The 69,816-nt window shown below is 45.1% G+C and overlaps 4 protein-coding genes, 3 long non-coding RNA genes and 1 pseudogene across 17 annotated transcripts; 5 read left to right on the top strand and 3 right to left on the bottom strand.

Annotated features, from left to right (window-relative positions):
- The first annotated feature begins 14,042 nt into the window (after positions 1-14,042).
- Positions 14,043-19,209, top strand: LOC120696826 (CBS domain-containing protein CBSCBSPB3-like). The gene is made up of 14 exons (XM_039979841.1): positions 14,043-14,335; positions 14,439-14,598; positions 15,337-15,469; positions 16,115-16,285; positions 16,578-16,656; positions 16,742-16,855; positions 16,939-17,005; positions 17,100-17,205; positions 17,289-17,347; positions 17,430-17,539; positions 17,617-17,744; positions 17,844-17,926; positions 18,453-18,542; positions 18,646-19,209. The coding sequence occupies exons 1-14, from the start codon at positions 14,181-14,183 to the stop codon at positions 18,823-18,825; spliced, it is 1,635 nt and encodes a 544-aa protein (XP_039835775.1). The 5' UTR covers positions 14,043-14,180; the 3' UTR covers positions 18,826-19,209.
- Positions 19,210-25,519: 6,310 nt separating this feature from the next.
- On the bottom strand, positions 25,520-27,131 carry LOC120700594. The gene is made up of 3 exons (XR_005685934.1): positions 26,998-27,131; positions 26,137-26,279; positions 25,520-25,690 (listed from the first exon to the last, which is right to left on the bottom strand). It is a non-coding gene; the product is annotated as an uncharacterized LOC120700594 (long non-coding RNA).
- Positions 27,132-32,943: 5,812 nt separating this feature from the next.
- Positions 32,944-45,736, bottom strand: LOC120696824. Of its 5 annotated transcripts, none has more exons than XR_005684298.1 (4): positions 44,728-45,736; positions 43,695-44,155; positions 43,552-43,600; positions 32,944-33,267 (listed from the first exon to the last, which is right to left on the bottom strand). It is a non-coding gene; the product is annotated as an uncharacterized LOC120696824 (long non-coding RNA). The 5 variants fall into 5 exon arrangements; XR_005684296.1 differs by lacking the exon at positions 32,944-33,267 and adding an exon at positions 42,161-43,010; XR_005684297.1 differs by lacking the exon at positions 32,944-33,267 and adding an exon at positions 43,145-43,450.
- On the top strand, positions 33,538-40,918 carry LOC120696822 (filament-like plant protein 1). Of its 7 annotated transcripts, none has more exons than XM_039979833.1 (5): positions 33,538-33,742; positions 35,558-35,778; positions 37,270-37,555; positions 37,777-40,157; positions 40,270-40,918. In XM_039979833.1, the coding sequence occupies exons 2-5, from the start codon at positions 35,662-35,664 to the stop codon at positions 40,618-40,620; spliced, it is 3,135 nt and encodes a 1,044-aa protein (XP_039835767.1). In that variant the 5' UTR covers positions 33,538-33,742; positions 35,558-35,661; the 3' UTR covers positions 40,621-40,918. The 7 variants fall into 7 exon arrangements, with proteins under 7 accessions (XP_039835767.1, XP_039835770.1, XP_039835771.1 ...); XM_039979836.1 differs by having other exon boundaries at positions 33,555-33,738; XM_039979835.1 differs by lacking the exon at positions 33,538-33,742 and adding an exon at positions 33,844-33,965.
- A 3,289-nt stretch (positions 45,737-49,025) lies between the features above and the next one.
- Positions 49,026-54,598, top strand: LOC120696823 (fatty acid amide hydrolase-like). The gene is made up of 19 exons (XM_039979839.1): positions 49,026-49,472; positions 49,629-49,738; positions 50,010-50,070; positions 50,177-50,370; positions 50,508-50,637; positions 51,455-51,680; positions 51,780-51,892; positions 51,990-52,065; positions 52,174-52,245; positions 52,361-52,403; positions 52,481-52,552; positions 52,658-52,738; positions 52,876-52,979; positions 53,094-53,186; positions 53,267-53,335; positions 53,461-53,525; positions 53,644-53,705; positions 53,855-53,950; positions 54,054-54,598. The coding sequence occupies exons 1-19, from the start codon at positions 49,373-49,375 to the stop codon at positions 54,114-54,116; spliced, it is 1,830 nt and encodes a 609-aa protein (XP_039835773.1). The 5' UTR covers positions 49,026-49,372; the 3' UTR covers positions 54,117-54,598.
- Positions 54,599-56,784: 2,186 nt separating this feature from the next.
- On the top strand, positions 56,785-59,521 carry LOC120696821 (V-type proton ATPase 16 kDa proteolipid subunit). Its single transcript, XM_039979830.1, has 3 exons — positions 56,785-57,073; positions 57,561-57,846; positions 59,068-59,521. The coding sequence occupies exons 1-3, from the start codon at positions 56,995-56,997 to the stop codon at positions 59,198-59,200; spliced, it is 498 nt and encodes a 165-aa protein (XP_039835764.1). The 5' UTR covers positions 56,785-56,994; the 3' UTR covers positions 59,201-59,521.
- Positions 59,522-63,992: 4,471 nt separating this feature from the next.
- Positions 63,993-64,922, top strand: LOC120700589. The gene is made up of 2 exons (XR_005685933.1): positions 63,993-64,156; positions 64,240-64,922. It is a non-coding gene; the product is annotated as an uncharacterized LOC120700589 (long non-coding RNA).
- A 1,332-nt stretch (positions 64,923-66,254) lies between these two features.
- On the bottom strand, positions 66,255-67,801 carry LOC120700356 (annotated as a pseudogene).
- Between the last annotated feature and the right edge of the window lie 2,015 nt (positions 67,802-69,816).

Here is a 69,816-nt window from a genome sequence, read left to right as displayed (position 1 = left end):
TATACCACCGAATGCGTCTCGCATTGCCGAATCCCATGCAGATTGACCGGATAAATGCAAGCTCTTGTACTTTCTTCGCAACCAAACTAATAACATACCCCTAGAAGCTGATTCCACACAGCACATATGTGTCTCAATGAACAACTTGTCTTCATCAGCTAAGAATGGATTGTCATATAATTCTAGAAAAGTTGTTTTCTAGGTAGGGAGGGAAACGTGAAACCAAATTAGACTTGTCCTTCAAGAAGATTGTTCTTATATATTGAACCAGCTTAACCAAATCAGCTTGCACTGAGCTACTGGTAAGCCTATATCCAGCAATGGTTATGACCCGAACATGTCCATTGACAACTTTAAAATCTTTCAGAGTGAAATTCCCATCCCAACTCTTGAAATCAGCAAATGCGCTTGTAAAGCATTTTAACCAAGTTGACAGAAATAAACATCCTTCCTTTGTCATATTCAATGAAACCCTTCTATCTGGTAAAGTAACCTATGTTAAAAACCTCTCTTTGTTATCAATCAAATATTCTTCAATGGTCACTCTGAAATATATACGATGTAACAATCGATCAGAAAAATATCAATGAAGGGGTACAAGAAACTATTAAACAATCTCACTATTGATTCAAAGAAACTATTAAACAAAAGACAACAGTCATAATGACACAAGAAGTTTATTTTTAACTTACTTTCCCCCGAGCAGCCTGCCAATGAGATTGACTGTAGTGTTTCGCGCTATCCCATAGAACCGTAAGGTGTGACCCGGTTCGATTCCTTGCAGGCCATATGAGAAATACCGATTTGCAATTTTTGTTTTCGTCTTCTGTTCATATAAGTTCATCATATGTTCTGAAGATTCATCCAAGTTGAGTGTCAGCACAACCAATCCAGAACAATGTCTTATGAATATAGGAACATTTTGGCTTCTGCTTCCGCAAGCATCGCCATCCTGCTGGCTTTAGTATTTGCCCTTGCTGCCTGCATCAACCTGCTGAGGTGAGTCCTCGCTAATATTGGCTATAGGTGGAGATCTTGGGAACTGACGATCTGACACCGATTCTTCCATTTCATGAAGATGTAAGTAGAAAATCTCTGGCAATTGTACACACTTTGGTACTGGCATAGTACAATACATATTTCTCCCCTTGAAATCTCCAGCCCCATTCTTCTGCAGTAACCACACAATCCTGCAGAAAAGACAAAAGATAACTAAAAAAGAACTGGAAGAAGCTAAAGACCTATCTATAATTTAGCAGTTAACAGAATAGACTTTCAGAGGATAGTACCTTGGCTCCTGTGTTCTTGAGCTAACACTGAGGCTCAAGTGAATTGCAGTGTTTTGTTGACGGTCAGCTTCATTGACATCTACATTTCCCTCGAGGAGAACTTTTGTGGCGTTCGTATCTCCAACTCCAACCTGGACAGAAAGGTCAATGAGAACAGTTCCTCGTGTAGATAGAGTTGTATACCTAAAACCCCACAATGTTATGCAGAGTGCAATTAAAGTACTGTTGCATGAACCAAAATGGATAAATTTCAGTGGTTTTATATTTATATTAAAAGAAAAGATATGTTCGCCTCGAACTGGGGCGCACATCAAGTTGCATGGTAATCACAGCAGTACATTATGGTGAAAATACAAAATAAACCATGCCTGATTGCTTTCATCAAATAAAATTTAGGAAGTGGTAAACAGTTTAAAAGCAACAAGCAGCCAAAAAAAATGAAAGGTCAGTCAGTAGAAGCCGTACGTCCTGTACTCCTATAGACTTAATTTAGTCCTAAACACTCCAGATCTCTATGCATAATAGGATTAAATTTGTACTCTTTGAACCAAATTTAAGATGATCCAGGATTGTTCTTTCCTAAAAGCAAGGTAGACATAAAAACACAAACTTAGAATGGTCAATTTACATAGTATCCGCAGTAGCTAACTGTATGCGTGAAGAAAGAGCACAGCAAAATCAGCCTTACATGAATATAAGGCAGATGATCCTCAGTTGAACTATGTAGTGACCATTTCATTGGAGCTCTGAGTTTTGAGGAGGCTGCAATGCAGTCATTGCAGAAGGCTTTGGTGATTTCAACCGAACCAACACAATTGAGTGCCAAGAGGGGCTTCTCATCAAGCAAGCTGAAATCAGTACTTGCAGCCTCAGCAGACAAGTAGGGTGGTCCATGTGTCAGCTGAACCCTCGCAGCAAGCAGAGTTGCTCTGATCCCGTGGTCTCCGTGGACCTGGTGGAGGAGAAGCCTCGCATCCTTCACTGGGTCTTGAACCGTGAGGGAAAGGTGGAGCAGACTGGCATCTGAGATGTTGCGGAGCTTGCACAGGGCCTCCTTCCTAAAGCTCCTCACTGACGATGAGGAAAACAGGGCAACGCCGAGGTAGATTGATACATTGGTTTCATGCATCACTATGTGATCAGAGCCTCCGGCTGGCTTGGCGTTTCTTCACTTGCAACCTGAAAAACATCCAACCCAGTGATTAAAGTAACTTGCTTTGAACAAGAAAACAAATAGTGATGCATGAAACCAAAGTATCAATCTACCTCGGCGCACGTAGTTACCTCGGTGAGATCGTTCTTCGGATGTCCGGCGGCGCCATGGGCTTGCCCTTGTCCATCGACTGGCGCGCCCCGATGGGCAAGAAGGGCGCAGCGATGCAGTTGGGCAAGTACACCTCTGACGGCGAGACCGCCGAGGCTAAGGAGGGGATGTTCGTCAAGAACTACAACTACTAAATAATAATTATAATCTATCGGCTGTACTCCGATCCGACGACCATATATACACACACTACTGATTAAGCACGCGAGATGCTGCGTCACAATTACTTAGCTATGTATATATATGCATGGCTACCGGAGAGAGATTGTATTAAGAAGTTGGTCGAGGTGGTTATTACTTAATCAATTATTACCATGTTCTCATTTTTGTCACTACATACTTGTGTTACTCCTCTGTACAATGAATTTTACATTACAGTTTTATGCTGGAACTAGTTCCTACTGAAAACATTCATGTTTGTTAAACGCACGCGATACGATCATACACTGTGTGTTGATAAAGTTGTCTCTAGTAAGTAGTTTTGTAACTCTACCTCTTACAAAACACCTTCCTAGTGATCGATCGGTGCAAGCAACGGCGTGCACATACTCGGTAAACTGATGCAACCTAAGCAATCGATTAGATGGACAGTTTGCTGGCTACACACAACATTCAACAACCACCACAGTTCGCATCCTTGAAATAAACCACCGATACATTACTGAATTATTAATGGGTGAAAGCAAATCTTGATGGGGGCATTCTATGGGTCCAAGATGCAAAGAGCTGGCAGAGTGATTCTACGCAACGCTGAAGCAAACTCTTGAAGACACCAACACATCAATTTTTCTTTTGATCCTTCAAACCTAAAATACAAGTTGTAGCAACGCACACCACATACACGACCTACCAATAACTAATAAGCTACAACACAGTTCTCCTCAACACATCGATTTGGAGTTACTCCGGATGTGCTGACGGTAGAAGCGCGGGTCATGAGGCAAGATCTCACTTTTCCTTAGAATCAAGGAGGCTAGAGACTTAACTGGAGATGATTTGTTTGTCAGCTCCTACTATGACACATCAAATGGGATGTTTTTGGAGTTGAAGAAAGGATTTGGGTGTGGGTGTGTGTGTGGGGGGGGGGGGGGGGGTTGAAGGCTTGAAAGAATCAAGTGCGGTTGAACACTTAGAGTGCATGACTCATTTGTTTGTTCAATTTGACTCTCTACTAGTTGGATTATTGACTTGAAATATAAAATGCATGTATTGGTGGATTATTGACATGTGGTGGCATATTAGGCCACATACTTTTATAGATTGTGAGAAAGTAATAATTTTCTTTTATATTTGCCATCATATGCGGAGTAGTAGAGCAAACTTGCGTATTTATTTGTTTAGTGTACTTATGCTACACTAGAAAGAGAGGAGAGGGATATTTGGTTAGGCTTAAAACAAAGAATGCATGCACTGGTGGATTATTGACATGTGGCAGCATATTAGGTCACACATTTTTTAGATTGTGAGAAAGTAACTTTCTATTTATATTTGCCATCATATGCGGAGTAGAGCAAGCTTGTGTATTTATTTGTTTAGTGTACTTGTGCCACACCATAAAGAGAGGAGAGGGATATTTGGTTAGGCTTAAAACATAAAATGCATGCATTGGTAGATTATTGACACATGGCATGTTAGCTCACTTACTTTTTCTAGTTTGTGAGAGAGTAACTCTTCTATTTATATTTGCCACCATATGCCGAGTAAAGCGTTCTTGTTTATTTATTTATTTAGTATACTTGTGCTATGCCAGAGAAAGAGAGGAGAGAAATATTTGAAAAAGAAAAAAATAGAATAAGTGAGATTAAGATGAGTAGCAAGGATAACACAATATTTTCTTGTAACCCACGCATGAAAAATATGAGATGATATTGAATTCTTTCCTTGCTAATAAACTCTTTAGTGTGTATGTAAATATGTGCAAGTATAGGCTATGAAGTTCATTCTTTCTGAAAATTAATACTTACAAAATATATGTAGTTATGTGCAAGCATACACGACCTCAGGATTGGATGACTCTTGATTATGTAGACTGTGGGTACATTCAAATGTTGAAAATATTGACTCTAGATGGAGATGTGAAATTATATCATTTGGATGTGATCACTCAATTCTTTGGCATGGTCTTGTAGTTGCTAGGCATTCAAGTGGTTGCTTTGACATACTTGTTCACAACATCATCATTAATGTAATTTGGTACACATTAGTTTTCCCACCAGAGGACACTCGAGAAAATGAGATGATGGTTTCTTTGCTATGCTCTGACCTTATGTTTCATATTAGCCAACATTCATTGGTCAGATCTACCAAGTAGGATACATTAATATGTCTAAGCATAAGGCTATAGAATTCTTTTATTCTGCTAGAGGTATTCTTTATGATATAAATAAACTAGCAAGTACAAGTGGACATAATCTTTAATGCAACAAAAATACAACCTCAAAAGATAATATGAAATCGATGGGATACATGTGGGCTGATGACATGTTGTAATTTGTTGATGCCTTAAATTCTGGTTTGAAGTCTCATGTTTGAAGTGTTATGTTGAATGTTAATGATTAGATTTCTATTAGTTTTGTTAATTTTCTCATGAACATGTTGTCTCGGCGATTGTTGGCCTCCTTAACTTCATCGCCAAGATTGGTTTCGCTTCTTCTGCTAAAGCTAATTTGGCAGCAGAAAGAAAAAACTTCTTAGAAAAGCAAACATTATTTGATAGAGTGAAGAAGATTGTAATATTAAATAAAAGAGTATGCTCTTTCTCTTCTCAATTTTCTTGTGGCTTTATTATTAATTAACATTAGATAACTTTTCTATTTGATGCAAATAGAAAAATTTGAGTAATATTTTATATATAGTGCAACAAGACATTTAACAAGTGAACAAAATTTTATCACATAAATTTTTGGTCAGTCAAGATTGATATTCACAATGATATTAATATGAAAGTTATGTTCTTTGCCAAGATCTTGGATATTTATACAAATGATCATAAATCATTTCTCAGCAAGTTGATGTTTGGTGTTAAAGTTGAGTATTCAGTTTTGCATGCATGTTGCCTTGTGAGAAGAAAAAAAATGGTTTTATGGTACCCAAAAATCACGACTTTAGAGAAACAACACATAAAGATTGCTATATTCAGTTTTTAACATTATGTCACATTCTTCACTACTGTAGTTCTCTTTGATCAAAATACTCTTCTCTCCCTCCCTCCCCCTCCTCTCTTTCCTCTACTGCTGGAAGAAGTGGCTACTATAAGAAAGGAAGAAGAGCTCCAGAAAGCAGAATATTGAGAAAAGAAAAGAAAAGAAGGTCACTAGAGGATGTGCTCAAATTTGCTTACATGCATGCGGCCTGATCATTATCCAAAGAGTGCTGACAAGACCACACAAGGGAATAACTCTTCATAAGGAGTGGCGGTAGCACCCTTCATCCGTAGTAAGCAGCAATGATGCATTGGGGGCACCATTCACAAGGAGCAGCAGTGGCTCTCTTCACCTCTTCGGCAGTGCTGCCACTATACCAAGAGTGCTGACTACCAGCAAAGGCGGATACACACCTTCCTAGGCCGTAGAGATGGTGCTCTTGACTTCCTAAGGTAGTGGAAGCAACGAGCATTGCTAGGAAGCTGAGGGAAGGAGAGAATAAAGGGGGCAACATTGGCATTTCACAACTTGAATTTGATGTAAAAGAAAAGAATAACGAAAAAATCCTAGGGTATTTTGATGATTTTTTCTTAAATTTGAATTGTTTAGTGCTATGAAACCAATTTTGTGTTGCAAAGAGTTAGTTCTTTGAGTTAAATAAGAAATGATGAGTGTATCCGTATTTTTGACCCCATCAAACATATTTGTAAGAATGTTACCTTTTTATCTTGTAGGTCTTTATTTTAGCTTCGAGCTATCTCACAATAAGGTATGACATCCTGTCAATGTGATCTTAAGTTAGATTTGCCAATGTTTTGGACACCAGCACAAAAGACAAAAAGAAATATCGATAATGACTACTTTTATTTGAACTATAGGACATATGTAATACATCTGAGAGATTTGTTGAGGCAAGAGAAAGTGAGAGTGAGTACTTAGAGTGTGTTTGATGCGTAAGTCTATTTTACAGTCCATTTAGTGTTAACAACCTCAACTTGCCAAGATTGGTATGTGCTATAGTTAATTTTCCGTTTCATCCTTTTGTGTCGGATGGTTTCTTAGGTGGGTAGTAGGGTTTATTTTGCGTTGCAATTGTATTGTCGGTCATCTACTTGTTTGAGATTTCTTTGAATTAGATTTAAGCAATTCCTTTCATCATTAAAGAAAGGACTAAAAAGGTGATTGATATCATATAATATCTTTTCATGCACACCAGCATATTTCATATTTCGTGCCGATTATTTGATAATTACTCGCACTTGAGTGATAGATTGATTAATATAAATGCAACTAGTTAGTCCTCTCCATTACGAGATCTTGTATATACAAACCTTACATATCGAAACCAGGGGCGGAGCTACAGCTTGATGCTGTTGTCAGCTAACAACAATAGATTTTAGAAAACACAGTGCAAAATACTGTTCAAACACTGTAGCTAAAGTTAATGACACCGGTAGAAAAAGGTGCTGACACCAGTTAGTCAGGTGGCTGGCTTCGCCCCTGATCCATACAAGGCTGCTTGCCTGCCGTAGCAAGTGACAACATTCCTTCAGTTCAAATGGTGAGCTGGGTGGCGTGCTACCAATCCTAACTATCTGAACTCATGTATTCCCTCCATCCCAAAATAAATGCAATTTTAGAGTTCAAAATTTGTCTAAAAAATGCAAATTTTGATTCACCTACCACAAAAGACAAGATAATTTTCAGAAAATTCTCACAAAAGATAACTAACACCTTATCCACTCGTCACAAAAGACAAGTGTTATTTTGAGCTGTCGTGGCTTGGTCGCCAAGGTTTTCTTGTCCCTGTTTGGTTTGGACTAGGAAAGTCTGAACTAGGAATTTTATCAACTTTGACCGCTAATTAAGATGTCAAACAAAGTCAATTCACAAAACCAACTTCAGAACCCCTGCACTAGGAATCCTGAACAATTTTATGAGGTCTTTGATCGCGTGATTAGAAGATGGTTACTGTAGCATCACTGTAGCCAATTATCGATTAATTACCTTCATTAGATTCGTCGTGAAAAGTTACACTCATCCCTAAAAAGATTTCGCAAATAGACTTCATTTAGTACTCCATGCATACGAGATTCTTCTATCGGAAAACGTGCGCGTACTGTTCCTAGAATCTCCAAGGCGGCGTTCGGCAGGCCTACTTTATGGCTGGGCTTGTGCGTATCGACTGGGCTGATCAGCCCAGCCGTTTGGCAGGCCGTCACCAGCCGTTCGGCAGGCCTTCACCAGCCAGCATCGGTTCTAATTAAAAAAACAGCGTCGATCGCCCCTCTCCTCCCACACCGCATCCCTGCGTGTCGGACCCTCATCCCTCACTCGCGACCCGCGCCGCCGACAGGGCTAGGGTTGCGCAACCCTTGCTACGCCGCGGGGGGACTCGAGGCCTCATCCCGAGCTCGCATCGCACTCGCCGAGCCATCCCCTTGCGTGCCGCCACCTCATCCCAATCGCCTACCTGCGCGCCGCCTAGGTAGGGTTTTGGCATCGCCTCCTCCAGCGCAGGTCGCGTGTCCCGTCGCCGACGGGGGAAGACGTCGCCGTCGTCGGTTCGGGAGCGGGCCTGCCGTCGTCGAAGCCGTCGTTCCTGGTCTGAAAGGACACCTCTAAACGGCGCCAGCAGCTGCCTCAGTACCGGATCCGCCACGCTCCGCCTTGGCTACTACTTCTCCAGCACCGGATGCGGCATCCAGGTCGCCGTAGCGTCGCATCCAGGTACAATCCCCTTCGTTCTTGTTTTCTCATTAACGTAGACCTTGCTTGCCGCATGGTACCAACAAGTACTGCTTCTCCGCAGTCGAAGTGTTCACCGGCCGTCTGCGAACAACCTGGCTGGTTCATCTGTTGGGTCGTGCTCTCCATCTCCATCGAACAACAACTGTCGCCGGTGCAAACGCCCCCGACCAAGAACCAAGGTTAGTCACCAACCCACCCCAATAGATCCTCCTAACCAGACTGACATCCCCTCATGCGCGCTTACTTACCTCGTATGTGCATGTACATTACATACATTCATCATCCCCTACATCAAAACAATCAATTTTGAACATCACAACAGATGCCCAAACCCTGTGCGAACTGGACTCCTGAGGTCACAAGAACTTTTCTTGAACTGTGCGTCCGAGAAAAGAATAATTTCAACTGGGAATACAAGCAACTCACCAAGCTGGGATGGCAGAACCTTTACCCTAACTTTTACAAGATCGCCGATCTGACACACTGGGATGAGAAGAAACTACACAACAAGTTCCGAGACTTGCGGACCCATTTCATCAAATGGCGTAACCTCAACTTCAAGAAGAGCGATTTAGGCCGTTATAAGCACACTAGTGGCATTACTGCTCCTCCCGACTACTGGGATGACACCAATCTGGTACATTGCCCTGCCTTGTTTGCATTATTCAACTGTTAATTTGGTTCCAAGGATTAAATTGTTCCAATATTGAACCTTGTCATACTTCTTGTACAGTATATTACTGACATTGTTTGTAGATTTCACAACTGTTGTACACTATAATTTCGAATAATAGCTGACTTCCTGTAATTTTCATTTTATACCTTTATTTTGCTTAGAAAGCTTAAATGTTTCGAGCAATGAACTGTTGATTTGATTGGAAGGATTAAATTGTTGCATTATTGAACATTATGCATCAATTGGTTGCAAGGCTTCAATTGTTCCATTATTGAACTGTTCAAATATCTGCATTTCGTAGTTCGGCAATTTTGGTTGGTGTTTATATGTGCATAATGTTGCTGACATGGTTATGCTCTTCTTGAAGTCAGGTTTCTGAACACGATGTTGATCCAAGAACTATGCCACCATGTCTTGACCTGTTGTTTGATTTGTTTGGCCACCTCCCAAATGACCGAGGTTCTCTGATCACATCTGGCGGCCATAAGGAGGCCTCTCCTGCATCCTCCGATCCTGCCACCCCACCTCATGCGGGGATCCAAGGATCCGGTTCACAGAGTCAAGGACCATCCTCCAAAAGAATGAGAGAACAAGAAGTGATGAGTCCTCATAAGAAGGCGTCTGCAGGCAGCGTTGGAGAGTCCCTACATATTGTGGCACACAGCTTGAAGACCATCTAGCAGACATATGCTCCTGATGCATCTGAGATGCGTAGTGTATATCAATTGCAACATGAAGATGGCATATCGGAGGCAGACGACGACTACATCCATGCAGTGTTGCTTTGCACGAATCCTCTGGATCGGATGGCTTTCCTTAACTTTTCAACCAAAGAGGGTCGCCTTAAGTGGATCCAGATGTGTTGGGCTGAGAGGCACCCCGGCACGAATTAGTTTGCTGGTCATGAATTTAGTTTCTATGGTCTTTATCCCCTGTGTGTTTCATTTGCTTCAGAACTCTATGTTTTTAGTTTCATCTTTGTGATGTAATAAACGAACATGGATGTGTTGTGAATCATGCGCCGTGCTGCACCGTTTGTTTGCATTTCATTTCTTATGCATGTAACTGATTACCTGAGATTATCTTGATTGTTCTTTTGTGCATCTATGACTATTTGCGGGATGGCATACAATTACAATTATATTATTGGTGCAGGTTGGCACAAGTGTTACGGTGATTGGAAGGCCAGTTTGGTTCTTATTGTTGTCATCCACGACCTGTTAATGCAGCAGTCAGCACAAGTGTACAGGTACCATATATTCCCTACTCGTACAATTCTGAAATGCATTTTTTTGCATTAGTGTAGATTAAATTTTGGTAGAAGCTGTCTTTAATTTGAGGATTTCATATGGGTATTTCAAACTGTGTTTCTTTGTTTCTGTGACTGTCAATTATCTGCCCAGCTGAGCACATTCCTACATAATGGACGGGCATCAATACGTGCAAACCGGGGATCCTAATATAGATTATGCTCTGAAAATGGCCATTAAGTTGGTTGCAGTAGCCTCGAGTCTGGCAGAAGCCGCTATTATGGAACAAGAGTCAGAAGATGAGCCGTTGGCAGCACCCATTCCAGCACCGCTTGTACCCAAAATCACTGGAAAACAATGGGTATATCAGAACTTGGCAGATGAGAAAATGTTCTTCCAAAACTTTCGTATGAAACCGGCACACCTACTTAACCTCCATGAGACCTTAGTGAATGAGTATGGGTTGTGTGGTACAGGGCAAACAGGGTCACTTGAGAAGTTAGCAATATTTGTGTGGACCCTAGCTCAACAGGCTGGTTGTAGGCTTGGCAAGGATAGGTTTGAGATGTCAATATCCACCATTTCGTGCAAGATGACGGAAATGGCAGAATTGTTCACTAGGTTTGCTGATAAGATCATAGGGCCTTTAGATCCAACTTACTCTAGTGTCCATGAAGATTTGAGAGAGTTCGAACCATACTTTGATGGGTGCATCGGGGCTTTGGATGGCACCCATATAGATGTTATTGTGAACAAAGGTAGGAAGGAAGATTATAGGAACAGGTACGGAGATATAACAATCAATGTACTAGCTGTAGTGGACATGGACATGAGGTTCACCTTCGTTGGGGCAGGCAGAGCTGGCGCTTGTCATGACGCCTCTGTGCTAATTGAATGTAAGGCGGCAGCGAATTTCCCACATCCACCACAAGGTTAGTTTGTGTGATGCTTATGTTGTGTACAAGAGTAGAAATGGTTCATTTGATTAGTTGTGTCTTACTCATGCATTTAACCGATGTTCTGACTACTTGTAGGATGATATTATGTGGTTGACTCTGCCTACTCACAAGAGCAAGGCTTCATGGGTCCCTACAGGGGCAAGTACAGGAAACATATTGACCAGTTTAAGGGGGTAGATCGACGAAAGCTGAACGATAAGGAACAATTCAACTATGCTCATTCTAAGATTAGGAATGTTGTAGAAAGGACCTTTGGTGTTTGCAAGAAAAGGTGGAAAATACTAAAGAGCATTCCTTTCTATGAAAGAGAGAAGCAAGTGCAGATTATAGTAGCTTGCTTTGCTCTAAATAATTGGGTGTGGAAGTGTAAGAATGGTTCCATGCCTAGGCAGACGTACCCGCTGTCAGAGTGGGTACACATAATCAAGACAAAGATACGGAAAGTTTACGAGACGATATAATGATAGGCATCATGTACGACATCAACGCCAAGTATGTAGGATGTGTGTGATATGTATAGGTAGGTACGTGTGAAGTGCTTGGTATGGTAACTAATGTTGTAAATGGTTGTGGCAACTGCAGGTTGTGGCCATCTGCTGGGCTAGGTGGGAATGCAGATGATGGTGGATATAGCTCTGAAGGCTCTGATGGGTAGCAAGGAGGGAGTGGAGTTGATGCTGAGGATGGCACAGGTGGTGTGGATTCGCAAGATGGGCAGCAAGGAGTGAGTGGAGATGCTGGTGGCGAGTGTAGCTATGACCCTAATGTTTGGGCTGCGCCAGATGGCTACGGTGGGCAACAAGGATGGAACTGGTTTGAAGGTTGGGATGGCACGGGTTGCTCATATGGGCAAGTATCACGGAGGTTGTTTGATGATTGGGATGCATAAGGTGGGTTGTCATCTATTGTCTTGCATGTTGTTGTTATGAGAATCCCTTGCTGTATTTTTTGATGGGTACTTTTTGAAAATGCAGGTTATGGGCAAGCCTTTGTAGGAATGGAAGCATTTTGTCCACTTCAGTTTGCATTATAGTGATTGCTGATTGGTGTTGGGGCAGCTCGGTAGCAATTGATGGACGATGGTAATTTTGTGGTCGGACATGTGTGTTGTCATTGATATTTGTCCATTCTGGAGCTGGGTGGTATTAACTTGCATTGCTATGCTTTTGAACTGTTGATATTTGGCTTCTAAATTAGAGTTCATGGTCAAATATTTGGCCTGATTGTTGTGCACTCCTTCAAGGGTGCCAAGTTTTGTAATTTGATGACCATAATCAGGCATCAGATGTTGTAACGATACAATATGTTACTGTGCTGCAGTATGATTGATGTTACTATTATGTGTTGTCGTTGAAAATTTGATTGATGTGCTTAAATGTGGTCAGTTGTTGTAATGTCATATTGAAATGGTGGTTTCCGCCAATTTTGAAATTTTGAACTGTTGAATGCAAAAAAACGTTGGCTGGACTGTTCCAGCGGCTGAGCTGGTTGGATTCAGCTTCAATCAGCAGGCTGATCTGGCTGCAGCACCAGCCCAGCCAAAAAGTTGGCCTGCCGAACGCTGCCCAAGACCGATCCAAACACGGCCCTTTCCCATCCGCTGCTCGGCTGCTGTCACAGTGTCAATTGCTGACTCTGACAGAACATGCAGTGATCGCATGGCATGGTGGCGCCGGCAACCAAGAGCAGAGCAGAGCCAAGAGCCACGCAACTCGTGTGGCCATCCGCAGCTGCACGCTGCCGGGCTGCCGGCCGTCCGTTGTTCCCTTTCCTCCCACGGAGGCACGGACGACGACGCAACGCTGCGCCAGGCCCGCCACGCCGCCCTCCGCACACGCCGGCGTGGCCGTGGCCGCCTCGCTGCCACGCGGGCCCCGCATCGTGGGTCTCCTGGGAGCCATGAGGATGAGGGGTCCGATGGAATTTCAAGAAACCACTGAGGGGGTTTGCTGCCCGCGGAGCAAGTTCAAAATTTTCAAATCCGGATCCTGCGGCCGTGGCGAGGGGAAGCTGCGGGGACTCGGCGCACCGTGGACGGCGAGCCTGCGGCGGCGGGGCCCACGCGGTGTCGGGGCTGGGGGGCGCGGTTGGGTGGGATACGGTCGGGGCCCGGAGATGCGGGCCATGTGGAGAACGCGGTTTGGTAGTCAATGGCGAGTTAATGGGTGCGTTTTTGCATATAAATACTCTGCTAATTGTTGGGGGTAATGTTTCAGTGAGGTCCTGCACCTATCGGTTATCTGTCACGATTGAGGTACATGCCCTTCCGTGGGACAGTGAAAGGGATTGGCCGTTTATACAAGCAAACGAAAGAAACATTTGTGCTGCTTATATTCAATAATGTCTTGATTACTCTTTAAAATGCCAAACTTTTTTTAGAAACATGTACTTTTTCTTGATTTTTCTAATAATTTATTTTCTTCTGTCATCCTCAGTTAGCTAAGTTCGTGATACCTCTTCAAAAATTTGTATGTAACCCATGTGACATTCGCTTCTTCAATCGTGTGAAAGCCGAGTTTTCATTAAATTAATGGAAAATACCAAGATCAAGTTAAGTCCGAAATAAAAAAAAATTCAGTCCGAAAACTCTGAAAACCTTGAGTATTTTTCTTCATGATACCCGAGGACTGGAGTGACTGAAACGCAAAACATCCACACGCTAAGGAAGGGGCCCAGGAAGCCAGGAGAAACGGAGCAGAAGCACCGGTCCACCTGTTGCTCCTACCTCGCCGGGCGCCGCCGCCGCCGCCTCACGAGCCCCCACGAGCTCCCGCCCGCAAACCTCGCCATGAGCGCAGCCGCACCTAGCCGCCGCACCCGCAGCCGGCCGCCCTCGGCCTCCTCCCGCAAGTCCGAAGACCCCTCGGCCGCCGCCGCCGCCGCCGCCAACGGGAATGGGAACGGGAAGGTCGCCTCCAAGCCCGCCTCTCCCCACCAGCTCACGTAAGCGCGCAGCGAGCCTCGGCCACTTATCTACTTCCATTTCGTCCCCTCGGTTCGAACCGGGACCGGCAAAGATTGGATTTTTACTTGTTTGTTTGGGCAGAGGGGAGAGGACGGTGAAGAAGCTGCGTCTGTCCAAGGCGTTGACGATTCCGGAAGGGACGACGGTGTCGGATGCGTGCCGGCGGATGGCGGCGAGGCGGGTCGATGCCGTGCTGCTCACCGACGCCCAAGGCCTCCTCTCAGGAATAGTCACCGACAAGGTGGTTTTCTTTTTTATTTTCTTAATTTTTGGGATGAATTTAATGGTCATAATGTGCACCGTTGTGCCTTTTATAATCATTTAGAGCAGAGGAAAAGGTGACAGTTTTTGAATTTGATGTAACAGGAGTCGAAAATGCTACATGTCTTCTCATTTTTTTTCGAGGGAAAATCTATGTTTGGATAAGATTATAGGTTTGGAGCTTAGCAAGTGGCTGTTTCTGTTAAAAAAAGCTCCCTTTTATTCATAGCTTTTTTCAAGCCATTTTTTTACCAAACTTGGCCGATTCATTGCAATTTCGTTTTATCACTTCATATCTTTCCCATTTATGTTTCCCCCTTCTGTGTTTAGAACGGAAAATTGAAGCTAATGTTCTTGTACTTTCTTAGTAGAATAGTAGTGAGTTTCCAGCTAAGTGCTTAGTATGACCTCCGTCCAGAATTACAATTCGTTTTGGCTTTTCTAGATACATATATTTTGCTATGCATCGGGATGTACACTATGTTTAGCAAAAACTATGCTTCTAAAAAAAGCCTAAACAAATTTTAATTCGGGACGGAGGGACTGGTTAGTTTCCAGCTAAGACCATCTAAGTAGTCAGGGTAAAATGACAATGGTTTGCACACGACTTCTATTGAGCAGCCTTGTAAATTGCTTTTTAACCAAGCAGGTGATGGCCTATTTTTACTACTTTCAAGGTGACTTGTTCATTTTCTTTTTTATTCAAATTGGGGTGCAGGACATAGCTACAAGGGTGATTGCTGAGGGGCTTCAGGTGGAGCAAACCATCATGTCCAAGATCATGACACACAATCCAACTTATGTGATGTCCGACACGCTTGCAATTGATGCATTGCAGAAGATGGTTCAAGGTATGTCTAGTGAGGCATTCCCTTTGATAAACTTCATCAGATAAATGTCTGTACGGACATTATGAAAACAATGTAGAGCAAGTTTAAACAGTAAACTTGTTATTTTCACTAAATTATGCTACAGGCTGTTCTCTGATACATGTTATTGTAGTACACCAATCATATGTGTACATTTTTGCAACAGTATTGGCTACACCCTGAAGTTCTTGTGCAACTCACAACTTTTTTCCGTTACCAATATGCAATTTTTCTGTGCCAGTGTCTTAAACACAACCTCATATTGAAAAAAAATATCGTCTTGTATTTTATCACGTGATGAGAACTTTTTCATAAATCGCTATCAAGCCAGCTGAAATTGCTTGTTGTAATTGCAGTGAAAACATAATTTTGGGTAGATCATTAGGCATCTTTAGGTCCTCAAATTTTCAGCAACATATGAATTGATCGGGATGGTTAGATATCTAGGACTCATTTGTCATGCTGCTTAGTTTCTGATACGATTTCAACAATAATATAGGTGTATATACTGTGTAGGCTGGTTGTTCTCATGTCCTTGCATTGAAACCCGGAGCTGACTCTTAGTTGGATATTTGCTTCCTTCTTCACTAACATCAGCTTTTCCAATATGTTCTTTAATATTTTTAGGGAAATTTAGACACCTCCCTGTAGTAGAAAATGGTGAGGTTATTGCTATGCTGGACATTGCAAGATGCCTATATGACGCAATAGCAAGACTGGAAAAGGCTGCAGAACAAGGAAGTGCGATAGCAGCTGCTGTTGAAGGGGTTGAACGTCAATTAGGAGGCAACTTTTCAGGTCTTTCATAAGACACGTTATCTCAATTCAAAAACCATTTTTGTCTTGTTAGTACATTGAGTTTAAGGCATATTTTAGAAAATAAAAAAAATCATGGTACGCCTTATCATTCTAAATCGAAGTGAAACAAAAATTCATATCATACCAACCTCCTAAGTATATCCTGCTCTACTGTTACATTCTTATATTATATTCATCTAGTTTTTTGTTACTACTTTCTGTAAGACTTTTTTTTTCTTACTTTCTGTTATGTTACCAATCATTTTAAGGTAGTTATTTTGTATGATTACAGCTCCTTCTGCTCTAATTGAAACTCTAAGAGAGAGGATGTTCAAACCATCTTTGTCAACCATCATCACAGAGAACACAAAGTACTACATTTGTTTCTCTTACTATTTTCTTTCAATTGTTACAAATAAAAAAAAACATTGAGCTTACTATGCTATCAACTTCCAGGGTAGCAATTGTTTCGCCTACAGATCCTGTGTGTGTAGCAGCACAGAAAATGCGAGAGTTTCGAGTTAATTCGGTGGTTGTCTCTACAGGAAACACATTGCAGGGGATATTTACGTAAGCATTCCCTATTAGTAAAAAAGGTATTGCACATGATCTACTTGCTAATTATTTACTGACATACTGATCATGTTATGCAGCTCAAAAGATGTACTTATGCGTGTTGTCGCACAAAATATTTCCCCTGAGTTGACCCTAGTAGAAAAGGTATTCCACCATATTTACATTTTTCCTTATTCTCATCATCTAAGTTTTGTTTTAGTTGCTTGTACATTAAATGTGTTAGTTATAACTTTTTCAGGTGATGACTGCTGACCCAGATTGTGCCACATTAGATACAACAATTCTTGATGCATTACATATAATGCATGATGGCAAATTTTTGCATATTCCTGTTATTGACAGAGGTGTGACCTGATTTCTGTCTATCTGTGAGTATATTTATGTCACTCATCTTTTACATATCTAATGTCTTCATTTTTGTAAACAGATGGACAAATTGCTGCTTGCCTGGATGTCCTACAGCTTACCCATGCAACCATTCAATTGGTGATCCTTAACTCCATACTCCTTTGTTCAGATCTGTTCTGCTTCATAAGCTGAATTTGTCAATCTATTTCTTTACTTGTAGGTTGAAGGAGGGAATGGAACTGTAAATGATGTAGCAAACTCAGTAATGCAGAGGTTCTGGGACTCTGCTCTTGCTTTGGAGCCTCCAGATGAGGAATTTGATAGCCATAGGTTTGTTGATGTGTCTTTAGAGGATTATTTTTTCTTCTTCCGTTTTCCTCTAATACAACTCTCCTTGTATTGCTCAGTGAGGTATCTTTACTCCTGCCGTCAGAGGCTGGAGATGGAAAGAGTAATGTTTACCCCACTGCGATTGGCAATTCATTTGCCTTTAAGCTTCAAGACAGAAAGGGCCGTGTGCATAGATTCACTTGTGGTATAATACCTGATCCATACTTTACCTTTCAGATGTATGATATAGCTGCAATTCTCCAAATATAATTGGTTAGTAATTTGTCATAATTCATTACTGCAGGCTCTGAGAGCTTGGATGAGCTTGTCTCTTCTGTAAGACAAAGATTAAATATTACAGATGAAAAGGAAACAGTACAACTCTTGGTAAGGTTTAATATTTTGGCATAATGAAAACATTCCTATAATGTCAGAATCCTAGTCTATGTCCTGTGCGGCATGCCAGGTTTGTGCTCGTGCATGCCTGGGACTTCTGCCTTCCCAAATTTTAGGATCACGCCTGCCCAACAGCCTTTGGTTGTAGACCTATATATGTAATTTGTATTATACCTTGATGATCAATGTATTTATGTACTCCTATGTGATATATTCTGCTATCATATATTTTAGTAGGCATCTAGAGCATTTGGATTGAAAATATTCCCAGGGTCCAATAGGATAGTTATTAATTGCCCCCATACCTGATAGCAAGTTTTCCTTGTTCTGTCAATGAAAAATTTCACTGTGTTTATGTGCATCAAGTGCGTGCATTGTCATTCATGTATTTGCATGGTCATCATTTTCTGTGCCTTGTCGGTGATACTACAAACAAATTTCAATAATCATTCCATTTAATATAGGATTATCCGTATTTGACTACACTAACCAACTTAAACGGTCTTGTTCTGTGTAGTATGAAGATGATGAAGGTGACCGAGTGCTGCTGACAACAGACTCCGATCTGGCCGGTGCTGTGCTCTTTGCCAAATCATCTGGATTGAAGGTAACCATTCTTCTTGCCTTCTGTGAATATTTATTCAATTGCTAGTTATAGGCTAGGAGTTACCTGCTCATCCCACCTGACCAAACTGAATGTTCACCATCAGGTGCTGAAGTTGCACATCGAAGACCCGGGTTTGTATACTGAAGTGACAAAACCATCACAGGAGATGGCTCCACCTCCCAGCAGGAGTGGGATATCGCCAGTTCATGTTGGATTGATGGCCAGTGCAGTTGCTCTCAGTGCCGTAGCAGTGATGCTTTACTTGAAACGATCTCAGCTGTGATTTCCCTTTTTTTCCCCCATTTTTCTGAAGAGCGGGGATCGGTGGCATTCCAAATTAGCATTGCCATTAGCTAATGCTCACTCGGTACCAGCTAATATCACATCCGTGGTCTGTTGAACTCACGGTCCAGGGTCCAGACAGGTCACGGGACAAGATTGTTGCTTTTGGAGTAGGTGAATTTCTGGCAGAAGAGCCTGCCTATGCTCGTTCATTCTGCACGAACGTGAACAGTTTCACGACTACGGTGTAATGTCTAAGCATTACATATGCGTTGACTGTTCATTCTTATGTGTGCTTGTCTGTATAGATAAACCGATGAATTGAGCTCGTTTCAGCAGATGACACTGCTGTTTCAGATTCAGAGAAAACACTGATTTCGTCTCAGACGTGCAATTAGGTAAATCTGCATTGCATAATTCGGAGTGGTAAGATGACTTAGCACGCAGCATTACCCCCAAATCACCTGAAGAGCCTCTTTCACTACAGCAACAGTCATCGTTGCGCCTCCTTCCGGCGGCGATAGGTGTGCCTCCGCTGCTAGGACGAGACGTGCGCAAGCTCTCTCTGCACGTCACCCAACTCGCCAAGCCCGCCGCGCCGCGGTCGAGGCCGTCCAGCATAAAGCAGGGGGGTGGGTGCTCTCATGTGCGTGTCGACGCTGGGTTTGTTGATCTCCACATGAGCCTGCGTCTCTTTCACCTCTCCTTGCAAATGAATCAATTTTCCTCAATCCACAACAGAGAAGAAGAGGTGGAGCACTGTTGTACCTGACACTTTCCCCTTCAGTGGTGCCTGCTGCAGCGTCGCAGCGGCAGCATGGCGGTGCGGCAACGTGACCGTCCCTTTACCGTTCGGCACTTGGGCATCGCCGCGGCCGCGGGGGGGCTTCCGGCTCCGGTGCGACGACGCCCGCCGCCCGCCGCGACTCACCGTGGTCGGCTATGGCCACAAGCTCTCCGCCATATCGCTCCCCGCGGTTCACTGACAGCGGTGCGACCGACTCGCTGGCAAATGCCATCGGCGAGAAGCGCCGGCCGGCCGGCGACGAGCCCCGCGGAGGCGGCCGGGCCACGAAGGAAGACGAAACGGCTGAGTCTTCCTGGTGAAGCACTCTTGGGCCGTTGGGTCCTCCGTAATTGGGCCTCCCCTTGGCCCACACAGCGTTTCGATCTCTCTGAGCCCAACCGGTCGGATCGATCCTGTCCACACGTTTTACATCCAACGGTGCAGATGACCCTATTCCCGGACGGTAAATCAAATACCGTCCGGGGTGGGACGGTGAACCATGTCGATACCGTCCGCCCCGGCCCCCGTCCGCCTGGATGCCTGCCGCTGCCACTGCTCGCCGGCGTCGCGCTGTCCCCATTCGACACAGCCGGATGTGCGACCCGTCACCAACGACGATTCCTTCAGCCTCCATGTCAAAGCGCTACCCTGTCACCGGCGGCCGTCCCCGCGGCCGCGACAGCCGCCTCGACGGCGCCATCATCGCCTGCGCCGTGGCCTCGCTCCCCCCGCCGCCGTCAGCAACGCTGCGGCGTTGGCGGATAGGTACTACGGAGGGAGACGCTGCTTCTCCTCCGCGATGGCGCGATCCCGGCTTGCTCCGGTGTTCGCCTCCGCGCGCGGGATGGCAGCTTTTCGCCGTCAGCGCCATCCGCCGGGGAAGAACTCGACAGGGGTGATCGCGTCCGGCCGTGGCTGCCACCACCTCCCCGTCCCACACCCGCGTGGACGACGGGACGAGCCGCCAACCGTATAACCTGCAAGCGCATCAAATAATTTCGTGTTGCAGCTCTGCGTATCCTATATGAGCTATTGAGCTGTCAGAGGCTCAGAGCCCACCATGAGCTTAAGCTGCAAGAAGGTTTAATGATCTAGGCACCTTTGCAACGATTTTTTTTTCTTTTTTAAAAAACTTTGAAATATAACGTTCGGAAACCACGGCGACGAGGCGAAGAAATGATGCAGATTGGCAGGATTTGGCAGTTGTCAATTGAACTGCAGTGGCAACTGCGCATCTTGTGCCTAGTCTGATGATCTCCATCCATTTCTTTTCTTTCTTATTGATGTCTGAATTAACCGTTGATAATGTTCCTTCCAGCTGTATGTGGTGGAACTGTCAGAGCAACATCCTTTGCCCTTCTCACTATCTTCTAAGGACAGTCAGATTGTGGATTACATAAAGTGTAACATTTGTTTGTTTTTCTGACGACTTTCTTTCAATTGTTTGCAGTAAAAATAACATTGAGATTACTATGCTATATACTGCTATCAGCTTCCAGAGTAGAAAATTGTAATTGTTTCGCCTGCAGAGCAGAGGAGAGCAGCGCAGAAAATGCTATCAACTTCACTAGAGCAGCAGTCATGGTTTATAAACCATAAAACGATCTAGAATGTGACCTGGGTGGGATCGCTAACCTCTTTACAGAAATATTTCCAGCAGACACAAGGAGCTACTCGTTATCCGAAGAAATTTGTCCTTCCCCCATTGCACGCCCGTAAAAGAAAAGAAAAGGTCTCATGCCAAAACTGAATGTTCGGAGATAACTGATGTTTCGCCACTTAATTTCTTTCACCAGGCATGCAGAAGCCCATCGCCGTGAGTTGCGTAGAGTGCAAGTAGCTGTTAGGTAATCCGTAATCACTTTAGCAGAATAGCATCGCACTGACAATATTCAGAATGTAAATATCGTCCCTTTATTATTCAAATAAATAAAGATCATACAAGAAAACAACAGATAACTGACTGGACACATCTACCGTAAGGAGAGGGAGAAGGAGAAGCAGAAGCAGAAGTAGAGAAGGGAAAGCAGGGGGTGGGTGCTCTCATCCGCTCTTCCGCGAGCAGCGATAGTCTTAGAATCCGGAATGAATATTGTTGGCGGCCGGCCAACGGCGGCGCCACAGGGCTCCATTGCTCGGGCCCATGGCGTGGAGTTGTCGTGGGCGAGAGAGACGAGCTGCGTACGTCCCGGCCTTGCCCCCCTCCCGGGACGGAGGAGCGGAGCGCCGTGTCCACCCTGGTCGGTCCGTCGCCGGTGGACGCGGACGGCGGCATCGTCTTTGCTTCCCGCTCGAGCCGCCGGCGCTGCTCGAGCTACGTGGTGAGCTCCATGCTCGCTCGCCTTCCTGCGGCGGGCGTGGGCTGCCTCGGTTCGTCGCCGAGCTGCCCCATTTATAGCCTCGATCGGATCCGGGACGCGATCGCGATGCATGCAGTGTTCGTTGAGGCTCTGCCGAGATGATCGGAGACGCGCGGCGCGACCGGGCGGCTGGCAGCGACTTGACTGAGCACTGCGGGTTGGCCGGCCTCCGCGAGCTTTGGTCGCCGGCCACCGGGTTTCACGCGTGCCGTTGAGCACCCTGCACTGAACGTGCATATAGTTGACCATTTCCTTCGCCTTAGATTTATCTATACATGCGAGGATTTTTCCCCCCACGGCCAAATAAGCCAATCAAATTCAATGCATGGATTATGTACATTTTTTCCCTTAAAAAAAAGAGTGATCTTGAACAATGTTCTTGAGCTACTATTAGATTGGTATATGCCCTATAATTCTTTGTGTATGGATAATAATAATGAAGACATGATTGATATTTGATAATTTGAAAGGAAATGGTGTGTGGTTCAAGCTACGGAGACGCTTGTGGTGGAGCTTTTGGGTGAGCTCTTCTTTGGGCGGTTACTTAGATAGTTAGCTTATTAACTTCCTCTGTAGCAGGCTTGGATTAGAAATTTAGAATGCTACTATATATGATATGATTCCCATCCATCAACTCGTGTGTAGCTTTATTAAATTGAAAGGCATGCACTTGGATTATGCAATCATGTTAAACCTTTTTCACACGTCGTGTGAAGCACCTACAAGTCTCATCACCTTTTTAATATATTATACCATTATACTCGTATTAGTATATTAGACATTGAGCAACATAGAATTTTTGCACATACATGTATGTACAAGAATGAAGACTAATTTATTATTTGCTTTTGTAGCCCTTGAAGGCGCCTTTTTTTTCCAAATATGTTTTTGAGAAAAGATTGCCATATATGAAACTCCTTATTTGTCGCTACCTGTAGGCCCACCTTTTTTTGCCCCAAAGTTGCTCTGAGCAAATTCTTTATTTGTTCATAATAGGCCATATTAGCAACAGCATGGATATTTTTTTTATTCCTTTCCAAAACCATCGCGATCCACACAGTAGAGTAGATATATTGGTCCCTAATCCTCTGTGTGATGCATGATCATGGAAAAATGATTGATAGGCAAAATAGGAATTGCGTGCCGTTCAAGTGATACGGTCACACACTACTCAGGTGCAAGTAGTAGCTGTAGTAGTAGTGGAGCTTCTGGTGAGCATGAGCCCTTTCGTTGCTGGGTGCAGTGCTTCGTCGCTAGATGACTTCGATTTGGAATAATATTGCACTTCTCCTACCTAGCTAGCTAAGTTACTTTGCGTCTCCTCCCCCGTGTCCCAACTATCACTTCGGTAGCTTGAAAGGCAATTATTTGATCTTTTTTCATACGGCATGTATTTTTTTTCATAAAAGTTCACCATTTACACTAGCCTCCCGAGCTGCTCGTTAAGGTATCGAGCTAAAACACTTGCTTGGCTTAATAAAATTTCTCAACGAGTCGAGCTGAGCCAAGCCATTAGCGAGCCGAGTCGAGCGAGCTGATGAGACACGAGTTTTTCGTCCAGCCTTACATTATTATTGTGAACTTGCTAATCATATTATTAGGCATTTATTATTCTGAACTCGCTAATCATATTACTCCCTCCTTCCCCGTTTATAAGGCATGGTGGAACATGACACGGTCTTCTAAACAACACTTTGACCATTTATTTATCATATATTATATCACTTTTGATTATAAACTTATAATCATTGTAAAATATATTTGATTATGAATCCAATCATATGAAATTTGCATTATAAAAATAAAAATTTAATAGTCAAATTATTGGTCAAAGATGACAAGGTTTGAATCTTGATATACGTGTATGCCTTATAAACAGGGAAGGAGGGAGTATTAGCCATTAGCTGATGATGGCTCGGCTCGCCATTATTAGGCATTTATTGTGAACTGTATGGTGATGATTAAGAGCGGGATCGGATCAACCGGAAACCTGCCAGTAGTTGGCGTGGCAACGACCGCTCCTGAGTCCTATACAGCCAATAATAATGCACGCAGCTGCTAGAGAATCATTTGAGATTGTGGCATGCTGCTAGTACACACGTCTGAGATATGCATGGTTGATGGGCGTGGGAAGCTAGATTGCAGGTTGACAGCAGGGGCACGTAGTCCAAGATACATGGGAACCTGTCAGGCAGGATTATGGGGGTTGCAATGAGTGAGCTTAAGTGCAGTCCCAATCCAGACTTTATCATAGAGTCTAAGTATATTTATAGTCCTCTATTTATAGTTTTTTTGCTGATGTGGTACTCTAATTATTGAAAAGAGAAGGAAAAAAATAAGACTTAGTTTTTAGATAAGACCTCAAGTCTACGCGCCTTTCAATGCCCAAGAAACCAGAGAGACCTGCATTATGGAGGGGGCGTGGAGTCCATGAATCTTGTAATGGAAGAAAAACAATAAATGATTTTATATATAAAAAACTATTATTACACATTTTGCATTGGGAATTATAGTTTCTTGTGATGGAATTTTTGAGGCTTAAAACTCTACAATGGAGTCTCCATTGGGACTGCCCTAAAAGAACAGCCATGTATGTGCCACCTAGTGTCCGCTACTCCACTCCATCGTGTGTCTATCTTATTATTGTTAGCCGCAAGATGCATGGCGCAGCTATTAGTGCTGCAACAAGCCTTCAATTCAAGCATATGCATGATCGATGTGCGATTTGCAACTGGAGGCACAAGCTAGCGCGTACAAGTGCCCGTATGTGAGTACTCCTCGATCGATCTACTGAAGAAATTTCTTGTTCTTGGAAAGATTCTACGTACTGAAGAATATTGTCTCGGTGGCCAGCAGGACGATGATAGAGTACCCAAAAATGATACCCCCTCGAGGATTCCTTTTCCTTGCTGCCATGCTGTGATGGATGAGATCACTACAAAAAATCTGTTGATCCATGACGATTGAATTTTGTCACATATCACTAAAAAACCGTCATAAAACAATATCTATGACGATCTCAAATAACGTCATGTATTAAGCGTCACAGATCACACCACGTGACGTTCCTTAAATTTTCGTCATAGATTGCTTAATCCATGACGTTTTAAAACCGTCATGGAATGTCCCCGGGCCCCCGAAGCCCAACCCAAGCCCGTTTTCTATGACGAAAATTAACATCACGAACAGTATAATTTTCGTCACAGATTCAATTGCCACGTCACACAATGGTGACATGAAGGATGACGTGGATGTTGACTTGACAGTGATGTGGATAGCAATGATGACATAGCTGCTGACATGGCAATGATGTGGAAAGTGATGTGGCAATCGCACGTGACGTAGCAAGTGACATCAGCAGCACAGCCCACAAGTGGATGGGCCCAATTCAGAGTGGGCCACAAAATTAGACCTGATTTTCAACCCTTTTATTAGAATAGTCTTTACTGCCCAGAATACATACCAAAATTGTAAGACCATTTCCCACAGCATCAAATCAAATACAATATCTCATATTTACATTGAGAAGCACCACAAAATTTACATGCTGTGGTAAATCATTTGCTAAAGCATTGACTGTACAGCAGGTTCAATTAAACAAAATAGATATGCAGTAAAAACAATACTAAATATTGACATTTGGTTGTGCGGATCAGGCCGAGGAATGGCATCACCTCCATTAGCCATGTAGATGTTGTCAACAAGCAGGTCATCATGATCTAAAATAAATGACAGCGAGTAAGTGTGCATTCATCGAAAAATCAAAGCAAACAGAATGATAGTAAGAAACATGTACACAGGTGTATATGGAACAAGTGTAGAATCAGGAAACCAATTTGATGAAGCAATGTATAGCAATTAACTGGTTGTGACCTATGATTAAAACATGTGAATACTAGCTCTGAATTTACATGTAAATTAACTTAAACTAGCACAAGTGAATGCCAAAACGATAAATTATCAGGTTCTTAGAATATTTACTAGCTCAGTATATCTGTACATTGGGTACTTCTGAAACAAACGCTCTCATTACTTCCATATAGTATATTTGCTAGTAAGTACCTCTTGATTTTCCCTTACGCTACTAATGGAAAATTAATATGAAAAGCAGAATGGGTTCCTTTATGGAACCTCCTTGGTGAGACACATAATCATGGCTACTTACCATCTATATTCAATTTTTTCAACAGCTGGGACTTTGATGCCAAACGCGTAAATCCCAGCAGCAAATGGGTTCATTTATGGCCCAAACTTGGTGAGACACCTGGGCATAAGCTACTGATGCTGCGTCACTAAGCCGAGCTGCTCCTAAAATAATAACCAAGTGATCACAGTTAGTCTCTAAAAAGTCACGCAAGGAAAAACATTACAGTTAAATAGACAAAGTTCTATGTAGCCAGCTTTGCTAACTAGTTTCATCCAAAGTGCTAGTTGCAAAGGTATGTATGAGATTTAAACGAAAAAATATCATCAACTTTAAAAGAAAGTAATTATTGTAATTTCCATGCCACAAAACTTCCAACTGAAACTTTCAGGATACATAACTCATTTAAAAAGGTGGTTCAGTTTGTGATTTAAATTACCATGAATTAAAATAAACACATGACTATCGCAACGAACTGTAGGGACTTGTACTCCACTGCCCCTCTCAAGTCCTGTCATTCAGATTGGATGCAGCACATAAAAATAGAAATGCTAGAATTGATTACTTGAAAATGACACTGATTAATTGATTAATCATTATCGCTAGAAGAGACAGACATTTCAAAGAAATTGCAGTCGAATTGCTGAACTAAAGTCAGAGACTGAGTTGTTGCTGCGCATCTGCAATACACCAAATGCCAGTATTCAAGTCAGAAACTTCTCTGACGGCTCACAATAACATAACTGAGTTAGGGACTAGAAAGGCAGCAGCACTAGCAAATGGTTAGCTTGTAGTGTAGTTGTATTTAGAATGTTCTAATGAAGTTCAATGAGTTCAGAATAGAAGAAAGGTAGCTGGACGCAGCAAGAAAGAAGGACCAACCTGCCATAAGCTAGGGAGGGCCTGAACTCGAGCTCAACCGCAGAGGTCAAGGAAGACCAGTGCATCGACAAATACCACCGAATCTTAAAAAAAAAGAAAGCAAATCAATTCTTGAAACAAAACAATAACTTGCTGCCGTCGTCGTGGGTCTGCTTCCTGCCACACCAGTGCTGCCGTCGTCGTGGATCTGCTTCATGCCGCACCAGTGCTGCCATCGTCGTGGATCTGCTTTGTGCCACACCCGCTCCACCCGCCGTCGTCATCAAAGGACATGGACCTGACATGGCCCATCAGAGAGGGGCCACGCGCCGCCCGTACACCGCATGCCTCCCACAACACACAGGTCTCCCCAGCCCCAACGCGCCACTCGTGGGGAGGGAGCCCGACGAGGATGCGGCCGCACCCGCATCCTTGGCCAATGAGGGGCGGCTATGACGAGCGGATCGACAAGGGACGCGGGAGCAGAGGGAGGCGCCGAGCGCGACGCACGGATCCGGAGAGAAGCGGCAGCGGCGGGGCTGGGAGGCGGAGGAGGGCGCGAAGGGCCGGTGGCGGAGGGTGCGAGGGGCACATGAGGAGGAGCACGGCGAGGAATCGCTGCGGGATTGGGTAGAGGAGAGAGGGGGCGCGCCACCACGCATTGCCTCCGGTCGGGGAAGGCGAGAGGGGGGGGGGGGGCGAGGCGGGTTAGGGTTAGGGTTTCGGCTGAAGAGTGTGGCGACCGGATATTTATTGATGTGTAAGTTTATCTAAGCCGTCCGTTCGATCCAATGGTCTGCCACGAGATACTACTTAATTTGGGCTAAGATGGGCCGATTTAGACTTCACAGTTTAATATTTTTTATTTTATTTTCTTATTTTAAAGCACCTTGTGAAGTAAATTGCAAATCAATATATCTTGTATACTCTAATATATTTTAAAATGTTATATACTACATCTAAGTTGTTGTATCTGAATCTCAACAGTTACAGAAGCGGTTTGTTATTTTTTATAGTTTAAATGAATTTCTATGTGCTTATAAAAAATAACTCCAAATTGAACTATGTCTAGCTCAAATAAGACTCAAAAAATGCATAAAATTATATTTCAGATCATATGTTCTATTTTAGCTCATATACTAAAAATATATGAAAAACTCAATTGTCTTCTAGGGGCAATTCAAACTTCTACTTCCAAATTCGCACATAATAATTACAATAATATCTAAATTTTGTCAGAAAATTCTACAAATTGACATGATAATATATTTTTGGTCCATAAGAATGTCATATAAAATTTGAATGGCTTTAATAAAGTTGAACCATACATTGTTCACAAAATTACACATCTCTCGCATAGTTTCATATAACTCAGGTGGAACTTTGAGATTTGAATACCTTATAATGTTTTTGAACTCGTATACACCTCAAATTTGGATACAACCTTACATATATCCTTCTATTAACATTTATTGATTTACATAGCCACTTCTTGTGCAAAAAAAATCATTTTTCTAATTTTTAAATAACTAATTAAGACACCCTTGTAAAGTAACTTATAAAATAATTATCTTATATACACCCAATACTTTTTTATATATAATAGACAACATCTATGTTGTCATGTATAAGTTTCAATAATTTTTCAATATATTTGGTATTTTCTATCATTTAAATGAATTTTTGCATGCTTATCGATTGTTACTCTATGTTGAACTACGCACATATATGATAAGATTCATAAAATTGAAAAAAAATATATTTAGGCCCACATTTTCCATTCTAGTCCATGTACTAGAGATAGATGACAAATTCAATTGTCTTCGAGTGACAATTCAAACTTCTATCTCAAAATCACTATAGAATAATTGTAATAATCTCTAAATTTGTCAGAAAAATCTACAAACTGACAGGGCAATATATTTTTGGTCCATAAGATTGCCATAATAAATAAAATAATTTTAATAAAGTGAGACCATACATTGTTCACAAATGGATACATATCTCTCATTATTTCTTATAACTCAACTCAAACTTTAAGATTTGAATACCTCATAATGTTTTCGAACTCTGTATGCACCCCAAATATAGTGTGGGATGAATGATCCATAAGACATGACCTTGTGTTTACCTTAGTATTAGAAAATATGAATTATTATACAAAAAATGACTATCTATTTTGTAATTAGTTGGAACAAAAGAAGCTATATCTGCAGAGCAGGCCGGCAGCCCACCAGCGGGGCAAGCAGGTTGCTTGGCTCGGCCCATGAGCAACCTGGCCGACGCACACAGCACCTGCCAGGATCACCAGCACGTCCCAGCCTAGCTGTAGGAAGAGCACGTGGCCCAAGAAGGCAGCACGTTTTTGCTCACAGCTCTTGGGTTTGCCGCATGCATGCAGAGCTCGGCACAGGACGATTCGCCATTTTGTTGTTCATTCCTTCCCAAGTTTATGCCTTTTTTTCCTTTTTCTTTTTCTATTTTTGTTTTATCCCCTTGTACTATGACAATAATTATAAACTTATTAATCATGATAGATTTCATCAAAATCCATCACAGATTAAATGATTTCTTGTAATGACAAAATTTCAGTCAAAATATACAATTTTCAGTATTTTAGTAAATAAAAGAAAATGTTCAAAACTGCTTCGTGCATTACATGGGCCGAAATCAGCGCACACTCGCACAGCATCACGCAGCAAGGGGCAATCCCTTGGCTCAGTGAGACCCAGGTTGCCTTCCTTTTTTGTTCAAGCTTGTATACATATAAAGAAAAATAAAATCATAAAAGAGGATGTAGCGCGGTGATAGCTGGCTAGTCTGTTGAGCGAGCCCAAGGTGGCTTGTTCGAATCATTCTCTGCACCATTATTTCAACTTTTTACCATTTTAGCTCTGCAATGCAGAGTATAGAAAAATGCAACGCCACAAACATAGTATAAAAAATGCAACGCCACAAACCAGTGAGTAGTGTAGTAGTGGGAAAAAATAGTGTATCTAATGCTAGATCTTGGTTTCGATCCCCTCCAAGCAGCTCCGAAGCTGCTGTTTTATTATTATTTTTGAAGAAAAATGCAACGCCACAAATAGAGTATAAAAAATGCACCCCACAAACCAGTGAGTAGTGTAGTGGTGGGAAAAAATAGTGTATCTAATGCAAGATCTTGGTTTCGAATCCCTCCACGCAGCTCCGAAGCTGCTGTTTTATTATTCTTTTTGAAGAATAAGCTGCTGTTTTTTCTTATTAACGCATTGTATAAATATGGTGAGTTAGACGTTTGTAAAATAATAAGTAGCTCAATGGTAATTGCTCAATCATCTTGTCTTAGTGGTTGCAAGTTCGATTCTTACCGTCTTTCATTTTTTTATTTTTACTAGTATATAAAAATTTTTTTACATAGTTCATAAATATATGTCAAAAGTAACTATGACGATTTCTGTGACATATATACTGAAATGTCATTGTTTTATGGGCCGGATTGTGACGAAATCAGTAAAACGTCACTAAGTTTTGGGCCTAGGATCCATTCCTTCAAATCCATGACAAAAACTAGAAAATCGTCAAGGATTGTCTGCGATTGTGACGCTTTATTAAAATGTCATGAAAAATTCGTCATGGATCACCACATTTCTTGTAGTGGATGATTGCGCGTGCAGCGGACCGACCATCTCCGACGACAGACGGCCGGTCGACCGTACCTTAGTGCGGCCGACCTCTGACAGGTGGGCCAGCTCTCCACATGCCCCTGCTTTTAACTTCCTCGCGGGAGACTTGCTTGCATGCTCATCTCTTCTTCGGGTGTGTTTAGATGTGTAAAAAGAGTGTAAAAAGTGGATGCGAAAAGTCACATCAGTCACTGTAGCGCACTGTAGCACGTTTCGTTTGTTTGTGGCAAATATTGTCCTAACATGACCTAACTAGGCTCAAAAGATTCGTCTCACAACGTACATCAAAACTATGTAATTAGTTTTTTTATTTAACTACATTTAGTACTCCATGCATGAGTCATTTGCTATATTTAATGTTTTGATGTGATGGAGATGTGATGGAAAGTTTGGAGTTTGGGGGGAAGTTTTTGGGAACTAAACACAGCCTTCATTTGTTTCCTCTGAGATGGGAATCTTGCGCACGCCAAGCTGCTAGAGTGCTAGCTGCTGCTGCCACTATCTTGTCTTAATCTCTCTTTCCTTTTTGGCGAGGGATCTTCTCTTAATCTTTTCGCTTGCGATGCCACTACCAACAACTTGTGTAGCCTGAAAGCATGCACCATCTTTCTCTGTTTTGCACCTACGAGTCGCAACGTTTTTTTTTCTTGAAAGAAGTTCGAATTCCGGTTATTGGATATATAAAACCTTAAAGTACGGGATCTATGCATGCAGACACGTGTCTTGCGAGACCCGACCTGTGCCGACGCCTGTGAATGGATGGGTGACTCGCATGCAGATGCAGCGCAGAAGAAAAACGTCAGGTCATGCTTCTTTTTTGGGGAAAAAAAGGAAAAATGTCAGCACGACGAGAGACGTGTGGTTTGCGTTTGCATTGGTACCCCCCGTCCAGTTCAGTCCCGTCCCGTCGAGGATTCCCGGCCGGCCCTGCCTTCTCTGCAGCCGCGCGCCTCTGACAGGCGACAGGCGCGGGCCTGTACTGTCGGCAGGCAACGATAGATTTTGGACACGGATTATATTGCATTGGCACGTCCAATAATGTTGATGCCTTTTGAGCTACTGAACGGGCGTGGAATCGAGTGTGCTAACCTTACCATGCATGCACGCTGCAGCACGGGGCCATGCCCCATGCCTCTTTAGCTGCAAGAGATCACACCAAACTAGCTGCAAGAGGCTAGTACATATGACGAAATGTGTGGCGCTTTTAATTTACAACTACTTCCGAGTTTAGTTTTACTGAATGACTAAAAGCGATGAAGTAATTAAGTAGTATGTACCTTTAGTAATATAATTTGGGTGGGTCTTCATCATAGTATATGCTGCTACTAGCTAGTCATGAACTCATGATACGTGAAACTCGACCAAGTCGCTATGTGTTGTTCGGCGTTGCCTTTATTTTTAAATGCATAGTGTTTATTACAACAAGACATATAGTGCTTCGCAAAAAAAAGACATATAATTATTGATTTAATAACAAACAAGAGAATTAAACAACACAGGGAGTACAAAAAGTACCCAGTACTAACATCCCATCCTTTTACAATTTGACCAGTACGTTGAAAATGCCAGAAAATGTGCAAAAAGGAAAAGATTCTATTGCCAAAAATAGTTTCTTTTTTGGCATGTGTAATTTGTAAAAGGGGTTTCCAATTAAGAGATCAAGTGCAGACATAACAGTTTTATGGGTGATAGGGAGATGTTTTATTTTATCTTTATTTTGTAGTTGTATGGTGCTTTTTTTCTCTCTCTTTCTCTTATTGGAGCCAACGGCTAGAGAGGCAGAACGGTGCTGTCGCAGCTTGGAGGCAGGCGTTCCGTCCCGTTGCGTTGCTTGGGTCGCTGGGAGCAGGGTTTACAAAACCGACCGGTCCGGTCAAACCGCCGATTTCCGGTAGCGATTTACCGGACCGGTTTGATCGAAAACCGGTTGAATTCAAATCCAAATTCGAAAGCACATGTGTAAGCGGTTCCGACCGGTTTACCGGACCGATCTGACCGGTTACCGATGTTTTAACCAAAAAATCCGACGGTTTAAAAGTGGTTTCATGGTTTGACCGGTTTACCGGCCGATTTGACCAGTTTACCCGTCGCCATATGCGGTGGGCCTTAATGGGCCGGCCCATTTTTTTCTTTTTCTTTTTTGATTTAACTTTATATGCCCGCAAACTATACTAAATGGACGAATTTTTGAGAAAATTTGACACCATTAAATTCGTCACACCTTGAAGTATTTTTTAGAATTTTTTGAAATTTTTTCATTTTTTAAATTCAAATTTAAATTTGGACCGGTTTGGTACCAGCCCAATTCGAAATCGGGCCGGACCGGTTCCCACTCTGGTTAACCCTGCTGCAAGACCGACGGATGCCCACGGACGGCGACGGGCGCCCGTACCGACTGCGCAACCGCCCCCTCATCCTCCGGGCTGGGCCCCACCCGGCACATGCGCCGAGGAGGCGGCGGAAAAAGTTCGCTGGGGCCCGCTTGACAGACAAGCGGACAGGAACCGTCGTCAGGGGCACGAAAACAGCCAAAGCCCCGACCTGCACTCAAAGTCCCTCCGCTCCACTGAAAAAAAAACCCCAAAGCTTTCGTCTCCTCCCAAACAAAACAAGCTTTACGTCTCTCCTGAAAGATTAGTAAGAAAAAAAATCAAAATTACTCTTAAAAAAAGATTGGATAATAAAAAGAATCCCGTGTCTCCTAATCCGTCGCTGCAATCTCGCAATCAAGCGCCAGAGGCTGGAATCTTTAACGGCTAATGCATCGGTGGTTAGTAGGATTAGGAGCACTAGTATTTGCTTTCACCCAACAATGCACTATGCTAATCCTACTTGAGCTACCAGCCCACCACTGTATGTATAATACTCAACTCAATGCAGTTGTGGCCGCTGTGAGCTAGGGAGAGAGGGAGAGGGGTGTCCAGCCAGGTAGGGGACCGAAAGGGGAAGGAAACCAGAACAGGTGGCCTGCGGGCTTGCCTGTCGATTTGAGCCCCCCCGCGCGGGAAGAAAGAACAAGAGCGCTGATCAGAGGGAGGAGCAGGAGGAACAAAGACGCCAATGGCGCCGCCCAGTATTCCCACTGTACTAGCATGCAGTATGTACGTACGACTACTATTACTCCATTTACCTTTTCTTTTGCATTTCGGAGGAGGGGTGAAAAGGGCGGCCTTGGATCCTCGCATTTATCGCCCCCTCCGACGCATCGCACGCACTCTGGGCATCACCATTCGCCTTGAGGCCCGAGAGCATTCGAGGAGGAGGAGATCCGAGTAGTACTTGCGGCCTCCCCACCTCACATGGCGAGAGAGCCGCAGGCCGCAGGTGGCGCCCGCGGCTAGTTAGCAGTATCCCCTTTCGCCTTTTCAGCTCGTGTTCTTGCGGGCCTTGTCCGCTTTGCTTGTTCGCCTCTCCCGGTCGACTGAGCTGGCTGGCCGGGGGGGCGCCGCTTTTCCGATCCCTCCCACCTGCGCCGCGTTGTCCTACTGCCGCCGAGCTAAAGCGAGGAGAGTTAGAGGGGGGGGGGGGGGGGGGGGGGGGGGGGGGGGGAGAGAGAGAGAAGGAGAGAAGCGGCCATTGCTTGCTGGGCTGGCTTCTTCAGTTCTCTCACGGAGAGCGAGTGTCCTTGTGTGTTCTTGTGATGCGCGGCAGTCTCCGTGCACCGGTTTAATTCCAGGTATCAATGCTCACATTCATCGCCTGTTCCCCACTTCGTCATTGACTCCTTGCTGGTACTACTCCGCCATGGAGCATGTGTATATTTTTTCTCCTCTTCCTTGCTCCTCCTCGTGGGTCTCTCCGCTCAGATTTCTCGGATTGAGTTAGACCTGGATTTCCGGACTTGGAGGTGGGGTTCTGAGGGGATTGCTTCCGGATTCCTCCCTCTTCTCATCGGACCTTCTCGTCAGGAGTTTAGGTGAATTTGCTAGGATGAATCAGATTGCCTTGCTTCAAGGACACTTTTTTTTTTTGACTTCGCGCATCGCGCGCCTCTTATTTTCCCCGCCGACGGGTTTTGATTCCCTGGCTGCGTTCCTCTTCTCTTGGGGAACAGGGACTAGTCGGTGGCTATAATTTATTTATTTATTTTTATTTAGTCGCGCCTTTCAACTGGGAAGATAAAGATTTGTACTTGCACACTCTCTGCGACTATTTTTCGCAACTCTTTTTTGGTACTATTCCTCTGATGCGACAAGGGCGTACTCGAGTGAATTTTGTGCTGAAAGAATTAGTCTTCCTAGCACTTCTCCACAGCAATGCTTGCACATTGCGTTCATCTCTCTGTCGTTCTCGGTTGCTGGAACCCTAAAGAGGACCTGGTTGGATTTGTCGGTGATAAAAAAAAAGAACTTGTGCTCTTGAGAGTTATGCCCTTCAGCATTTTGGTTTTAGGTGTCGCCTGTTTTTCCTGAGATTCTATCCACCGCGGTCGGATTTAGTGTTGACGATAACCATAGCGTGTGTGAAAGTGTTGCCAACTTGCGCTAAAGAAAGGAACCGGTAGTTTGCTGCACATGTTGACGGGGACCAATTTTCCCCTTTTCTTGCGGAGTTGAATCATCCTAGGCGAGATGTCATTTTCTTTTCCAACAGATGTGTGGAGCACTTATATTAGTATCCGTTTGTCCTGATTCTATCAGGAAAGAGGAATTTGGATGCTAATGGTCGATCAATGTGTTAGTTTTTTAATGGGAAATTAGTCTGATAGAGAAAGATCAGCTGCTCTCTACCTTTGGAGTTTGGACTATCATGCTAACAGTAGTTATAATAGTCTCTCCAGCTTTCACTAATTGTTTTTGTTGGTGTTGTTGGAACTGCATCTTTCACAATTTGTTGTTATCATTCTCAAGTAACAATTTATGCTGCATGCCGTTTCATTCAGACTAGTGATCAGCATCTCTTCTTGTGGTGCGCAGCTGTCTCTCCAGTGCCAATGTTGATATCTGAAACCTGCACATGGTGGTAGCCCTTCAAAAGAGGCAGAAAGCAGAAGAATCACTTTTTATCTCCTGAGTGGTTCATGGTTATGGATCGTGCTGGTTGGCTCTGGAGGCGCAAGTCGTCGGATAAGAGTCCCGGGGGTAGCGACAGCTCTATGTCTGTGTCATCACATTCCGAGCAGTGCTCTGACGATCAGGTTCAGAACCATGCCATAATTTTGTATCCTGTGCATCTTTTCATTTCATCATGGTAGTTTGGTTGCAGCTATTATGATTTACTTTATGATCGATGTATTCTGAATTTGCCATAATTTACGCTGTAGTGCTCTTTTCGGTTGTGAGGGCACTGAAATTTCCTTAGGAAGAAGTTTCCTAATACTTGGCTCTTGTAGATTTCGAATCTTACTCAGGAATCATGTATTTTTACAAGCAAAATCCAAACTTGAGTTCTACTAGTGCTAGCTTTTCACTATGTTGTTTGGTTGATTCATACACTGTTTAGTCAAGTCCCATTTGTTTTCTAACTATAAGAAATTCATATTTGCTACTCAGGCTTCAAGTGAGAAGCTATTGGCGCATTCTTCTCAGATCATTTTTTTTCTTGTACATTTCCCCCCAACATAGTAAGCAACAGACACATTTAAGGATCCATACTGGCTTTGCTCAGTCTTAATTTTTTGGGCTACTATCTCTCTTTAGCTTCCAATGAGAGTGTCAGTTGTTCTTTTGAATGGATGGAATTAGTAACATCTGTTTTTTACCACATGATTTAGCCTGCTAGCACTGGCAAAAAAAGATAAAAATGTATTCTTAAATAAATAGATTTTACATCTGCAAAGTTAAATGCGCTGAATAGAATTCTATCTTCCAAGGTTATTAAGTTACTTAAAAGTAATCACACTAAATGTACCTTTTTGTTAACAATCTACATCTTTGTGTTTTATCCGAAGAAAGGTGAATGATTTTACAACTCAAATGGAGAGTATGTAACTAACGACTTTTTAACATGGTCTAGACATACATAACTTCTAGTGCTAGCTCTATACACAGTTTGAATAGGAAAAAGTCTATATCACCCCCTCACCTATAGTGGGTGGACTACATAACCCCCCAAACTATGAAACGGTCTATATCACCACCTGAACTTTTCAAAACCGGTCAAATTACCCCCTAAAGTAGTTTTGAAAAATCATAGTAAATCACAGAAAAATCATAAAATGGAAAATCCAATTGTGTTAGACTTCAAATGAGCAGATCTACACAATGAACATATAATATGATATGCTTTAGTATATTTTTTTGGCTGTAGCTTTAGATCTATGTTTTCTTCATAGCTGTAAAAAAATGTACTAAAGCATATCATATTATATGTTCATTGTGTAGATCTACTCATTTGGAGTCTAACACAATTGAATTTTCCATTTTATGATTTTTCTGTGATTTACTATGATTTTTCAAAACTACTTTAGGGGGTAATTTGACCGGTTTTGAAAAGTTCAGGGGGTGATATAGACCGTTTCATAGTTTGGGGGGTTATGTAGTCCACCCAATATAGGTGAGGGGGTGTTATAGACTTTTTCCGTTTGAATACTGCATTGAATTATTTGCTCTTTCAATGAAAAAAGTATGTCTATATCATTTTTACCAACGTAAATCCAGGAGATTCTGAGTCCCATTTGCCATGTCAGGGTCAATCTCCTGAAGCCTCTTCAAGAAATAAATATGATTGCAGCCAAGAAACTGGAACTGCAAGGTCCTTGAACGGCAAGCTAGCAGCAGGGATGAATTTAAATGATTCCAGTCCAGAGCATGGTCAATCAGTAGGACCACATGTATCCTCCAATGTCAGAGATGAAGAGATCAAGGAGACCATGAGGAGTTTAAACGAGAAACTCTCTGCTGCACTTCTGACAATTAGAGCAAAAGAGGACTTGGTGAAGCAGCATGCTAAAGTCACAGAAGAGGCTGTTGCAGGTAACTTTTGCTCCTTAGTGAATTCACTGTAAGTGGGTGAATAAATTATTTTCTTTTAGACTTTCACCTGTAAAGTCACTGTGAGAACAATTTGATTCGTTTCATTCATTTTTCACTTTTCTAGTACTGAATGGCAATATTAAGTTTGCATGTGTGTGAAGTTTGTTTTCATCCTTCTATGTAGCCGTTCTCTTATCTTGTTTTGAAAACCTCTTCTGTAGGTTGGGAACAAGCTGAAGCTGAAGTTACTGCTCTGAAGGGGCTACTTGAAGCTTCTTGTCAGAAGAATGCTTCTCTCCAGGATCAAGTCAGCCACCTAGATGAGGCCCTCAGGGAATGTGTCAGGCAACTGCGGCTGGCCAGGGAAGAACAAGAGGACAAGATCCGTGAAATAGTTTCCAAGAAGTCTCAGGTGCCGCAGTCTGAAAACTCTGAGCTCCAAAACCATATTGCAGAGCTAAAAAAGCGGCTGCAATTGACCAGATTAGAAGCATCATCGTCCATGCTATTACAGCATGACCTACAAGAAAAGCTTCAGGTAATTGAGAAAGAGAACTTGGACCTTAAGGCCAAGCTTCAGGCAATTGAGAAAGAGAATATGGATCTCAAGGCCAAGCTTCTCGTACAGTCCAAGGATCTGAAGATACTAATGTTGGAAAGAGACCTGAGCAACCAAGCAGCGGAGACAGCAAGTAAACAGCACTTGGAAAGTGTTAAAAAGATTGCAAGGGTTGAGGCAGAGTGCCGCAGATTACAGCATCTAACTCGGAAAATAACACTGATCAATGATTCTAGGCCTACACAAAACAATGCTTGCATGGAATCACTGACTGACAGCCAGTCCGACCATGGGGAGCATATGGTGGCTGTAGATAATGATCTGCGAAATTCTGACTCATGGGCATCGACTTTGATTGCAGAGCTTGATCAGTTTAAGAATGGCAAGGATGGTTCAAGAAATATTGTGAACAATCCTGTTGAGATTGACATAATGGATGATTTCCTTGAGATGGAAAGGTTAGCTGCATTGCCTGAATCAGACCGCACAAGCTCTAACTTTGAAATGGAAACAGATTCTGACAAGGCTGTGGCAAGAAGCTTCTCCTTGAAAGTTGAAACTGAAGAATTGCAAAACCAGGTCACAGATTTGCAAGAAAAGTTTGATGCCATTGAAAGTGAGAAAAGGGAGCTTGAGATGGCACTTATGGAGGTTAGAAATCAGCTTGACATTTCCTGTGATGCACTAGTGGCGGCAAAGAACAGGCTGGTCGAAATGCAAATGCAGTTGGACTTGGCAAATAACTCCAAACTTGCAGCTTTGGAAGATGTGGAGCGTCTGGACTCTGAGAAGAAGGCTTTGGAGTTGCAGTTGGAGTCCAAGTCTGTAGAAGTTGAGGAGCTACTTATGGCTGTAACTTCGTTGGAAAAGAATGCAGGGCAGAAAGAGTTAGAGTCGCAGTTAGAACTGATGTCAGCACAAGCCACAGAGCTTCACCTTACTATGGCATCATTAGAAGAGAGAATTCACACCGAGAGGGCTCTTTCTGTGCAGCATAAAGAAAAGGAGGAGGCTGCGTTGAATGCTAAGGAAGAACTGGAAGCACAGCTATGTTCAGCAAACACTGAAATGGGGAAACTGCATGACATTGTCAAAGCACTAGAGAATGAGGTCAAAAAGGAGAAGGCATTGCATGAAGAACTAACAGCACAGTTACAGGTGAAGATGGAAGCAACTGTTGATGCAGTTAAACAATCATTGGAGGGGCAGTTATGTTCAGCAAATGCTGAGGCAGGGAATCTGCGAGATGTTGTCAAAGGGCTTGAGAATGAGGTAGAAAAAAAGAAGGCATTGCATGAAGAGCTTGCAGCACAAATAGAGGTGAAAACTGAAGCAGTAAGAACTGCTGAGGCTGTTAAAGAATCCTTGGAGTCAAAGCTGTGTTCAGCAAATGCTGAAATACAGAAACTGCAAGATGTCATAAAAGCTCAACAGAGTGAGTTAGAAAAAGAGAAGGCACTTTATGAGGAACTCTCAGAGCAGTTAGAGATGAAGATTCAAGCAGAGAGAACTCGTTCTGTGGAGTCTGCTAAAGAATCATTGGAGGAACAACTCCAGTTAGTGAACTCGGAAGCTGCAAACCTGCGTGATATGGTGGCTGCACTTGAGCACGATGTGGAAAAGGAGAAGGCATTTTCTGCAGAGCTCCAGATGCAGCTAGAAGCTCTAGAGGCTGTAAAGAAGGTGTTGGAGTCAGAGGCAGAATCTGCACTTCAGGATGCCAGAAATCTCAACCAGAAGGTGGAGTTATTGGAAGCAAAACTCGAGGAGCAGATGTCATCAGCTGAAGAATTCACTACCAAGGCAGAGGCTTTACAATCAGAGAGGATGGCTAAGGAGCAAAAACTTAAAACAGCAGACAGGGAACTCATAAAACTGACAAACAAGGTGAGCTTGCTCCATAGGGAGATCGAGCAGGAGAGATTGCTGTCAGAAGAATATGAACAGAAATGTCAAAAACTGGAGGCTCAGCTGTCAAGAGATAGTCGGGACGCGAAGCTCTGGCGGCTTGCAAACTCGAATGGAGATCTGAAGGTTAAAAAGGTAAATTTCTCTTGATACTTATTTTCCCTTTTCTGACACCGGAACTAGATCAGATGATAAATAAGAGTAGTAACATCACTGAATCCAAGTTGAATTGTTGTCATTGTTGTAGGAGAAGGAGCTTGCCAACGCAGCTGGGAAGCTCGCGGAGTGCCAGAAAACGATTTCTTCTCTAGAGCGTCAACTGAAATCACTGACAGAGCTCGACAGTGTGGTGCTGGAGCCTGAAAGGTTTGAATCCAGCAGGGACATGCCATTGCCACTGGACTTCAGAAATGGCGATGCTGAATTCGCGATGTTTGCAGATGACTTATACAACTTTGAGCTTCCGAACTGCAACACAAGCTGCTTTTCTCCGCTCCCGTCGATCCAGCCCTCGTCCCCGCCCTCAGAGATGTCAGTGTTCGCGGGAGGGCTGTCAACTCTTAGCAGTTACAGAAGCAAAAGAGCAAGTAGGAGGTGACCGAAAAAGACTGCCCAGATGCCCTATACTAACAGAGTTCATGGATGCGGTCATGTGTAGATGTAGGTAGGTCGATGTACATTCACAGAAACTGATTGTTAGATTTGTGTGCTGAATTCCATCCATTCCAGCATGCTCAGTTTTTATAGCCTGCTTGATGAGGTCTTACTGTATCCGTGAACAGTGATTGTGGTTGTTTGCCGCAAAATGCATGTAAACCTGCTGGTATCTGTGTGTGATCCCTGTTGCAGGAAAGTGCAGAGGAAAGTAGAAATTCAATGTTCATCTGGTTTTTGCATGTATTGCTGTTGAACTTAATTTTCTTTGCAACAGTGAGCTGCGATGAATATATACTGTGGTGGGCGTAGCATCGATATTCCGTTCACCTCGAGAAACTCAGAGTGTGGGGCGTAGCACAAGTCAATATTTGTACTGACGTGTGTACGACCGTTGGGCGGTCATCTTAAACGTCCACCAGCAAAAATTAATTTCAACCTTTAAATTTTAAAGTGCAAAAGATATTTTCACATTTTAGGAGGCATCTACATCCAACTGCCCATCATTGGACACAAGTTTCATTTTTTAAGCATATTCAGTTTGAACCTAAGACCTCTTGCCAAGATTTTTTTATCATCTCAACTACGCATTACTTCTTGTCTTTCCGAGATATGTTATTCTTTTTATTTCACTTTTCTAAATCTTCTATTCTATTGTGTGTTTGACACTCTAAATGATCTCAAATTAAAAAGTCGCCAACCACGAAATTTTAGATCTCCTTCGGCACTACAACTTTGGTTTAAAGTTCATCTTTATCCGAGGTTGTTTAAAAATTCAAATTTCCATTTTTAGAATTAGACTTTAGAAATGGTAACGAATATTTATCCTAGTACATGATCTTGAACGAAACATTTGTCAGCTACAAAGTTTTGAATCAAGCTCATTGAACTCTATAACTTCGATAATAAGTTTTGTTTTCATCCTAAGTTGTCTATCAAGCTGGGCCATATTTGGGCCGAGAACTGGAGCTGGATTTATTGTTTTGCATTGAAGGAAGCTAAAATCTGCATCAAACGTTGGATGGAGAATGAGTGGCATCTGAGGAGGAGAAAGTTACCTGTGATTTTGCTTCAACAAGTCAGAATCCACCCCGGTGAGCTGGAATCCCATCAATTGTGTGATGGATGGATGGATGGATGGATGGCAGTTGCCAGAGCAGCTAGCTAGCATTATTAATGATGTTTTGGATTTCGGTAGGCACGCCGTAAGGCGTTGTATATAAGCAAGCAACTCCGGACGCCGCCGCGATGGACGACGACGCTCGCCGGAGTTGGTACCAGTCTTTCCTCCCTAGCAATCTGACCGACTCCGGTGAGCCACGCATCGTCCACACTTACAAGACCTTGTTCCAGGGCTTGGCCGCCTGGCTGACCGAGGCTGAGCTCGACGCCATGTCCAAGAAGCCCGGCTTCAGCTCCTGGATCCCTGAGATAGTACTCCAGGAGCTGCACTCAACAACACTCTAGTCGGTAGTTCACCAAACTGGACTGGAGTTGGTGGCGAACTCATCATCTTTTAATTAGCAAACCAAGCTCCCGATCGAGGATGATCCATGATATGAATAAAGTTGATCTGGTTGGTTGATCATTTATTTCCTAGCTAGTGAATGACTGACGCCAAACCCGCGGCCACATGCACATCCCGCGCGGGCATCTCGTCGAACATCCTGCGCGCGTCGGCCGCACGCCGCGTAGAACGAGACGATTATGTTGCCCGCGTAGACGGCCGCACGCCGGAGAGCAGCAGCGCGGAGCTCGAGGCCCTTGTCCGGTCGCTTCCACTGCGGCAACGCACCATGCGGTTGTACAACCGCAGAGTTTCGGCGGCGGAGGGAGTTGAAGAGGAAGGCAGAGCGGGTGGTCAGGTGGTGGCGGAGCCGAGGGGACGTCGCGGAGCAGCGTGCCGGCGAGCGGGAGTGAGGCGGGGAGGGTACCGGAGACGAGGGCGAGGCCGCCGCCGCCGCCGCCGCATTGGTGGAGGCGGAGGACGAGCTCGTGGAGGGGGCAGCGGGAACGGGCGGCATCGGGGTGTTCGGTCAGCCCCAACACCGCCCGACCCTTGGGGCTTCATGGGACGCGCGGCGGGAGGCGGAGCTCCGGCGAGTCGCGGCGGACGGCCGGACAGCAATCCGGAATTTTGCGAAAGCGCCCCCGGGATGTCTATCTACCGCATATAGAAGTGGAATCGATCCACTCGCAGATGCCAGCCTTCCTCCGCCGCCTTCCTCCGCCTCTATCTCATCCGCCGCCTTCCGCCCTTGACCTCCTGTCCGGCCGCCGCCGCCCTTCACCTTCTGCCCCGCCGCCGCCTTCCTCCGCAGTCACCTCCTACCCCTAAGTAGATAAATAAAGAACATCAAACTAAACAAGTCATATCAAAATCGAAAATCCTAAAATGTCCACATTCAGGCTATGCTAAAAACTAACCTCAAATCTAGGTGAGATCAACAAAAGTAAAACCCCACGACTGCAAAACCCAAAAGAACTCAAAATCTTGATCCATGCAAATTAAAAGTACATAAATGTACCATGCACCTTCTTTTTAAACAAAATCTAAGCATTTAGCAGCAAAACCCTTTATTTTCTTTTCTCTTTCTTCTCTACCTATAGCAGCAGGTGTCTATCAATTGACAAGGTTTAATCCACAAGGTTTCATCATATATGCCATGCAGCAGGTGTCTATCAATATGTTTGTATGAACTCCTAATTTCTAGTGTAAATGGCATATACATACGGAACGGAGTAGATAATCATCTAGCCTCGATGCATATGTACTGTTCATAAAAAGTATGAAGCTTTTAGCTTAACCATCAAATTGCACCAACATATAAACTAATTATATGGATATCTCTTAAAAAATGAGCCAAGGACTTACAAAAGCTTTAATGCAGGTCTGAGAGCAGTCATTTAATATATGCAACATCCTGCAAATAAGCAATTTGAGTATTAAATCGCAAGTTTTCTACACGTTTTAACTTGTTGCATCAAAATTTGAAGAGGAAAGATATGAGAGCTCACTTGAATTCTGAGCAACCATGAACATTCACATCTAGCAGCCGCTTGCTGATGAAGGAAAATTTAATTAGAAGTACAAATAATGTTGTCACTCATGCAAGCAACCTTATTTTGGTGCAGTAGTACTTCCTTGAGGCCTGCATTGAACAGTACTAGCTCAAAAACAAACATATGTTATTGTGACTCCAGAACCAAATTGGGGATGTAGCTCAAACAAGATGCATTTTGGACTTCACAATACGGAAGCAATAGGTAACAATAGCAATTAGCATGTGGCGTTGTATCCTTTTCTGCTCATTTTTTAGGAAATTCTGCTACTCTATTTGGATAATGCACTCTCTTTCTTAACAAAGAAAAGGCAAAAAACAAATTCATATACAACATCTTCCACCTTTTTTTGTAGAGCACACAATCACAACAGGATCAATCTATCCTCATCCAATCTGCCAATAGAAGATACAACCCTGCGAGTGCAGGAAAACTTATCATTAACTTGCCATTGGAATAAAGTGGCATGGTACTATACAGTGTTCTAAAAAACGTTTTTAAACGTCGTTTAATCTTGATTAAACGCTGAACGGTGGCCAAGCGTTGCGTTTAATCACAGTGTCGTTTAATCACAACACACGTTTAATCATGTTCAATCTACGTTTAATCACAAAAAACTCTAAACCATAGGCAAGCGTTCGCCTAGCGTCTAGCGTTTTTTAGAACCTTGGTACTATAATCTGCATTTCAGACAACTCAGAAATTTCAAACTGAGACAAATGATGTTATTTTTCTCATGGCTTATACAATTCAATTTGAACCATATGTGGAATCCATTAAGAATATATAAAAAAATAATGGACCACATCTGTACATTATGACATGAACATTTATTCGTGCAGAGAAGTGTAATATTTAGACATGTGTACAAAACATGATCAATTTCTATTTCTTTGCTACCTTCGTTTATTTGTGACTGCACAGATACAATCATAAAAACATGGAAATCAATTGAAATTGTAAAGATCTGGGAGGGAATGAGCCTCACATTCGGTGTTGCTCAGTCGGCAGGGATGCTTAATTCGGTGTTGCTAGTCTAGCGACGGGGTGCCAGGTAGAACCGTAGAAGCAGAGTTGTTGCCTTGTTGGTGGTCGTCGCCTCCTCATTGTCGCTAGCGGGATCTGCCGCGGCGGCGTCGGCCGAACCGCTGGCACCGGCACAACATCGGCGGCCCGTGCATCCCTGGTGTCGCGCGATGTGGTCATGGCCTCGAGCCCCTCGACAAAGGTGGCGTCGCTGCGAGCGCAGAAAGGGCCACAGCCTCCAAATCCAGCTGGACTCGAGGGCTTCGCATCCCACCCGCCACGACCTAGCGTCGCTCCCGCACGGCCTCGCCTAGCAGCGGCCGCCCAACTTCACCTAGCAGCGGCCACTCAGCTTTCGGCCCTGCCCAGCAGCGTCCGGCGGCCTCCTCCGCCCCCTTCCCCTCTCGGCCAAGACCTCGGCGGTGGCGCTCAATACCTGACGGTCTGAGATCCGGCGGTGAGTCGCTGCCCCCACGCCGGCCACTCCCAGATCCATCGGCGAACCGCCCGTGCAGCGCCCGGCGGCCTCCCCCTCCCCCTCTCCCTCTCTACCAAGTGCCCAGCGACGGCTTCCGAGATCGGCAGCCCCGAGATCCGGCGTCGGCTCGCTGCTCCAGACTGGCCGCCCCGAGATCCGTCCGGCGAGTGCTGGGGGCGGCGTCCGCGGGCGTTGTCCGGCACCGGACGCAGGCGTGGGTGTTCTCCGGCGGCAGGCGAGCGCTCCGCCTGGGATGTCGGAGGCGGCCCGTCGTGCGGGAGCCGAGCACGACGCCGCCATGCCCGTCGTCGAGCGTGCCGGTAGGGAGGGTATGGGGAGGCGGCGGTGGGAGGGTGCGTGGGGAGGGAGCGACGCAGGGAGGCAGCGGTGGGAGGGAGCGATGCGGGGAGGGCTGCGGGTCTACCCCTTCGTTTCTTTTTTCATTGTGTGGCAAAATCGGCGCCGATGGGGATCGAACTCGCGTCGCGAGGTGCGTACGCGAGGCGCGGAGTGGGGAGGGCGGGGGTGGAGGTCGATGTGCGGGATGATCCAAAGAACACAGGCCGTTGGATGGGTATGAGCCCATCATGGAAGAGTTGTGGATCATTGATTTCGATGGAGGTGGATTTCTGTGTGTGTTTGTTTGGGTGCACAAAAATTTTCCTACTCAGCAGAGAATGTTTTCTATGTGGCCGTAGCTTAATTTGAATCGGTCCTTTAGGGGATAGATAGAAGAAATGATCATATAACCCCCCGCCCCGCTGGCACCGCCCCCGCCGCAAGTGCAGATAGCTTCACCCACCAATCCCCTCGCTCAAGAAGATTCAAGCCACAGCGATATTTGACCGCTTTCTCCGCACGACCGGTGGGGTATGCAAAGGCCAGCTCCGGCAATATAATGGCGGACATGAACGCGAGGAATGCCTGCAGCTGCAGGTGAACGCAGCAGCGTTGGCAGCTTGCGGGGTGACGAAAACGTCTCCTTCTTTCCTACTGCTACACGATTACTGCACTGCACTGACTGAAACCTCCCGAATTTGCATTGCCAAGCTGTGAGTGAGTACTAGTATCAATTCCACACTCTCAAAGCTGCAGAGACTTGCTCCTTTCATTTCTTCGTAATTGATCAAGGTTTCACAGCGACAATGCAACTCCTGTCCAGCTGGCACGTCCTCAAATGCCATTTACTGTGACCATGACCATCTCTAAAAACAATGGCAAACCAACTGAGCAAATTGTTACAAATAAACAATGGTGATACATACATACTCTCACAAACTTTGCTCAACTCAGGATATCATGCACCCACATATCTATATACAGGACAAGAAACGCGGAAGGGCAATGCTTATGTGGAATTTTTAGAAACACAAAAATGAAACCTCCCTTTGAGAATAGCCTATAGTGATACTGTAATACTACACACAACTCGCTAGTGGAACTACTACATTAACAGAATTCTTAGGAGTCTGCTCGAGAAATGATGTGTGCATTGAATGATCATTTTTTTTTTGGCCTAATTATTGACGATGTCGTCTCCTTATCACAAAGTCAGTGCATTTTACTTATTTTGGGGAGATCGTGCGCTGTTTCAATTCTACCACATTTTAAAGTCAGCCATAAAACTAGTCTCTTGTGGTATGGCTACTTCTTTAGTTGAAAATTAAAAAACAGAGTTTGCGCACCATTATACTATGTTTCAAAGTCAAACCTTAAACTCATCTTAAATTTGACCTATTTTTGCATTGTATGGCAACTCAACTCTTTAGTTGAAAAACAGAGTTTGATTTTCATGAATATATTGTTTATTTGGAACTTTTAATATTTTTCTACTAATTTGAAGTTTCATTTTCTTGAGCATCGTGTCTATCTTTTCATTTTCCTAGACAGCCAGACAGGCATGGTATACAACTGCAGGTAATTCGATTTTGGAAACTAGTAATTTCTATTGTGGCTTCACCTAGAAAGGCAGTTACTATTAACTACAATGATATTGATAGTGTCCTTTTTGCATATCCAGCGTACTAACAAACAGTCGCAGCAAGAATATGTAACCATACCCATCATTGGGTTTTACACAATAATATGCAAATGGCCCCTGATGTAGCACATACAGTGCCACTCGATCATACAACATAGGTTGGTTAGGGCACACATTATGGAAGATCAACCACCACTCTTGAGCTATAAAGCCTTAGATCTGCCTGTCAAAAAAAAAGCCTTGGATCTGCTTGCAATCAATGGTCAATAGCACAACCAGATCACATACAGGAGAAAGAAGCTCATCACCACAAGAATAAATTAGCCTCCGTTTTGGGTGAGCACTGCATAAGGTTTAGTCATGGGAGGCAAGTTAATGCTCAAGGACTAGGACAGGCGCATGAAGAGGTTTTGGGTTAACCGTCTTGCAAGTGATGGGTTTGTGGAGGAGGACAATTAAATGGGCATGCAAGCAAGCCCAATCAATGGCTGGAACAGTTGGTTGCCAGCTTTCCATTTTTCCACAATTTGTTCTTCCTTTTTTTTATTGTGTATATAAAGCTTCTAGAATCTTTTTTTGTATGCTTGTGACCTTGGATAGAAAAATCGGCGACATTTATTATTGGCGATTGTTGATTCATTTGGAGTGTGAGAGGTGCTGGGTTGAATGTTCGTGCACACTTTTGGTGAAGTGACAAGTTGGAATGAGTTTGGTGGGAGCGAGGTTGTTATATACTATATATACTGCTCCATGCACACGTTGTGGGTGGATGACGAAGACATCTAAGGTCTTTCCTTAATTTCTTTTCGCGGGCCCCTGTCAATCTTCAATTTCCTATTCTAATTTCTTTTGAGTTCCATCATTGATGTAAAAATCAGTAGGGTTCTACCAATCTTTAGATGTAAAAATGGATGTGGTTCGCATACTATTTCTTTTCAATAAAGTTTACTCGGGTGCAGAGAGAGGGAGACAAATCAAATTAAGACGAAAAGGATTTTGGCCCACTTAATAACTGTCTTTATCTAGGTGATTACGTTCTGCATATACTCTATCCTCATTCGAGAGGGAAATGTCGTTAGTACGAAGCTTTGGTTTGACCTAAACAATCAAACTTAAAAAAAAATTGGCATAGTTTTCAAAGTGACATTATTGTGCAACCTGATCCTTCAAGTACATAGTATTTCTTCCACACATTTGGTTGAACTCCCTAGCCCCTGGTCATCTTTATAAGGTATTTCAGACAACAAAATACTGCCTACATGCAAGCCAAATCTGTTGTCTGTAATTAAACGTCTTTTAGATCTGACCAAAGGGAGTATCCTCATAACAACAATACACTCGATTTTATTCGAGGGGATCTATCTCTCCGCACTTTTTTGTCCAATTTAACTAAATTACCTCAGTCACAGAGGAGTTTTATTTCACCCAAATGGTTCGATTTTTCGTCTAGGTATAACTTTATTTAATTTGAAATATCGACCGACACTTCAACTTTTTAGTTTCGAGAAGCATGTTTATTAATACATGAAAAAGTGGACTTGTCCTTGCCTCCTTTTTTTTTGAGTTATGTCCTTGCCTCCTTGGTAAGAACAGATGGATATTTAAATGGTATATCCTCGGTAAGAACAGATGAATTGACGCCGATTAGATTACTGGATCAATATGGTTGGTAGTAGTACTAGTAGCACACAAGGCAGAACAACCTAGTCCCGGAAGATACCGTTGGAAACTCAGCAAGAAAGCAACCGCCTCCCTGATCCCTCCCCCCGCCAAAATCGCAACAAGAAAACCAGTAGCAGAGAGAGAGAGAGAGAGAGAGAGAGAGAGAGAGAGAGAGAGAGAGAGAGAGAGAGAGTCGGTCCAAGCCTTAATCCTTTCTCTCCTATGGCAATTCCCCATCATCTTCTATCCTTTTGTCCTCTGTCTTCCGATTAACTCTGAACCAAGAAACCAAATAACCAATCACCTTCAACTCGTCCTTGTTCTGGTCGTCGCTCTTCTTCTTCTTCCTCGCCGTTACCGGCGTATAAAAGCAACAACCCTTGGCCTATTCACACAACAGCTGGCCACAAGCAGTAGTCCCTTCCCACGCTTTGAGAGTGCCCTGCTGCGGCTGTCTGCCTGCCGCTCTCGTCGTCGTCGTCCTCCATGGGCCTCTTCAGCTCGCCAGCGAAGGTCTACAAGCCGGCCGCCGATGTCGACCTCGGCCCCGGCAGCGACGAGTTCTACATCAGCCCCAATGTCAAAGGTCTGCTCCCTTGTTGCTAGTTACCAATTCTGTGCTGAATTTTTGCGAGAATTCTGAATCCCTCTGGTCTGAATTCAGTTCTTGGAGTACATAAGAGCTCTGCTGGTCCTTGTTTTCAGATTTATTTATTTTTCTCTCTTGGTGTTTGATGTTTAGCTCCTCGAGTTGCTGGGCTCCTGGTGAAGATATTCGTGTGGATCCTGGAGATGCCGATCATCGGGCAGATTGTACTCTACATCCTGAAGAAGGACAATCTCATCAACAAGGTGAAGCTCATGCACCAGAGCCCCTACTCTGAAAATTCCACCTCCTTCTCCATATAATTTTTTTTCTCTCAATTCAAAAATCAAAATCTATTCTGATAATGTTTCAGTCAAACACATAGCAGTTTGACCAAAACGCTGTGTGGTGTTACGTTTCGAACTTCCCTTGGCTGCACTTTTGCTAGATCAGTCAGCAGCCGGTCAGAGGCTCAGAGCAAGAGAGTCTTTCAGAATTCACATTTCAGTCTCTGACATGTGAATCCAATGTTGGCAGCTGGTATCTGACGCCGACATCCCGGAGCCGCCGCTGTTCACGGCAACCCACAACTGGGAAGGTTCTATTCTGACTGACTGCTGCGCATAATTCTGTCTGGCGCCGCCATGTCCATGCCAAACTCTGAACCGACCAAACACACTGTTGTTTCTGCGCTGGGGGTGCAGACATTCCGGAGCAGAACGTGGTGCTGACCAAGCCCGACCTGTCGGCGGCCGAGCGGGTCCAGGAGGCCGTCGGCTGCCTCCCGGCGCGGCTGGAAGCCACGCTCGCCGGCGACGAGCCGTCGTTGGGCCTGAAGCGGTGGACGATCCGGGACTTCTACGACGCGTACAGCTCGGGGGAGACGACTCCTGTTCAGGCGAGTGACTCTCAGGTTGCATTGTTCTTTGATACGAGCAATGATCCACGCCGGGAATCCCTTGTTGGTTACTGAACATGATGATTGCAGTCAACGGCCTGTCCTGAACTATTTGAATTGCCGGTGCACGCGTGCAGGTGGCGACGAGGTTCCTGGCGGCGGTGAAGGAGAGCTCGGGGCCTGGCCTGAACATGGCCTTCTTCATCAGCTGCGCCCCCGAGGACGTGATGAGGCAGGCCGAGGAGTCCACCCTGAGATACCAGAGAGGTAATGAACATTTTTGTTGTTGTTGTTGGAGGAAGTTGCCATTCCTGCAGTTTCTCTCAGCCATCAAACACCTCAGCTCCTTTTCGGCGGATCTAAAGGTTGATGACGACCTCTCAGCTGTGACGCCTAGCTAGCTAGCTAGCCTACCAAACTATAGTTTTGTCTGCAGCCCCTTGCCAGCTGCAACTGCAACCAACCTTCATTTCCAGTAGCAGTAGTAGTCTGCAGGCGTAATGAGAAGGTGTCCATTTCGTCTCAATACGATGATGCGCAGCTGTTCTGCGTATTGGAGAAAAAAAATGAGAAGGTGTCCAAGAAAGAGGTTTCGTGACTCCCGAGTCCTCTGCACGGCAGCATGGGCATTTGAAAAGAGAAATGATTCAGGACTTGGACTCTTGGAGGAGAAGAACTGAAGCCTTTTGGTTGTGGTTACACGTTGCTGTCAAGACAAGAGTGAGACCCGGTCACAGGAGTGGCAGCAGCCAGTTTTTTTTCTCCTTCTTTTGGTTGAGCAATTGCAGCAGTCAGTTTGGCAGTTGTCACGTTCGTTCGTGTGAAGTTTTTTCTAAAAAAAAAAGACAAAATTGCAGCAGAGTGAACACTGAATTGGTAGGACAGGACAGAGGTATAAACAGACAAGACAGATGGTTGCCGCTGTTGGTGTCTGACATGGACACTGACAGGCGTAGTTACGGCTTGCTGTGCCCCAACTCCCTCCACCGGCATCTGCCGCTCTCATTCATTGCGCCGCCGCCGCCGCCGCCGCCCGGTTGGATGTCAGCCTGCAGGAACTGATGGTCTGAGGCTGGTGGTGCAGGTGCGCCGCTGTCGGCGCTTGACGGCGTGCTGGTGGCGGTCAAGGACGAGATCGACTGCGCGCCGTACCCGACGACGGGCGGGACGCGGTGGCTGGGCGCGGCACGGCGGTGCCAGGCGGACGCGGCGTGCGTGGCGCAGCTGCGGGCCTGCGGCGCCGTCCTCGCCGGCAAGGCCAACATGCACGAGCTCGGCGCCGGCACCAGCGGCATCAACCCGCACCACGGGTACGTATCGTATCGTATACCTGCCCACCCTGTACGTATGCGTACGTCCGTAGTCGTATACGGTATATACCCTATCTATACTACTGTCTGCCTCTGCAGGTCCACGAGGAACCCGTACAACGCCGGCAAGATTGCCGGCGGGTCCTCCAGCGGCTCCGCCGCCGTCGTCTGCGCCGGCCTCTGCCCCGTCGCCCTCGGCGTCGATGGTGGCGGTACGTGCGGCGGCCTCGATCTCCGGCGCAGATTTTTTTTTCTTCTTTCAACGTGCAGCGACGCTGAACGATGCCGCCATGCGTGTTTGTGCCGCAGGTTCTGTCCGGATGCCGGCGGCGCTGTGCGGCGTCGTGGGGTTCAAGCCCACCGCCGGCCGCCTCTCCAGCGCCGGGTATTGCCGGCGATGCGCCCCCCGTTCTGCTGCTGCCACCAAAGAGCTCTCTGCTTCCGTAATCCATGGCTGTGTCAGGTTTCTGAACACCATTGCTGCTGGCTGCAGGGTGCTTCCGCTCAACTGGACGGTCGGGATACCCGGGATCTTGGCGGGGACGGTGGAGGACGCCGTCATCGCGTCAGTCACCGTGCTCAGTTTCTTTTCGTTCGTCACCAACAGCATTGCGATTAACTGCAAACCGTGGCCTCAAATTTCAAATCTGAGAAATCTTTTCATGTTCTCTTTCTTTCAGATACTCGGCGATCGTCGATCAGTCCCAGCCATCCTATTTACGGGTAAACTCTACGTTTCTGAACTTTCTCTTTGCAGTACCCGATGAACCTGAATTACTGACAAGCTTTTTCATCCCCAGCCTGAACTGAATCTGCCTCAGCTCAAGTCCAGCCTGTCCATCAACAACATCAAACTAGCGAAATACGCAAAGGTCAGTTTCAGTATAATCGTTGCGATAATTCATCAAGCAAAGCGATCAGACAGACCTTAACATTTCGCTGAACCCGCGTGGTGGGAAAAACACAAACTTCTGCAGTGGTTCAACGACAGTGCCGAGGACATCAGGAGCTGCTGCGACAAGGCTCTCAAGACGCTGCAGGCGCACTACGGCTGGCAGGTGAGGGACATTCTGATGCGCCCTGCACTTGCAAACTTTTTATACCACACTGAAACAGAGACTGAATTCCGTTCGAATTTGCCAAAATTTGTTGTTGTGATACCGATTTTGTTTCCTACGCTCGTTACCACAACAAGACCGTGGATGTGACCATTCCTGAGATCGAGGAGATGCGGCTGGCGCACTACGTCACCATCGGGTCCGAGTGCACGACGTCGCTCGCCAAATACCTCGACAAGCTGTAAGCAAGTTTGAATTTGTCGATGCTATTTTGCAAATTTCATGCGAGCGAATGGCCAAATGGCAGCTGATGAACTGAAACCGTATACGTACGGCATCCTGTGAATTGTGGCAGGAAGAGGTCTGAGATCGGCTGGGACGCCAGGGTCGCGCTGAGCGTCTACGGTTCCTTCAGCAGCAGAGCCTACCTGAACTCGCAAAGACTTAGGTGAGTTCCTGACAAATAAAGATTCAGATAGAGTAGTACTCCATATTACATGACATGAATCTGAAAAAAAAAATTGATAGGAACCGGCAGATGTACTTCCACAAGGAGATCTTCAAGACCGCCGACGTGATCGTCTCACCGATGACCGGGTGAGTACCCTTCAGCACTACCGCCACCATTACTAATCCGATTAGCTTCACAATTAAGGTGAGTAACATCAAATGTGTAAGATGTAGCCTAGCTCTGATCCTTCGTCCTCCATTGTCATTGTCAGTGTGACCGCCTACACGCTGCAAGACGACGCGTTCGACACTGGGGAGCTGGACTACATAAACGGAGGTAATAAGAGACCAAGGATTCATCAGCAACATTTGCAGTGACCGACTCCAAATCCAGCACCATTTATGTGATCCTCTCCTAACTCGCCATGCTGTTTCAAACTTGAATCATCAAACAGCCGCGCTGGTCCGCTACTCCATCGCAGGGAACTTCCTGGGCCTGCCGGCCATCACCGTCAAGGTAATTAATGTTAATGGGAGGCATCTTCAGTTATCTGTCATTCCTTCTGCAGAAAGTAGACCTGCACAGTGAGTTACTTGAGAGAAAATTTGAACAACAACAATTGACTCGTGCGCACCATCTATCCGGTGGTGAATTCAATTCGTCAGGTCGGGTACGACAAGGGCGGGCTCCCCATCGGGCTCCAGTTCATCGGCCGGCCGTGGTCCGAGGCGACCCTGCTCCACATCGCGTTCGCGATGCAGGCAAGTGGACGATCTGTTCTGTTTCTGAACTTGCTGCTCAGACCTGAATCTCTGGCTGCTGTCTGTACAACTGAAACCTGACGGGCTGCACGCGACTGTGCAGGAGGCCTGCGCCAAGTGCTACAAGAAGCCGGTGGTGTTCTACGATCTCCTCAAGAAGGAGTGACGGCGACCGACGAGCGCAGAGAGGATCTCCAGCTCCGCCCGTTTTGATCCTGCTTGTGTCCCTTGTAGAGCCTTCGCCTGGATCATGGATGGATGCCTTCAATTGGAGTGGTAAACAGGGAGCCGGCGCGACTGTGCATCCAATCCAGGCGGAGGATTGTACTGCGAGATTGTTCTTGTTTAGCGTAGAGAATGTTTTTGTCCGGGGCGAAGCTAGAGCGAAACCGAGGGGGTGTGCCACTTTACCACAAAATTCGAAGATCTCTATATTTTAGCAAAGTCAGTCATCGCGATGACTAGTAAATGGTCGTATAGATATTATGGATTATTTTTTTGCCGGGAATTTTGTCTTAGAGTTTCAAATTTCAGTCAATACTTTAGCCCAATTTTAGAACAATCGATCAAAATTTTTCATGCTTTATTTGTAATTTCACTAGAATTCCGCTAATGGAAACCATAAGCATTGTGTGGAGTTGTATGGCATTCTTGGTGTTCTTTACTATTTTTTAATTTAATGATGTAGAAAAAATATAGTAATCTTAAAATCTAGAATGAAAAAACATTAAACATGTACTCCTTACAAATTTGAATGGTTTGTTTGAAACAAATCATACTCCTTCCGTTTCCTTTTGGTAGTCATATTTAAAAATATATAATTTATAATTGGTAGTAGAGTGTATTTCGTATGGGACTATGTTTCGCAGGCTATGTAAATTCCCCAGCACCGTGTTTCATCTATCGAAAAGAATGGGGGAGTAACTAGCATTAAATATTATGATAAAGAAGTTGATGCTTTTTTTGTCTAGCGTGGTTGACCGAAATAGGCACGTATCTCCTACGTCTTGAAATGTAAGGCTTTGAATGATTTAAAATTTATATTTAAATATAAGGCATTCTAGGGTTTTTTGGACAAAAAGGTATGATAACCTCTTTGAGTTTGGTACCAATTTTGTAAGAAATCAATTGCGGTGGGTGGGGGAGTAAAAAATGGCATGCTAATCTCCTTAGTTTTGGTGCAGAAATTGAATAGCCAGTCCAAAATTAAGCAATTGATTAAATGAATAGTGTATTAATCAGAGTACATGTGTCTTTTCTCTACCTCTATAATCTATCTACAAAGATTTATGATGGCTTATATTTTAGGATGAAGGGAGTAAGCTGCGGAGGGTACCAGGTGACGTTCAACTATGTAGATGCTAGATGAATGGCTGGATGCCTAACCTCGTTGTGTCATGTGTTCAAATTAATACGCGCTGATGAAACACTAGCTGATTTAATGTGCGCCAATGACAAACTAGCTATTGTGATGCTTTAATTGGATTTGCCATGTCTTGGCGGCACGTGTGGGTGCAGGGTATTGCCCAAGCGGGTGCATACATGGTAATCTTTTGATTGTTAGCACTGATTTTCAGTTTTGTCGTGGGTGCATCGGCACCCACTGCTGCCTTCGTAGCTTCGCCCCTGTTTTTTGTGTTATATACGGGTGTGTCTCATGCAAGAGGATATTTTTCATGTTTCTTCCATCTGTTGCCATTTCGCCGGTATTCTGGGGAAACAGAGGGGATCAGCAGATGCGACCATGCGATGGTGCTTCACTGCTTCTTGGTTTGTCTCATCAGGAATAACACAGAAGAAAAGAAAAATGGAGGATGAGGCTGCATGTGCAGGCTCTGACGTGCGGGCCCCGTGAGGACGTCGCCACCAATCGTGTCGTTCTTGACTTCTTGTTCATCTCAGCGCCTTGAGCGCGCGGTACACGTGAGCGCAGGCGGCGAGCCAGATACGTGGCGACCAGTACCTCCAACTATTATTCAGCATGTGGACGGTGCTACCCCTACGGCCGTTAGAGATTTTAGAGGTTGTAAAAGCCACGTAGAGGTTGCAAGCATTTGCAGTATACGTAGCATTAGAAATTTAGAACCTTGTTTCAACTAATATTGGGTCGTGCGCTAATAAAGTAGTCAAAGTTGCGTTCTAGATGCAATTTTTGTAAAAATGTGTAGATTTTCCAATAAAAAATTAGTGACTATCACAAAGATCACAAGTAAACATAAGAGATGTTGGAGCTGCCACTAAGATTTGCATGACATGGTTCTAGTAGGTTATTATCTTTTTTTTATAAATCAATGTGATATGAAAATAGTTGCAATCGGGTGCTTTTTACAAACACGATAGAACAACCATCATACTCAAAATAACGTAACGTGGGTTTTAAAATATTTGGCTGAATTCATCAAAATAAAAAACCAAGTTAGCGAACGAGCGTGTAGCTCGGTGGTAGCGCTGGCAGCGGCCAGCCTGCCCACCCGCGTTCGATCCCCGGCTGGGACGACGTGCGGTGTCGCACCTGGGATTAATTCCCCTGAGAGGACCGGGCACTGTGTAGGTAGAGTGTGTGTGGGGTTGCGTGAGTGCGTGTGTGTGCCGCGGTAGACGTGTTCCGAGACTTCTCGGCAGTCTCATCTGTGTCTGAGCGTGCGGTCAACACAGATGCCTATACAAGTCTTACATGATGGGCCAGTGCTCCTGGCAATTTTCAAAAAAAAATTTAAACCAAAATTACCTCATTCGTATGTACCCAGCTCGAGACGGACGGTCCTCTGCCCCTCTCCGGTCGCTGGGGCAAAACCGTCCACATCATAAATCTCCCCATCCCCACCTCGCAGCGCCGTGCCTCCCTCTCGTCTTCTTCCCCACCCCACCCCACCCCCGAGCTCGGCGGAAGCCCAAATCCCAAGCAGAGGAGCAAAATCTCGAGAGCTCGTGCCGGCGACGACCACGAGAAGGAGGCCGCGGCACGAGAGCTCCCCAGGCCCCAGGCCTCTGTTTCTCTTCGCAGCTCCAGCGGCAGCGGCAGCAGAAGCATTAGCAAGAGGAAGATGTCGTCGGCGTTCAGCGGCGATGAGACCGCCCCCTTCTTCGGCTTCCTAGGCGCCGCCGCCGCGCTCATCTTCTCATGTACGTACCTCCCCCCCCCTGATCCCCCGCTCTGTTCTACTTTCTGTTCCGGTTTCTCGAATTCGGGTGGGGAAAAGGTTGGAGCATGCGCGAGAAGCATTCTCCGAATCTCCGATCCATTCGGGGTATTGAGGTGTCTGCTTCCTGGTGCACTGTTCGTTCGATCCAGGACGCTTTGATGCTTTCGTTTTGCTCCGATCTGCCGCGATTCATAGGCTTCATTGCTCCACGGGGCTCAGATTAGATTGACAATGCCATGCTGAACGCATGCCTGCGAATTGGGTTTTTCATCTGTTTTTTGAGAAACAAGGGGCAGTAAAACAGAGAGAATTTCAGGTGGATCCATCTGTGTGTCTGGGACAGTGCGAGGGCGAAATTCCTGAGGTTGAATGACGAGAATGACTCTCTCTCTCTCTCTCTCTCTCTCTCTCTCTCTCTCTCTCTCTCTCTCTCTCTCTCTCTCTCTCTCTCTCTCTCTGCCTTGCAGGCATGGGGGCGGCGTACGGGACAGCCAAGAGTGGCGTAGGCGTGGCGTCCATGGGTGTCATGCGCCCTGAGCTCGTCATGAAGTCCATCGTGCCCGTGGTCATGGCTGGTGTGCTCGGTATCTACGGCCTCATCATTGCTGTCATCATCAGTACTGGGATCAACCCCAAGGCCAAGCCATACTACCTCTTCGACGGCTACGCCCACCTGTCGTCTGGCCTTGCCTGTGGTCTTGCTGGGCTTGCCGCCGGCATGGCCATTGGCATTGTCGGTGATGCTGGTGTCAGGTAAAGACCCTTTGCTTGCTCTATCTTACCTGTTATGCGATGCACACGCTTGATGGTTTAGCAGCTAATTTGTTGGTTAATGAAGTAGTTATGGTAGCCACTTCTAAAATTGCATGTTGTCAATACCTGTATGTAGACAGTCACTTCAAATAAATGGCAGTCGCAACATTGAGTCATTGATTGACATAAACCAGCTCTCATCATACTATTCTTGACTGTTCTCTACTAATGTCATGACTATTATAGGAATTAAATTAGGAAGCTTCTCTAATTATGTGGTAAAATGATAGTGATTTGCCTCAATATGTTTATTTTTAACTCGTTTGGTGATTTGCCTCAATATGTTTATTTATAACTCACTCCGGATGAGCTTAAGGGCACCATGTTCCTGTTTTTCCTTGTTTATTTTTCATAAATCATAATGGTGCTCATGTCACACTATCATATTGTTTATCTTAGGAAATTATCCTGATCCTTTAAAGACTGATAATGGTGCCATTTCTTGTTCAAGACATTGATTCCATTTCTTGCAGCACTTGCTATATCTGGGAATGTAGCTTGTAGTGAGAACATATTTATCTTGTAGTGAGAACATAGCTTGCTATACCTGTCAACTTACAAACATATGATAGTGGAGCAGGGAGGGGGGATATCATTTGCTGATCTCTGTTATGGTTTCAGCATTATGCTCTGTTTGCTTTGGGCCTTGGTAGTTGCCTAGTCAGTAGGATCATTTCTTTGCGCATTGTTTCATTTCTAAATGTGCCTATGTTATTCCTGTGAGCAAATTAAACCCTATTCTAAGTCATGAACCCAATAGAAGGCTGGTTGCTTTTCATAGCTTATATGCAGATCTAGTGCTGTGGAAGCAATTTCTGAAATTTGGGAGTAATTATATAGCTATGTATGGTAGAAACTTGTTTCTTGTAGTGTGTAAAGATTATATGTTAAGTGTTAGTGTTTATTTTAAAACTTAAAGCTTCAAGTGCTTATCTGTGTCAAAATGGTGTTTTCATTTTTAGTACAGTAATGTGGTGTGCAAGTAATGTTGATAGCTATTTCCGGATTAAAACATTTATCATTGTAGAATGTAGTTTTCTTTTCACATCTACTTTTTCTGAAGTCATTTCAGGGTTTCAGACATGTTCCATTATCTGTGCTGCATTGAAATTGAAGTATCTCACACAAATTTCTAATCTTTACGGATTTCCATCCCCACAGGGCCAACGCTCAGCAACCTAAGCTGTTCGTGGGCATGATCCTCATCCTCATTTTCGCCGAAGCGCTTGCCCTCTATGGTCTCATTGTCGGCATCATCCTCTCATCCCGCGCCGGCCAGTCCCGTGCAGACTAGGCGCGTTCCAGATGTCGATACCATGTCTGGCCGTGGAAGATCCATTATCTGTAGAGGGTTAATTTTCATTCTGTCTAGTATTCTGTTTGGGTCTGAGGAAAAAAAAAACATGTGCATCCTAGGGAGGACTTCCCCTTGTGGTGCCGGTGCCATTCTTTCGCTGTCTGTGGTGGTGGTGGTGGTGGGCTGTGGTCGATGCTTAGTATTTATGCACAGTTTTTTTGGTTGGGTTATGGCTGGACGGCGTTGTAATCTGGTGAATAAGAATAAGCAAGGACATGCAATATAATGCGACGAGTGTCGAGGACACCTTTTGTTCATCTGTTTCGTTCTTGTGATGGTGATGTTATGACTAGCGTTGGGGCAAATTATGCATCCGTGCGTGGCACTAAACCCGCTTTACTGTTAGATCTTTGGCAGGGGTTTTGTGGTCTGGTAGAAACTTACTTTTGTAGGGTAAGCTTAAGAGCACATGTACGAACAGTGTGGATGATTTGCCAGTTTGCTGACTAGTATTGCATTGTTCCCAACAGACAACGGGCATGCATGAAGCCTAGAATTAAGTTTATTTGTAAAACCTCTTTAGGAATGAGTGTAATTTTTCGTGACGATAATTAATTGATGATTGGCTATAGTAATGCTACACCAACTATCCTCTAATCACGCCATGGAAAAAAATAACGCGCTATTTTCGCGCTATAGCGGGATGAAGTAAGTGCCGTGATGCTATTGCTAATTTTCATGCTATTGGCGCTATTGCACGCTATTGCGCCGCTAAACTCGAATAGTGACATAGCGCCGCTAATTTCCCGCTATTGCTACCAGGCCTAAAATAGCATGCGCGACCCGTTACTTCATCGATTATGTTGGCTGTTATTATGTTGGAAACTCATGGATTATGTTGAAAATTCATGGATTATGTTAGATGTTATTATGTTATCAACTTATCATAGATTTTTATTTTTTCCTGTCACTTGTAAACAAATAGCGCGCTCCGCTTAGCTGCGGCCATAGGGCCGCTATAGCGCCAATAGCGGCCAGAAAAAGCCAAACGCTAGTTTCAATAGCCCGCAATTTTTTTCCATGAATCACGTGATCAAAGGCCCGATTCATCAGATTTCCTAGCGCAGGGGTTATTAGTTTTGGAAACTGAATTTATTTAATAATATCTCTAATTAATAGTTAAAGTTGTGAACAGTTTTATTTATATAGAACTTGCTAACCAAACGGGGCCCATGTATCGTATCGGTCATCATTGCAACTTCGTTTGGGCCGGTTACGCCGTGGAAATTGAAGGTGGCCCGTCCGCCCAGAGAAACCGGAGGCGTGGAACTGGGCCGGCGGCCCATGCTAAACAACACAAGCAAGCAACTGCGCTCTCTCCGTAGAGGATTCGGCGGCCTCGTGGGGCGCGCAGCCCTTTTGCGTCACCCCGCGGAATGCATGGCCAGCGTTGTCCCGTCGTCGAAACGTAAGCAAGCCGTTTAACCGGGCGCGGTTGGTGGGGAGGGGAAAATTTTCACATTGTTTGGTTGTGGGAGGGGAAAAATTTCCCGGTAATCCAACCCATATGTTTGGTTGCAACAGTGTGAAATTTGGGCCCAGGTGATGGGGCCATAGCGTGGGGCCCACGGCCGACCGCGTTAGGCGCACCCGTGCGAACCCCCCGCGCAAGATGCACCACCCTCACCCACGCACGCCCTATCGGCCCGCCCCCCCGACCCCCAGCGCCGCCGCAGCAATCCGCCGCCGCCGGCCGTCGGAGCCCCCTCCATTGCATGGATCCGCGGCCCTCCACCGACGACACAACAGATTTGGGGGACTCAACCGTTCTCCCGGCGTCGAACTTGCCCGGGCGGCGCCTCAAGTTCGGGGCCGGACCGGCGGCCGCCGGCCCGTGTACGACCCCCACACCGCGGCGTCCGTCGAATCCGCCGCCGACCGCCCCCCAATCGTCGTCCTTCCCGGCCGCGGCACCGTCCCCTCGCGTGGAAGACCTCCGCCGCCCAAGGTCCGTGCCCCCATTTTCAGCCGCCGCCGCCTGCCTTGACCCGGTGCGCCGCCCGGCCTCCTGCCTTCCCCCACTACACCACGCCTGCCTTCTGCGGGATCCGGCGTCCCGCCATGCATCCCTCCCTCGTTGCGGCCGCACTCGTTTCCCGTCCGCCGTCCTTCCTTGCTGCCACCGCCGTCCGCAGACATCCGCCCCGCCGCCCCGTTTCCTGCTCTCCCCCGGGGCCCTTCCCATCCTTGTGCGCCACCCAGTAGGCCCCCCACGCCGGCCTTCAATCTTTTGCGCCGCACCCCCTCCATTCCTGCTTTCGTTCCACTGCTCCTCCCCCTTGGCACCCAGTTAGTCTTCAGTAAATTACTACTTCAAATTGCTAGCTGTGTACTGTAAATTCAGAATGGCTACGGCAGTAGTTGTCTCCTTCCTATCGTTAGAGTACTTGATTATGGTTCAGATGTACTCAGAGAATGTAGCTGTACGCTAATGCGTTAAACATGGAGGTTACTACCTCCATTTTGTTTTGAGCATATACAATCTCCAATGCGCACCCTTTCACCTTTATTTTTTATACTTAAATGTTTGGCATAGCATGTAAGAACTTTGAAGAATCTAAATGCAGCAAATCTTTATTTCAGATGTGCTATTCTCTTTTGCTGTTAGTGCTTCACTAACTGATTGGACTTATATTTTGCTTATCCCTTTCAATAAACAGCAAGGAATGTTGTGTGCCTAGTTCAAAAAACATACAACACTTTGACATCAACAATCATGTTTTTTTCTTGTTTTATGCTTGAACATTGAACTTGTCACTTCTTGAATCATTTGTTGCATGCCTGATGACTTGTCACTTCTTGAATCATTTGTGGCCGTAGAACGAGACCCGTAGAGCCAACTGGAATGATTCTCGAACGGAAGCGTTGTGTGAACTATGGCTGGAACAAATGCAGCAAGGAAACTGTCAAGAGGGTAAAATGTCTCGTTTAGGGTGGAGGAACCTGGTTAAGGCTTTCAAAGAAAGAATAGGGTGGAACCATGATAAGAATCAATTGCTTGCTAGGTACCGGCAGCTAAAAATCTTCCATACTTGTTTGACTGAATTGAAAAGCAGCACAGGGGGTGGCCGAGCAGGGGGCAGCTACAAGGCCCGCAAAGATGTTTGGGATCACTACACTAAAGTAAGCATTCTTGCACAGTACCTCCGTTTTCTATGCTTGACGTCTTTGGTACTACATGTCATGCCATTGAAGCTAATTGGTGTCTATATTACTTCGACAGAAGCTGAAGGAGGTGGAGCGCTTGAAGTTCGAGGAGCCAAGTTGGGCTTCTTTGCTGCCCGCCATGTTCAAGGACGTTGCCATTGAGTGGGGTTCCATGCTTGGAACAGCGGCCGCACGGAGCACAGCAGAGAGGGATTCCGAGGACACCCCTGTTCAGGATAGCACCTCTCTACCAACATCAGGTAGCCGTAAGAGGGGAAGCAGTGACGCAACCAAATCGACTGCTGACAGCCCTTCCAAGAAGGAGCAACCAGCAATGTCCCCATCAAGCAGCAGTCGGTCCAAAAAAATAAAAAACGGTGCTACAAAAACTTTTAGGCAAGCTGAAAGCAAATGATGGCGAAACTGTAAAGGCGATCACCCAGCTTAATGACAAGCAGCATCAGCGGATCCAAGAGCAACGCGAGTCATATATGCGTTGCTTGCAGTTGGCAGTTGATTGTGGGATCGATGATGCGAGCGAGGAGTACTTTTTTCTTCATGACCATTTCAAGGACGAGCGAGAACGAGACGCGTACTTGTCCCTGAAAACACGGGAAGCTAGGCGGATTTGGATCCAGAGAGCATTCGAGAGGCGGCGTTGATGGAGTGGTTACCATTACCGTGGACGTTCTGTTAGGTCATACTGCAGTAGTGATGTGTTGTCGTGCTGTATGGGTGTATGTTGTCCTAGGAACTATTTAATTAAGGGTGTGTAATTTGCTAGAACCACTGTACTTTGCTGTTTAATTGTATTCGTACTATGTATCGGGGAGTGCATGCATGAGTAATTTCTGTACTATGTTCTGGTAGTACGTATGGCCTGTTATATCATAATTTAGTCGGAATTCCTTTACACATGATGCCCTGTTTAGTTTCTTATCCCATACTACATTTACTAACTAAGTTGTATGTCTTTGCAATGCAGGGTTCCAGTCGAGGTGACAACGCAGAAATTTTTGGAATGGGTCCTTCCGTGGCAGCAGAGGATGGCATCGACGGGGACACCTCAGGATCCGATTTGGAGGGCATCGATTTTGAAGGAGACTCGAGTTCGGTGAGTGAAGATAACTCAAGTGATGAGGCAGATGAGGAGCGGTACAAGGAGCTAGAGGACATTAAGAAATGCAAATAGTTGCTACAACATGTTTAGGATGCAGCCGCATGTGTGGGAGATGCTACATGAACAGTTGGTTGGCAGATATGGTTTGAAGTCTACTAAGAGGATGTCATCTAGAGAGGCTTTAGGATTGTTCCTTTACATGGTTGGACCCCCACAACCTGTTAGGCAGGCTGAAAATAGATTTGAGAGGTCCATGGAGACTGTTGGCCGCAAATTCCACCATGTCTTATCTTGTGTCCTGAAGCTAGCCATAGATATAATTCGCCCCAAGGACTCCACTTTCAGTTCTGTCCACAACAAGGTAGCGAAGCATAGGTCTGCTCCTGCCTTCAACAATGCAATAGGGGCAATAGATGGAACACATGTCAAAACTATCATACCTTTCAGTAAGGTTGGCCAATATATCGATAGGCGAAATGAAAAAACTCAGAATGTACTGGCCATATGTGACTTTGATCGTCGCTTCACATTTGTTGCTGCAGGGATTCCTGGATCAGCACATGATTGGACAGTGCTGCAAGAAGCCATTCACAAATATGGCACAAAATTTCCCCATCCACCCGCAGGTAAATTGTTTGCAAGTAAGCATTGTTGTATGTTGCAATGAATATGTAAACCATGTTGGTTGATTGTTGCGTTGTCAATGTAGGAAAGTTTTATCTGGTTGATGCGGGGTACCCCAACAGGCCGGGATATCTAGCACCTTACAGGGGGTGAAGTACCATCAGCGGGCATGGAGAAAGGGATCAGGACCTTCGGGTACACAAGAGGTATATAACAAAGCGCATTCTTCACTTAGGTCGGTCATAGAGCAGTCATTCGGGATCCTGAAGATGAAGTGGAGAATTCTGTACTACGGCATCCCTAAATATTCTGAGCGTACACAAGCAGAAATCATTCTAGCATGTTGTGGCCTACATAATTTTATTTTGGAAAATGATGATGACGATGTGGACTTTAATATGGCTATGGCATTAGGCGGGTTGAGAATGCTCGAAGAAGATGAGGATGAGGCGGACACGCGTGAGGCCGATGAAGTTGAAGACGATGTGAACATGAATGCGGTCCGTGATGAAATTGCATATGCATGTTTTATGGCACAAAGGCGCCGGTGAGAATCCTATAAATTATGCCATATGTGACATATGTTGGGCCTGTAATAAGTTTGTATCGTCGTTAGTATTTGTTTGTGGGACATTGTTTTGCCATGTAAACTTTTAGACAGTGTGTGAATTGTGGCGTCATAGTTGGTTGCCCAATATTTGTGTTCGCGGTCCATATTTGTGTTGCAAAGGAAACGAATTCTATATATTATGTTTGGCTGTTTGTGTACCTATGTGTGTGCACTTAACAATTTCAGAATTTTGGGGACACATAGCTGTGTGCATGTAGCAATTGTATTAGTTTTCATATGTTTGGTTAGGTTTGATTGTGCCAAACATATAGAAACTTTTCACGAAATTTTTTGCCCTCCAAACCAAACAGGGCCAAGTAACGGATGCGTATTCATCAGTCTCTAGCGCCAGGCTTTCCATCTCCAGTGCAGCGCCGGCGGCCAGGCGTGACCGCTAATTAGATGTGTTAAATAAAATTAGTTTATAAAATTAATTTCAAAACCTCTGCCCTAGGAATTTGACGATTCCACTCATCCTTTTTTCTGCCTCTACAGGGAAGACGGCCGACAATTCAAGATCATCATGCCCATCTTTGGTCTCGTCGAGGGGATCACATGTCATGTCTACAGGTAGTTCGTGAGCAATGCCTTTTTGTAATATGTGATATGCTTCAGCTGCCTCTCCTCCACCCTCCTCTCTCAAAATTTGTATGTCCTCTTAAAAGAACATAGATCCCGAGACTTGATTTGTAGCCATCGGTTCAGGCATATAATGAACTTGAAGATTTGTCGGTTTACTTGCGCTTTGCTAATTACACATGCGTGTTTGCAGATGGTCGGTTTGCGCCCGTTGCTGGTTGTTGATTTGCGTTCATGGCATTTGTATACGTCCGGTTTTCAATCTATAGTCGAGCGAGATTGTATTTTGTCGTAATCCCTTCAATTTATTCCTAAATGAAGAATTAGCTCGTCGGTTTGCGCTCTTTATCTTCCCTCTAGAAATCGGTCTGTGCGCTGCTGTCGTAATGAAATTATCGGCTTGCGCTGCTGCCTTGCGCGCCAAGCTTGAAAAAAATCGGATCGCAATAACGGTAATAATGATTGGTTACCACAATTCAAGCCCTCATGGAGCACAACCTCGGTTTATTAGGTCTACATTTTAATGGTGAAGGGCTTGGTACCAATAATCTGCCATTGTTTTCTCGTCGTGGTACACGGTGGTCTGCTGTCGATGGATGATGGCTTGATGCTTAAATTTTTTTGTTGGGTGTCAAGCTGCTGGGAGGTTATGAAACCTGGTGAATATATAGGCGATCGAGAGCATGCGATATGCAATGGGAGCTCATCAACACTCCTGTTTGCATTATGACATTATCAGCATCTTGTTTTCCTGTTCGTCCTGCTTCGTGATCTATGGATTCGTTCTCCCGTGTCTCGTGTAAAGGTTTGAAATTGTTTTTTTATGGGCTGCTCAAGAATTGACAAGCAACTAAACGTACGTAGTAGCAGCTGGTGTTATATGAAATGAACATGGCAAGAGGCCGGGCTGCTCAGTCTAGGCAGGTAGTGACACGTTTTTCACCCTGCAATGCAACGCAGAATTTTGTAGCCAATCATCTCTGTTTGCAGGGCTGACATATATAAACGAATGTATACACATCCTATATTTATCTTAAGCGTTGGTACCTAGATTCTACAAGAAATTTTTAAAGACCAAACAAAATGCATAGCTAATAAAGTTCTCTATAAATAAAGACCAACACAGATACAGAAATCCGAATTTGTTACGACCAACCAAACAGGTAGAGAGAGCAAGATTATTCCACAAGTCCTCGAATGGTAATCATAGCCTAATTCAAACAAACGGAAGTTTTTATTTTTAAGAATCAAAAAGCAACCCACAGATCGAAAGTAGCAGATAAGTTATATATTATTGGGAAATAGGTAAACGATAAACCTATAGTACGTCGATCTAGAAGGGTTCTTCTTCTTCCTCGTCGACGATCATCGGCGCCGCTGGTCCCTCGAGCAGAAACGGGTCCAGCTGCAGCGAGCCCGGCTTGTCCGTCGGGTTGGCAGCTGCATCGCCGGAGTCGTCGTCAATGTCGCCGACGCGCAGATCGCTGGCGAGGTACTCCCCGGGGCGCGGCAGCAGCATCAGGTCCACGCTCTGGCTGTCGTCCACCGGTTGCGACAGCGCTGCCGGTGGTGGAGGCTGCTGCTTGTTCTTCAGCTGCCGGCGGTACTCCGGCAGTAGCCGCCCCTGGCTGTACCGCACGCCGCACGCGTTGCACAGCCATTTCGGCGTCGACGACGACGCGCAGTGGTCGCACAGCTTGTCCGGCGACGTCTTCTTCTTGGCCGGCTCCTCCTCCTCCTCCTCCTCCTCCTTCGAGGGTTGTTTCTCGGAGTCGGGGTCCGTCCTTGCCGTCCGTAGCGACGGCAAGGACTCCGTCGCCGGAGGCGGAGACGTCACGCGGTCGGGAGCGGGAGCGGGAGCTAAGCCTTTCTCACAGATCTGGCCGTCCGGTGGGGACTCCAGGTCGGGGATCGGCTGGCCCACCTGCGGCGGCGGCTGATGGTCGGAGACGACGGTCCTCGCCGTCGCGCGCCAGGGGCGTCGCCGCTGCCCCCACCGCTCCCCGGCTGCCCTGCACCGGATCCCGCAACCGTTGCAGAGCGTCCCCGGCCCCGTCGGCCCGGCCCTCCACTGCGGCGTCTCGGTCGCGCCGCAGTCCACGCACCTCCCCGCCCTCGCCGCCTTCCTCGCCACGGGCTCCTTGGCCGCCGGCGGTGGGGGCACGGGCACGGGCACGGGGCGCCTGAACTCCCGCCACCAGCGGGACGAGGCTGGGCCACGACGGCTGCGCTTCCTGCGCGGAACGGCGGCCAGGAGCAATGTCCACGCCGAGTCGTCGTAGGCGAGGCGCCGCCCCTCCCGCTCCCTCTCCCTCTCCGCGGCGCCGGAGCCGGCCATGTCGCGGGCCGCCGCCCTGCTGGGCACCGCAGATCCCGGCGGATGCAGCTGCTGTTCGTCGGAGACCGGCGTCTCCTGCTCGCTCCGCGACAAGGAGGTAGGGCAGGGGGAGCACGTCATGGCTCGGGGGGTGGAGTGGCTCCTCGCTCGCTCGAAACAGAAGGAGGCGGCGTTGTCTTGCTAGAAATACTGGGCGACGGACCGACGGTGGTTGGTGGGATTTTTTTTTTTGGGGGCAGGGTTTAACTTCACCGGCTCATCGCCAGCCTAATACTCTACTCCAGCCAATTTCTGTTACAGGCAAAATAAAATCTACTAGGCGATACAAATTTAATTACAGATCGATCCCTATATATGCTATCAGAGATCAGGTCCTTGCAAATCTTTTCGAAAGTTTGCAGAGATGTTTTATCGAAGAAAGATGAGGCATTTCGATAGTAGAGTTTAATTTACACGTTATATATATTTCTCTACATTGTTGCTAGCATGTTATGAACTTGGACGTAGATTTGCATATTGTCGGTTCACGTTTGGTCCTTGATGCATTGTGGAGGGTTAGTTGGTGCTCGTCACTTGATGAATCTGTATAGTGTTGGGTTTTATCTAAAAACTTATTATAGGCTTGTGTGCATTGCATATTACCGACGTTATTGAGCGTCGGGTTTTCATTTATCTATTGGTTAATAATTTTGTAGTATGTTATTTCTTTGTGAGGTACCAAAAAATTTTCGGCTTTTCCATATCCAACCGAGCGCTGGTGAGAAACACTTTTTTTAGAAGGAAAATGTATTGATCTTAGCGTATTACACCAGTTCTTTCACAAACAGGACCCTAAAGAAAAGGAAAATTACAAAGAAGTTCAAACCTCCTGTTCATCTTCCTCGAAGCCATCAAAGATCCATTCGTCACCGCTGTAAGCATCTAGGCCCTCAAGGTATGTTTCGGTGATTAATGACAACCATTATTGTGACTAATGAGTTTGTGTAGCTTAACAGATCATTAGCTCATTTGGTCATATGTCAAAAGAGGCCCCTCAATTTCGGTTATTCAAAAAGGCGATCTCAGTATTCAACTCAAGATTATGTCAAGACTAAGGATCTTTCTAGTCCTAAGTGTTATAAGGCTGAGAAGGACACTTAGGTTAGTATAGGTTTTATAGTTTTGTAGAGGTCGCACTATTAAGAGGGGTTAAGGTCAAGTAACTTGAGCATGGACATGATCAATCAAAAATGGATGCACACTATGGTCACTCAGGTTTCTAGAAGTTCAAATAAGTGGTTCTCAACTTATATCTCAAGAATATTTGGATTTCATTCAAGACTCAAATCAGAAAAGGCAAAATCAGAAAAAGTCTTTAACACCGGTTTAACCGACGCTCTCATTTTTCTATACGTCGGTTAAACGAAGTTAGCAGAGTCTGGACAAGTCAATACACCGGTTAAACCGACGTGTTTGAATTTAACGTCGGTGCATTAGTCCAGACTTGGTTTTTCCAGGGTAATTCAAGTTCTATACACCGGTTAAACCGACGCTGTTTGAAATGGGACGTCGGTGCAATTGACCAGTGAGATGGTATTTCCAAGGATTTCAGAAGTTGTACTCACCGGTTAAACCGACGATAGGTTTGAGTTAACGTCGGTGCAGTTGTCCAGAGACTTGGTTTTTCAGTTGATCAGTGGACAACTACACTCACCGGTTAAACCGATGATACGTCGGTTAATCTGCCCAAGTTGTAACGGCTAGTTTTCAGAAGGGGCAGTTTACATTCATCGGTTAAACTGACGCTGGCTATTGGAGGGACGTCGGATTAACCGGCGTTACGCAGTTTTCTGGCAGCTTTTCTCCAACGGCTCTATTCGTGTGAGCTGCCTATATATACCCCTCCAATGGGTCATTTTGCTACTCTTGACACCAGGCAATATCCATACACTCATACTATAGTCAAGAGCCACCTTGAGCTTCATCTTTCACATACTTGTTCATTCAATCAATCAAGAAGCAAGATTAAGGACTTGAGTAGAGAGAAGCTTGTGTGCATCCGTTCTTGGTGATCGGTTCTTGCTCAAGTGAAGGCCTTAGCTTGTTACTCTTGGTGATTGGCATCACCTAGGCGATCTTGGTGATCGAGGTGTTTC

This window comes from Panicum virgatum, chromosome 3K (genome assembly GCF_016808335.1).
Source record: "Panicum virgatum strain AP13 chromosome 3K, P.virgatum_v5, whole genome shotgun sequence".
NCBI classification, from domain to species: Eukaryota; Viridiplantae; Streptophyta; class Magnoliopsida; order Poales; family Poaceae; genus Panicum; species Panicum virgatum.
The sequence above is the reverse complement of the archived record's forward strand: the minus strand, read 5'-3'. Positions and strand labels throughout refer to the sequence as shown.

Excerpts from the sequence above, each read along its gene's own strand:
- LOC120696826 (XM_039979841.1), top strand. The coding sequence starts at position 14,181 with ATGAGCGCAGCCGCACCTAGCCGCCGCACCCGCAGCCGGCCGCCCTCG. Across the intron at positions 17,006-17,099 it reads AGTTGACCCTAGTAGAAAAG|GTGATGACTGCTGACCCAGA; the intron begins GTATTCCACCAT and ends TAACTTTTTCAG. Across the intron at positions 18,543-18,645 it reads CCAAATCATCTGGATTGAAG|GTGCTGAAGTTGCACATCGA; the intron begins GTAACCATTCTT and ends GTTCACCATCAG.
- LOC120696822 (XM_039979833.1), top strand. The coding sequence starts at position 35,662 with ATGGTTATGGATCGTGCTGGTTGGCTCTGGAGGCGCAAGTCGTCGGAT. Across the intron at positions 35,779-37,269 it reads AGCAGTGCTCTGACGATCAG|GGTCAATCTCCTGAAGCCTC; the intron begins GTTCAGAACCAT and ends TTGCCATGTCAG. Across the intron at positions 37,556-37,776 it reads CACAGAAGAGGCTGTTGCAG|GTTGGGAACAAGCTGAAGCT; the intron begins GTAACTTTTGCT and ends CCTCTTCTGTAG.
- LOC120696823 (XM_039979839.1), top strand. The coding sequence starts at position 49,373 with ATGGGCCTCTTCAGCTCGCCAGCGAAGGTCTACAAGCCGGCCGCCGAT. Across the intron at positions 52,553-52,657 it reads AACTAGCGAAATACGCAAAG|TGGTTCAACGACAGTGCCGA; the intron begins GTCAGTTTCAGT and ends AAACTTCTGCAG. Across the intron at positions 53,336-53,460 it reads ATCGTCTCACCGATGACCGG|TGTGACCGCCTACACGCTGC; the intron begins GTGAGTACCCTT and ends TGTCATTGTCAG.
- LOC120696821 (XM_039979830.1), top strand. The coding sequence starts at position 56,995 with ATGTCGTCGGCGTTCAGCGGCGATGAGACCGCCCCCTTCTTCGGCTTC. Across the intron at positions 57,074-57,560 it reads CGCCGCGCTCATCTTCTCAT|GCATGGGGGCGGCGTACGGG; the intron begins GTACGTACCTCC and ends TCTGCCTTGCAG. Across the intron at positions 57,847-59,067 it reads GTCGGTGATGCTGGTGTCAG|GGCCAACGCTCAGCAACCTA; the intron begins GTAAAGACCCTT and ends CCATCCCCACAG.